Source organism: Centropristis striata, chromosome 6 (genome assembly GCF_030273125.1).
Source record: "Centropristis striata isolate RG_2023a ecotype Rhode Island chromosome 6, C.striata_1.0, whole genome shotgun sequence".
NCBI classification, from domain to species: Eukaryota; Metazoa; Chordata; class Actinopteri; order Perciformes; family Serranidae; genus Centropristis; species Centropristis striata.
In genome coordinates this window covers 37,934,170-38,005,660 of record NC_081522.1, presented here as the reverse complement: position 1 = coordinate 38,005,660, position 71,491 = coordinate 37,934,170, and the positions used below count along the sequence as shown (strand labels likewise).

The 71,491-nt window shown below is 36.5% G+C and overlaps 5 protein-coding genes across 11 annotated transcripts in view; 2 read left to right on the top strand and 3 right to left on the bottom strand.

The window, feature by feature from the left end:
* LOC131972962 (AP-3 complex subunit beta-2) overlaps nt 1-13,769 on the top strand; it is a 73,492-nt gene extending 59,723 nt beyond the window's left edge. For 4 of the 6 annotated variants that reach the window (XM_059334788.1, XM_059334787.1, XM_059334786.1 and 1 more), the window contains exons 18-27: nt 135-249; nt 1,069-1,246; nt 1,338-1,503; nt 2,396-2,483; nt 2,700-2,809; nt 4,585-4,813; nt 5,447-5,531; nt 6,838-6,935; nt 11,520-11,658; nt 13,207-13,766. In XM_059334788.1, the coding sequence (XP_059190771.1) occupies nt 135-249; nt 1,069-1,246; nt 1,338-1,503; nt 2,396-2,483; nt 2,700-2,809; nt 4,585-4,813; nt 5,447-5,531; nt 6,838-6,935; nt 11,520-11,658; nt 13,207-13,357 (1,359 nt within the window). In that variant the 3' untranslated portion in view covers nt 13,358-13,766. Of the gene's footprint in view, nt 1-134; nt 250-1,068; nt 1,247-1,337; nt 1,504-2,395; nt 2,484-2,699; nt 2,810-3,300; nt 3,460-4,584; nt 4,814-5,446; nt 5,532-6,837; nt 6,936-11,519; nt 11,659-13,206 lie in introns of those variants that run through there. The other 2 variants (XM_059334790.1, XM_059334789.1) reach the window with 2 other exon arrangements.
* Nucleotides 13,770-17,896: 4,127 nt separating this feature from the next.
* LOC131973092 (tripartite motif-containing protein 16-like) lies at nt 17,897-20,834 on the bottom strand. The gene has a single exon (XM_059334942.1). It carries the CDS (start codon nt 20,784-20,786, stop codon nt 19,116-19,118), a length of 1,671 nt encoding a protein of 556 aa, XP_059190925.1. The 5' UTR covers nt 20,787-20,834; the 3' UTR covers nt 17,897-19,115.
* Nucleotides 20,835-27,676: 6,842 nt separating this feature from the next.
* Nucleotides 27,677-29,364, bottom strand: LOC131973799 (tripartite motif-containing protein 16-like). 2 transcript variants are annotated; one of them, XM_059335888.1, is made up of 2 exons: nt 28,271-29,364; nt 27,677-28,237 (listed from the first exon to the last, which is right to left on the bottom strand). In XM_059335888.1, the coding sequence occupies exons 1-2, from the start codon at nt 29,345-29,347 to the stop codon at nt 27,677-27,679; spliced, it is 1,638 nt and encodes a 545-aa protein (XP_059191871.1). In that variant the 5' UTR covers nt 29,348-29,364. The 2 variants fall into 2 exon arrangements, with proteins under 2 accessions (XP_059191871.1, XP_059191870.1); XM_059335887.1 differs by having other exon boundaries at nt 27,677-29,364.
* Nucleotides 29,365-31,285: 1,921 nt separating this feature from the next.
* sv2 (synaptic vesicle glycoprotein 2) lies at nt 31,286-45,146 on the bottom strand. Its single transcript, XM_059334537.1, has 14 exons — nt 44,999-45,146; nt 44,785-44,884; nt 43,292-43,375; nt 41,715-41,876; nt 40,072-40,234; nt 38,294-38,415; nt 37,048-37,211; nt 36,875-36,955; nt 35,733-35,831; nt 35,406-35,494; nt 34,586-34,713; nt 34,400-34,495; nt 34,140-34,299; nt 31,286-32,273 (listed from the first exon to the last, which is right to left on the bottom strand). The coding sequence occupies exons 2-14, from the start codon at nt 44,876-44,878 to the stop codon at nt 32,090-32,092; spliced, it is 1,626 nt and encodes a 541-aa protein (XP_059190520.1). The 5' UTR covers nt 44,879-44,884; nt 44,999-45,146; the 3' UTR covers nt 31,286-32,089.
* Nucleotides 45,147-45,163: 17 nt separating this feature from the next.
* snx1a (sorting nexin 1a) lies at nt 45,164-70,381 on the top strand. The gene is made up of 15 exons (XM_059334536.1): nt 45,164-45,454; nt 50,150-51,194; nt 53,696-53,844; nt 55,047-55,122; nt 55,350-55,393; nt 56,950-57,091; nt 57,657-57,735; nt 57,834-57,909; nt 59,095-59,208; nt 60,108-60,201; nt 61,173-61,378; nt 62,345-62,488; nt 63,965-64,045; nt 64,134-64,205; nt 65,874-70,381. Exons 1-15 carry the CDS (start codon nt 45,326-45,328, stop codon nt 65,922-65,924), a joined length of 2,502 nt encoding a protein of 833 aa, XP_059190519.1. The 5' UTR covers nt 45,164-45,325; the 3' UTR covers nt 65,925-70,381.
* Nucleotides 70,382-71,491: the final 1,110 nt, after the last annotated feature.

Below are 71,491 nucleotides of genomic sequence, written 5' to 3'. Positions count from 1 at the left end.
GCTGCTTCACGCCCAGGCAGAGGCGTTCATGGCCACGCTACTGTACTCTGCCCACGTCTCTGCTTCTGTCTGCGGGGGTCCACGGCGAGGCGGCGCCGCCGGCTCACTGTCTGACCTCTGACCTCCTCCTACAGGTGCCTGAGTGGACCAAATGCAGCAGCCGGGAGAAGAGGAAGGAGAAGAAGGTGGAGAAGCCGTTCTACTCCGACTCCGAGGGAGAGTCCGGGCCCACCGAGTCAGCAGACAGCGGTAACTTTAACAGGCAGAAATAAATCTGATTAAAAAATAATAAATAAATACATGAAAAAATCCAGAAGAAAAATGAAGTAAAAATAAATACATAAATAACTTACACAAAAAAAAATTAATACATGCATTAAAAATATATTTTAAACTAGTAAAAAAATGCATAAAAAGAAAGACATGTATGAAGGTAATAAGAAAATAATACATAAATTGTTTGGAACGAAAAGGGGGGGATGCATAGGAAAAATGATGATGAAAAGAAATACAGAAATAAGTTTGAATTTATTAATTTAAAAATGAATAGATACATTAAAAATGTATTAGAAATTTAAAAAATAGTCAATTAATATATATATAGATTTATATATATAAATATATATATATATATATATATATATATATATATATACATATATATTAAACAAGTATATACATAGGAGAATTAATTCGAAAAAAAAAAAATTTAATTAAAAAGAAATATCAATTTATAAAGCCCACATTTATTTACGTATAATTGTAGTCTTTAAATTTTATTCAGAAAAGTTTCATTTTTTCAAAGGCTCGGGAATGTTTTAAACCTTGTGCATCAAAAGTGCCACTGTGGCGTTAATAACACAAGGGATCATTAAAAAATAATCTAGAAAATCAAGAAAAAAATTTAATAATAAATGACTTCACAGACCAAGAAATTGCCTCAGATTTGACTTTGACACTTTAAGTTTGATCTGGATTCTTTTAAATGAAGAATGATATTAAACTCTTGTTTATATGCTGTATATATATGTAATACTTTAATAACTGACCTGAGCTCCTCCCCCTCAGAGTCGGACTCGGCCAGCGGCCTGGAGAGCGCCAGCGCCAGCGAGGAGAGCGGCTCGGGATCAGAGAGCGAAGAGAGCGAGGAGAGCTCCGAGTCTGAGGAGGAGGAGGAGGAAGAGGAGGAGAAGGACAAGAAGAAGAAAAAGAAAGAGTTAAAGAAACCGGTGCAAGAAAGTGAAAGGTAGAACGTACTTCTGTTTTTCTAACTACGGCTTCTGTTGAGTTTAAAGTTCTGAATCTGCAGTTCTGAATCTTTGAACGTTCCTCTCCAGCGAGCAGAGCAGTGAAGAAGAGGAGAGGAAGCACGAGAGGAAGAGCAAACAACGGAAGAGCGACTCGGAGTCCGAGTCCGAGGAGGAGGAGGAGAGCGAGTCTGAGAGCAGCCAGTCAGAGTCCGAGGACTCGGAGTCCGAGGCCGAGGTCAAGAAGAAAAAAAAGGTAAAAACACCCGAAACATTTTAAATCCAGGTGGAGTGAGTACGGTGGCCCTGAGGGCTCAATGCAGCGCAGATTAGGAAAGAAATAGACAGAAATACATGAAGAAAAGGGTCTTGATGATGAAATAATAGTGAGAGGTTAGTGTGCAGCAGAGGTGTCAAGTAGCGAAGTTCAAATACTTTGTGCAATTTCATTTTCAATATTTATTTTCCACATTTCAATTCCAATGTTTAATATTCTTGAGATGTAAAAAATAATTGCTGTGAAAAAAAGATGTACTCAACGTTACTATTGTTTATCGTAACGGAGTTCATCGCCATGATGGCAAAAATGGACAAAAAGTTGAAAGTGCCAAAAAGACACAAATGTGTAATCTGTAAAAGACTTCATCACTTAAGCAGAGCATGGCACCTTTTGCACATTTTATATTTGCATGTTTACAGAAGCATTGTTTATGTTATTTTAATGTTAATGCAAACAGAAAATCCGTAGTTCTGCTTTTTTATTAGTGGTTGTCAATACAAAATCTGGTGAAATGTGCTTCAATCAGTTCTTTTTTGCACATTTTAACAACACTGTGCTTAAACTGAGTTACTTTCTATATGAAGTGTTCAGACTGTTTGATCTGTTTGATGTTTTCTTAATTTTCAGTGTGTTACAGTAGATAAGTAAGTAAGTAAGTAAGTACATTTTATTTGTAAAGCACTTTTCACAGGAAAAGAAAACCACATGGTGCTTTACAAGGGTATAAAACAACAATATTAAGCATTCTATCTGCATCTAAAATCAAGTCATTTTGTCCCTGACTTTCACAGCAAACTCTTCTGTATTCAGTCACAGTGACATAAAAATGTTCGTCTCGTCACGTCAGCTCTGCTTTCATCTCTGTCAGGCTGCTGAGTCTAAACCTCCGGCTAAGCCCGTCAAGAAGGAGAGCAAGAAAGAGAAGAAAGAAATGTCTCTGCTCGACCTCGACGACTGTGAGTCACATTTCTGCTCCTGAAAGAGAATAAAAAAAAGTTTTATTCAGCGAGACGAAGTCAAGGTTGTTTCAAACCTCGTGATGGTTTCATGGAATCACAGAAACAGCCGCTGACTGTTCTCGTTAGAGACGATGTGATGAATAGATGAATGCAGGTCTAAATATGGGAACGTCCTTGTTGAAAGTGTCTCTCACTCTGCGTCTCTCCTCCCAGTCGAACCCGCTCCGTCTCCTCAGGTCACGCCCGTCAACACCTTCCTGTCCAACAGCCTCGTCACCGACCTGGAGGGCCTGTCTCTGTCTGACGCCGTCCTCTCTCCCGCTGTAAGTCTTCACGTCTCACACCTTCCTGGGCCGGATCGCCACTTTATCACACACATCGTAGAAGAGATGATACCTGGCAGATCAGAGAGTCATTTTAAAATCTCTGCAGGCTTGTAGATACAGAACTATGGGCTGAAATATGTGCCATCAGAAACTGAATTTGAATTACATAATTTGAATTTTTATTGTTAAATTTGAATCATTGCAATTTGAGAAAAAAGTCACAGATTAACTAGATTAAAGTGGCAAATCTATGAGAAAAAAGTCACAGATTTACTAAATTAAAGTGGCAAATCTACGAGAAAAAAGTTGCAGATTTATGAGATTTAAAGTTGCAGATTTACTAGATTAAAGTGGCAAATCTAAGAGAAAAAAGTTGCAGATTTACTAGATTAAAGTGGCAAATCTATGAGAAAAAAGTCACAGATTTACTAAATTAAAGTGGCAAATCTATGAGAAAAAAGTTGCAGATTTACGAGATTTAAAGTGGCAAATCTGCAAGATAAAAGTAGCATATTTATGGGATTAAAAGTGGCAAATTTACGAGAAAAAAGTCACAGATTTACTTGATTAAAGTGGCAAATCTACGAGAAAAATGTTGCAGATGTACTAGATTTAGGTCTCTGTCTGACGCCGTCCTCTCTCCCGCTGTAAGTCTTCATGTCTCACACCTTCCTGGGCCGGATCGCCACTTTATCACACAGATTATAGAAGTGATGATACCTGGCAGCTCAGAGAGTCATTTTAAAATCTTTGCAGGCTTTTAGCTACAGCACACTGCTGCATGTTTGAATTTAAGAGTGACATAAATGTTACAATATTGGATGAGTTATAAGTCAAATTAACTGCATTTTGAGTTTGAAAAGGCATGATTACAGCATGTTGCACTTTGAGTTTAGTGACTTTTACAGTTATAGGATGAATGTTTACAGGGTGAATGTTTACTAGAGAAGTTACATAAAAGACATTAAGATACTAAGATACACTCTATGTTTAGAAAAAAAGGCCTATTTGTACAACAGGGTATTAGGGCCAAATATGAAAAGCAAATAAATATGGACCTGGGGGAGGGGGGTTATATTTCAGGAAAAAAGTTGCACATTTTTTTTAGATTTACTAGATTAAAGTGGCAAATCTATGTGAAAAAAGTTGCAGATTTACGAGATTTAAAGTGCCAAATCTGCAAGATAAAAGTAGCATATTCATGAGATTAAAAGTGGCAATTATGCGAGAAAAAAAGTCACAGATTTACTAGATTAAAGTGGCAAATCTACAAGATAAAAGTCGCAGATTTACGAGATTTAAAGTGGCAAATCTACGAGAAAAAAGTTGCAGATTTACTAGATTAAAGTGGCAAAGCTACGAGAAAAAAGTCGCAGATTTACTAGATTTAAAGTGCCAAATCTGCAAGATAAAAGTAGCATATTTATGAGATTAAAAGTGGCAAATTTGCAAGAAAAAGTGGCAGATTTATGAGAAAAATAGTGGCAAATCTACAAGAAAAAAAGTTGCAGATTTACTAGATTTAAAGTGCCAAATCTGCAAGATAAAAGTAGCATATTTATGAGATTAAAAGTGGCAAATTTGCAAGAAAAAAGTGTCAGAGTTATGAGAAAAAAGTAGCATATTTATGAGGAAAAATAGTTGGAAAAATAGTGTTTTGTACTTGTCAAGGAACCTCAATACAAACATTTTTTGAAACTTGAGCTCAGTGTATAAAATGAGCTCCTCCTCCTTCTCTTCTTCCTCCTCCTCCTCCTGCTCCTCCTCCTCAGACCATCTCTCCGTCCAGCGCTCTGAAGAGCTACGAGCTGCTGCACCGGATCACCGGTGAGGGTTTGTCGGTGGAGTTTTGTTTCAGCCGGCAGCCGTTCAGCCCCGACGCCAACATGGTGGCGGTCCAGATGCAGTTTACTAACAACGCCTCCTCCGACACCAAGAACCTGCACATGGAGGACGTCAAGCTGCAGTCTGGGATGAGGGTCAAAGAGTTCCCCGAGATCGGTGAGGGACGGGGACGTTTGTTTGGTCCAGATTTTATTTCGTTGTTGGTAAAAAACCCACAAACTTCACAGAATGAAACATGTTCGGTGGAGTAAACAATATGCTGATGATGCACTCCTGTTCTTTAAAGATTATTTTCTATATTTCTAGTGTACAAGTTGAAATAATAGAATAAAAAATACAGGTGAAAGAAAGCATAAGAAAAACATGATTTTAGAGTTTAGAGAATTGGATGGGTTTATATAAGATAAGATAAGACTTTATTTATCCTGCAGTGGGGAAATTTAGTCGTCACAGAAAAACTGAAAGCAGTTTTAACAAATTCAGTATTCGTCCGGGGAACATTGAGCATTAATCACTAGAGTGTGTTGGATAATAACTATGAGACCAGTTTATTAAAGTGCTGAGGTATGGTGGCACGTCGCCTATCAAGACTTTATAAATGGATTTATACGTCACCTGATTTCCTTCTTTGAAGCAGAGCTGTTAGACTTAACTTTGAATTATGGCTTAACTTAGATTTTTGTGACTCACAGCTCACACAGGGAGGACATGTTTAATCTCAGATCAGAGTCTGACTGTGTGTGTGTGTGTGTGTGTGTGTGTGTGTGTGTGTGTGTGTGTGTGTTACAGAGCTGCTGCCAGCAGGAGAGTCGGCCACAGCTGTGATGGGCATCGATTTCTGCGACTCGACACAAGCAGCGAACTTCCAGCTGTGGTGAGACGGATTCACTGTTTCAGTGTTAAACAGAACAACAAACAGAAACTGATGCTGTGAAGAATCAAATATAACAATATTACAGATGTACTGCACGGTACTCCTCCTGCTCCTCCTGCTCTGCTCCTGCTCCTCCTCCTCCTGATCCTCATCCTCCTCTTTGTCCTCCTCCTGTCCTCTCCTCCTGCTCCTCCTCCTCCTGCTTCTGCTCCTGCTCCTCCTCCTCCTGATCCATATCCTCCTCTTCATCCTCTTCCTCCTCTCCTCTCCTCCTGTTCCTCCTCTGCTCCTCCTCTCCTCCTGCTCCTCCTCTACAGCCTCCTGCTCCTGCTCTTCCTCCTGTCCTCTCCTCCTGCTCCTACTTCTGCTCCTCCCCATGCTCCTCCTCTTCCTTCTCTTGCTCCTCCACCTGCTTCTGCTTCTGCTCCTCCTCCTCTACCTCCTCCTGGGCCTCCTCCTCTCCTCTCCTCTCCTCCTCCTCCTCATCCTCCCGCTCCTCCTCCTCTCTTCTCCTCCTCCACCTAACCTCCTCCCCCTGCTCCTCTTCCTCTCCTGCTCCTCCTTCTCCTGCTCCTGCTCCTCTCCTCTCCTCTCCTCCTGCTCCTCCTCCTCCTCTCCTCCTCCTGCTCCTCTCCTCTCCTCCTGCTCCTCCTCCTCTCCTCCTGCTCCTCCTCCTCCTTCTCCTGCTCCTCAGCAATCAGCAATCAGAACAACTCAACTTTTCTTTGTGCAGAAAAACAGTTAGAATGACTTAAAAAATCGGAAATCTGAAGAAAAAAAACCTAATTGTAATAAAATAGTTCCTGCAAGTGTTACAAAAAATGCTCCACATGTTTCAGAATTGTGTGTTTTTTATCCTACCAGCTCTGAAGAATCAAACATAACAATATTACAGATGTACTGAACGGTGCGAGGAGGTTTTTCTGAGCTCTAACTGCATTATAAAGCTGAACTGTGAACAAACTTCGATGCTGGTGTTAATATTGACATTTCTTGGATCTAAAGGCTCATAAAGTTTCACTGCAGACTTCAAACAGCCGAGTTCAGCTCTCTGCTGGCTTGAATGGATATAAAATGATTTAATTGTGCGTCTTTCCAAATGTTATCGGACCAAATTTATCAAATTCTGACGCTGTATCCATTTCTCTTTACACATCAAAGCTCTGAGGCGCTCCAGAGATTTTAGTTTCAGCAGCAAAGCTCCGATCACATCAGTTCAGACGTCCCACTGTCCTTTTAGAACATATAAAAGAATAATAATAACATAATATTTCCTTAAACTGCTGTTTTTTCTCTCTATTTTCAGCACTCACACCAGGAAATTCTTCGTGTCGATCCAGCCGCCGGTCGGGGAGCTGATGAGACCCGTCTTCCTCACAGAGAACGAGTATAAAAAGGAGCAAGGTGAGCAGAAAAATCACTCTTTTAAAGAATATAAAAAATACAGTCATGGAAAAAATTATTAGACCACCTTGTTTTATTCAGTTTCTTGTTCATTTTAATGCCTGGTACAACTAAAGGTGCATTTGTTTGGACAAATATAATGAACAAACAAAACAAAAATAGCTGATAAGAGTTTAATTTAAGAGCTGATATCTAGACATTTAACATGGTTTTATTGATAATGATTTTGGTTATGATCAGGAAAACCATGGAAAAAATGTCTAGATATCAGCTCTTATATTAAACTCTTATCAGCTATTTTTGTTGTTATCATTATATTTGTCCAAACAAATGTACCTTTAGTTGTACCAGGCACTAAAATGCATTGAAGAAAACAACAACAAACTGACCAAAAAAGACGTAAAATTACCAAAAAAGACGAAAAAAATTACCAAAAAAGACGTAAAATTACAAAAAAAGACACAAAATTACCAAAAAAGACGTATAATGACCAATAAAAAGACACAAATTGCCAAAAAAATACACAGAATGAACAAAAAAGACGTAAAATGACCCATAAAAAGACACAAAATTACCAAAAAAGACATATAATGACCAATAAAAAGACACAAATTGACAAAAAAAATACAGAGAATGAACAAAAAAGATGTTTAATGACAGAAAAAAGACACAAATTGACCAAATAAAGACACAAAATTACCAAAAAAGACGTATATTGACCAATAAAAAGACACAAAATTACCAAAAAAGACTTAAAATGACCAATAAAAAGACACAAATTGACAAAAAAAATACACAGAATGAACAAAAAAGACGTTTAATGACAAAAAAATACACAAATTGACCAAATAAAGACACAAAATTACCAAAAAAGACGTATATTGACCAATAAAAAGACACAATTGATAATGATTTTTGGTTATCAATAAAACCATGTTAAATGTCTAGATACCAGCTCTTAAATTAAACTCTCATCAGCACACATTAAATGAACAAGAAATGAAAGAAAAAGGGTGGTCTAATAATTTTTTCCATGACTGTATTTGGTCAATAATAATCTTATGGTAAAGGTCAATTTTTCCATAATTTATTTCATGGACAGTTTCAGTGACGTCTGTTATTAGAGGGTTTATTTCTTTTTCTTTGGTATTTTAATCTGCTGTAAATATTTTGATGAGTTTGTTTGAGTAAATCAGACATTTGTCAGGTCCAGAGGGAAAATAAAAACGTTGCTGCATGTTTGTGGGCTCTGGGACAGATCCTGTGTGTTTAAAAACCCTTATCATACATCCTAATTTTATGTTTTCCTTTATTAATTGTTTAATAAAATCCCTTTTTGTGTCACTATCCTTCTAATGCACAACATGGGTCAAAAATGACCCATATCCATTTTTTAGCTAAGTAGTTAGCTTGCTAAGCTAACTACATAGCTAACTACTTAGCCCAGAAGTTAGCTAATTAGTTAGCTTAGCAAGCTACTTAGCCAAGTAGTTAGCTATGTAATAACACAAAAACGTTTTTTCTTCATAAAGTATGAGAATCAAAATGGAAATAATGATCTGTTGTTATCAAAAAAATATTTAAAGAATACTTGGAATATTCAATCATAAAATAAGTTGATATCAAAAGATAGAGCACGGAAACACACAGCAGCATTAAATAACATGGGGAATGTTGTGCATCAAAGGGTTAACCCTTTGAAAAAGGTTTTTGTGTTATTACATAGCTACCTACTTGGCTAAGTAGCTTGCTTAGCTAACTAATTAGCTAACTTCTTGGCTAAGTATTTAGCTAAGTAGTTAGCTTAGCAAGCTAACTACTTAGCTAAAAAATGGATATGGGTCATTTTTGACCCATATTGTGCATTAGAAGGATAGCGACACAAAAAGGGATTCTAATAAACAATTAATAAAGGAAAACATAAAATTAGGATGTATGATAAGGGTTTTTAAAAACCCCAGTCAGGTTTTTTCTGAACAAGATATGAGCAGATAGAGTTTGAGGCGAGCAGCTACAGACTTGAGTCCGCAGCATGTTTGTGTTGTGGTGTTCATCTCCGTCCTGACTAACACTAACGGACTGAGTGACTCTGAACTCCTCCTCTCCGTACTGTCCCCTAGAGAACCTTTACCTGGGTAAGTTAGACGTTTGTTTCTCCAGCCATCTGTGTGCCACCTGCCTCTTAGCTGACCTCACACAGACCCTCCTCCTCCTCCTCCTCCTCCTCTAACTCCTCCGGCTGACTCCCCCCCTCCTCCCCCTCCTCCTGTTGCCTTGGTAACAACACTTACCTGCACCTGGAGGTCTGTAGCTGCAGACAGACTCACCTGTACTAACCTGCTGCTCACGCTGCTGCTGCACAGGAATGACTGGAAATGCTCATCCACTGATCCTGATTCACTCTGAAGCACCGTGTGAACAAACAAACATTCATATTTCTGTCTCCTCAACTTTCTGATGAAAGACCACTGAGCATGCTGGGAACCTGCAGCGCTGCAGGGTCACACAGTCTGTTTTTTTAGATTTAGTTTCTGTGATCTGCAGGTCGAAGGACGTCTTGACTTTAACACTGTGGAGTCTCCAAAAGCTCCAAATAATCCAGACTTGTTGACTCCATCCAGACTAGAAAACAAAGCAGCGTGGAGCCCTACTGTAAATTTACCTCTAAAGTTCTGGCTGTAAACTCCATGAGGCCAGTTTCAGTTTGATGATGATATAACAAGTAAAACTGGAGACAAGCTCAAATAGATTTAGTATCAAATGATAGAACTGGATGGAACCCTCTTATATGTTAGATTTGCAACATTTAAAATTCTTTATTGAGCATGATAGTGTTTTGAAAGTAAAAAAAAAGATTCAAAATCACATTTTATGTTGGACTAAAGGACTAAAAAAGACACAAAATGAGAAGACAGAATGACCATGAACCATGAACCATGAACTTAATAATCCAATCAATTTTTATCACCCATCAAAATCTTATTTATTTTAAGGCCTAAAATTCAGATATGTGGATTTTAGACTTTTAAAGACTTTTAAGGGACCTGCAAAAACCTGACTCACTTAGAAAATTCATAAATGTAATTACTAATTTAGTAATTATGTCAATGAATCTTCTGTCAAGAAACTTATTGTTTGAGCAGTTAAGGCTGACTGATATATAAACATGTTTAAACATCAGAAATCTGACCAGACGTCTCCATGTCTTTTGACCTGCAAATCTACAAAATCTGCACAAAAAGAGAAAACTTTGGTGCAACATTTCCTCCTATTAATCTAACAACAGATTGATGATGTTTATTGCCTTTAATTGACTGACGGAGCTGATTGAGTCTCTGTGTTACTGTGTTCAGTGGGAAGCATCAGAGCATTCTGGTTTAAGTTTCAGCATCATTTTTATCATTCAGTCTCACATCAAAGTCTGTTAGCTGAATATACAGTATAATACAGTCATGGAAAAAATTATTACACCATTGTTTTCGTCAATTTCTTGCTCATTTTAATGCCTGGTACAACTAAAGATACATTTGTTATTTGATAACAACAAAAATAGCTGATAAGAGTTTAATTTAACCCTTTATCAGGCAAAGAACTATATTTGGTAACTTCAGGTAATATTTCGAGAAAAAAGTTGCAAATTTACTAGATTAAAGTGGCAAATCTACAAGAAAAAAAGTCGCAGATTTACGAGAAAAAAGTGGGAAAAAAGCAACTTTTTTCTCCCAGATTCAACACTTTAACCCTTAATATGGCACTCATTGAAATACTTGCAAATTCCAAATTTCAACCCTAGAGAATATTGGAGGATATTACATACTGCCAGAATGTGTAAAAAAAACCACATATGAAATAATATTTTGAGAAAAAAATTTACGAGATTATAGTGGCAAATCTACGAGAAAAAAATGCGTAGATTTATGAGATTTAAAGTGGTGAATCTGGGAGAAAAAAAGTTGCTTTTTTCCCACTTTTTTCTCATAAATCTGCAACTTTTTTTCTAGTAGATTTGCCACTTTAACCTAGTAAATTTGAAACTTTTTTCTCGAAATATTACCTGGAGTTACCAAATATAGGTCTTTGCCTGATAAAGGGTTAAGAGCTGATATCTAAACATTTTCCATGTTTTTCTTGATAAAAACCAAAATCAATATCAAGAAAACCATGTTAAATGTCTAGATATCATCGATTTTTGTTGTTATCATTATATTTATATTTATATTTATCATTATATTTGTCCAAACAAATGTACCTTTAGTTGCACCAGGCATTAAAATAAACAAGAAACTGAAGAAAACAAGGTGGTCTAATAATTTTTCTCCATGACTGTATATATATATGATACTGTATATGTCTGTAGCTGGTAAATAATCTGACTTTATAAATGAAACAGCAGTTTAATGAGTCTCCACACTGAGCAGCACCTGTTTATTCACCGCTGGGATTCATTTACATTTTATTCTTCTGGGAGACAGAAAACATTGATTCAGATCTCTCTCTCTCTCTCTCTCTCTCTCTCTCTCTCTCTCTCTCTCTCTCTCTCTCTCTCTCTCTCTCTCTCTCTCTCTCTCTCTCTCTCTCTCTCAGGTCAGCTGATGGGGATGAATGAGATCTCAGAGAAGTTGACTCTGGACGTGAAGTGCCGGAACGAACACGCCATCGTTCAGAGGGTGACCACGGCGGCCAACCTCAGCAGAGTCCCCTGTGGCTCGGATAAAGAGTGCAGGTCAGCTGGAGGTCCTGGTTATAGTCACACAGCTCAGCTTCACCTTTTAACCAGTAAAGCAGCTTCTGGCGTGTGTTTTTAATCTGTACATTTATCAAAGACCAGTAGTGGAAAGGTTCCTCAGTAAAAGAAGGGATATGACTTTAAGTCTTAATTAAATCTTATGAATGTATTAGTATCAAATTAAATGTAACATACCAAAAGTAAAGCTTTTCATTATTATTCAGAAAGAAAAGAAAGAAAGAAAGAAAGAAAGAAAGAAAGAAAGAAAGAAAGAAAGAAATTAATAAATACAGTAGTGGAAAAAGTACATCAGTAAAAGTAGAGATTTGACTTTAAATCTTAATTAAAACTTATTAAGTATGAATGTTTTATCACCAAAATAAATGTAACACAACGAAAGTAAAAATATTCATTTTGCAGAAAGGCCCATTTCAATAAATTAATAAATTCAATAGTAATAAATTAAATTCCATTATAGGAATTACTACGTATAATAATAATGAAATAAAAATTATTTTATATATATATATATATATTTATATATATATATATATTTATATATATATTTTTTTGTTTGTTTTATTTTTTTTTTTTCCCTGCATAATTTTTAATGTTTGTTGACATTTTTTTCCCTTCACGTTTTAGCTTGTGTCATGCGTTTTAAATATGTACATTTATCAAAGATAAGTAGTGGGAAAAGTACTTCAGTAAAAGTAGCGATATGACTTTAAATCCTAATTAAAAATAAATTCAATTAACTTCCATTGTAGGAAGTATTATTATTATTATTATTATATTATTATTATTAATAATAATAATAATAATAATAATAATAACAATATAAATTAAAAAATATGTTGTATTATAAATCAGAGTCTGCAAAGTACATTAATAAAATAAACATTAAAAGAAATGAATAAAATAATACATATATGTGGAAATATAAGGAAAATAGAATAGAATAATTCTAGGCATTTTAATTTATTTCAAAGTGTATTCCTTTATATTTAAATTTATATATGTAAGATATATATGCATTTTTTCAAATAAATGTTTTCTTTTTTGTACATAATTTTCAATTTTCTTAAAATCATTTATTTTTTTCCTTTATTTTTTCTTATTAATTTCCCTATTGCTTTTGCTATATATTTGCTAGATAAATAAATAATTTTCTTCTTTATTCTTAAATTTATAACTCTTCATATTTCCACATTTATTTTCTTATTCTTTCACAGATTTATTATTTTTTATATGAAAATAATTGTTATACAATAACAATAAACACACAGTATTTCCCTCTAAAATGCAGTGATTCAAGTTTAAAGAAGCAGAAAGATATTTTCCCCCTCTGGGTGTTTAGTTTTATTTATTTTTAAATAGATTTTTGTGGTTAATTATTATTATTATTATTGTTGTTGATGAAGCTGCTGACCTCCTGTGTCCCTCCTTTATTCTGCTGCTCGCTCTTTGTTTCTGATCTTTGCTGCTGTGACTCAGTCCTCCTGTCCCTCCTCCTGTCCCTCCTCTTCACCGTCCCGTCCACAGGTTCGCCGGCAGGACGGTGACCAGCGGCAGCCTGGTGTTGGTCACCGTGGCGACCAAAGAGGAGGGCGGCGCCCAGCTGACGGTGAACTGTGAGAAGATGGTGATCGGCACCATGCTGGTGAAGGACATCCTGCTGGCCCTGACGCAGTGACCTGGGACGCTCCACCGCCCCGTAGCACCTCCTCCTCCTCCTCCTGCTCCTCCTCCTCCTGCTCCTCCTCCGCCAGCGCCGCCAGTTTGTTGTTCTGTTAAAGAGCCTCCACCTTTAGACGTCACTCACTGAACGCCACCTCTGTACGTGATGTTTACGACAATCAGACACGACCTGATATGAACCCCTCGCTCCGGTTAAACTCTCTAAAACAGCTTTTCTTCATTTTCCCTCAGCAACAAAATGGATTTATTCGGAAAAAAAAAGAAAGAGATTTGTGCATCTTTTACTCATTAACCCATTATCGGGCGAAGAACCGTATTTGGTAACTTCAGCGGATATCCAAAATAAAAAATAAAAATATTTTGAGAAAAAAGTTGCAAATTGACTAGATTAAAGTGGCAGATCTACAGGAAAAAAAAGTCGCAGATTTAAGAGATTTAAAGTAGCAAATCTGCGTGGAAAAAAGTCACAGATTTATGAGAAAGACATGGGAGAAAAAGCAACTTTTCACGCAGATTTGCCACTTTAAATCTCGTAAATCTGCAACTTTTTTCGCACAGATTTGCCACCTTAATCTAGTCAATTTGCAATTTATTTCTCGACCCCATTTTGATATCCACTGAAGTTACCAAATAAAGTTCTTGGCCTGATAAAGGGTTAAATCAAATGAAAAGCATCTTGTGACATCTGAAGAAAGAAAGAAAAAATCTTAAAAATTACTGAAACAAATTTGCTTAATATTAGCCACCAAATTCCAGGGCTTAATAAACAATAAATAATTTAAAATTAAGTATTTCACTATAATTGTATCTTATATGAATACACATGACAAATAAAAAATGAATAAAACTGAACTCAAAATGATTTTTCTTTCCTTACATTTAATTACAGAATAATTCATTTGACACAAATTTACCCTAGAATTTCAGGAAGAAATTCTGAAAAATGACTGAAACAAATCTTTAAACTGGTCAAAGCACCGACTGACAAGATGTCAAAGACCTTAATGAGAATAAAAATATATAAAATAAAATATATAACCCAAAATATGAACATCTGTAATGAGAACAACTCTGAGATGCAGCTCTTTCTTTAAACCTACTATCTAAAAACGATCCAATTTCACCTTCAAAACTCAGTTAATTCTCTTTAGAAATAAGATTTTCTTATCATTTAATTTCCAGCAGATGTCCAAATCTGTCGCAGCAGTTTTAGCTTGTTGAGTTTGTAGTAATCAGACTTTAAGATGTAGATAATAATAATAATAATAATAATAATAAGTGATAGATTTAACACTCCCTCCGATAAACCACGGCTGTAGAATCAGTTATTTGAAGTCATTACTTGAATGTAGCATGAAGGCTCGACTGAGACAACAACTACCTATAACTGAATCATTCCACTTGGGCACAATAAACTTTATGAACTGATAACTCGACTCGACTCGACTCGACTCGAAGGATCTTCATCTTCAAACGGCGACTTTAAGCTTCTGCCTCCCGTCATCGTCATCGTTCCTCAGCCAGCGGGGCGTTTATCCAGCTGAGATAAAGTGTAAATGTTACTGTATGTATTGCAACATGTAATACAGTTCTACTATAAGTAAGGTGTGGTGTGTGTGTGTGTGTGTGTGTGTGTGTGAGTGTGTGTGTGTGAGTGTGATGACGCTGAATTATGACCTGAAAATCATTAAATTATCTGTTTTTTCAACTCAAAGTGACACTTGACTTGAAAATATCATGGAGCTTATTATAATATTATTATAATCAACACTAGACGATATTTAAAACATTATTTGTTTTTATCAACTACGACAAAATACAAAGATTTAAAATGGGTTTTTTTTAACTTACATTTAATTAAAGATTCATTAGTTTGACACAACACAAATTTCTGATGCAAATTACTGCAGAATTTCCGGAAAAAATTCTTAAAAATTACTGAAACAAATCTGCTTAATATTATATTAGTAATATTATTATTCCAGGGCTTAATAAAATAATTATTACAAATAATTTAAAAAAAGTTTTAGGATTTCAGTGTAATTGTATCGTATATGATTACACATGACACATGACAAAAATATGAATAAAATTAAACTCAAAATGAATCATGAAACACTGAAACACACAATATTATAATAATGTCATATAAGTAATACTTATATAATATTAAAATGATCAACACTGGACAAATAAGAAAAAATATTTGTTTTAATGGACTGTTAAAGATGCAAAGACTCAAAAGTATTTTTTTCTGTCTTATATTTAATTACAGATTCGTTTATTTGCTAGACAAACCAGTTTCTCAAATTTCTGATGCAAATTGTGGCAGAATTTCAGGAAAATTTAATTTCATGACAATTTAAAAAAATTGATTAGAATAAAATTTAAATTGGAAATAAATTGGAATAATCTGGAACGTTTTTCGGATACAATGAGTCTTCATCGGTTAAAATAAAATATCAGAAAACATAAATTTCAAAGGCTGTTTTGTAGAAACTCTACATGACCCAAAGTAAACAAAAAGTATTATTGTAAAGTTAAAAAAAAGTAAAAGTATTAATGTAAACAAACAAAAAAACTGCAAATATTTACACTTTTGCAGCTAGAAACCAGAGATTTATTGTCTCATTTTGGCTTGAAAATTACAAACACTTTGAAACATTTTGTGTCAAATGATCATTAAAACACCAGTGACTCACCTGGAATTATTGAATAAAACTTGTTTTTCTTACATGCCTCTGAAGTGAACAGATAATCCAAAAACTGATGGAAGTTTTTATGATGTGATAATAACAAAACATCTGTTTACAAATTATTAAAAAGCTTGTGTAAGTCTCATTAATCCATGAAAAGATGTTTTCCACCTTTCAATAATAACGAAATAGTTCTCATGATAATTTCAAACATTTTCAGGTGGAGTGTCACGTTGACGTTGTTTGTCTGTTTTCATGCCTTTTTATTGTTTTGACTCCAGGTCAAAGGTCGTGTGGCTTCTCTTTGTGGCTGCACGTTTCTTTACCTCGTGTGTTTTTATTTATTGTTTCTTTACTGTTTAAACTTCAGCCCTCCTCATGAGAACCTGAGCAGCAGCAGCAGCAGCAGCAGCAGCAGCAGCAGCAGCAGCAGCAGCAGCAGCGGTTTTATTTTGGCCTTTTCTTTTTGTACCTGTTGCTCCGTTTACGTTGATCCCCTCAGACCTCAAACGCCCCGTCACTGCGTCGTCCTGAAGAATGTAAAGAAATTCTACTTTTAATGTAAAAATCCACCGAAGAAGAGAGAGACTGCTTTCACAGGAAGTCTGATAACGTTATTTAATTCATGTCTGGCGATTTGTTTTTATCTGCATCAGCTCTTAAATACCCAAAGTATGTTTTACTCTGTGTGTGGTTGTGAAATGTGGTCCTGAAGTATTACAAGTTTATTTATTATACAAATAAAAAATACAGATACATTCTCGTGAGTCTGGTGAATTTTATCAAATCAAACTTCATAATCTTTTCATTTTCATTTAACATGTCCAAACATTTTTAAAAAGTGTCCTAATTTTCACATGTTCAACAGTAGCGGAAAGTAATTAAGTACATTTAATATAAATAAGTACATTTTTTATTTCTTTAAATTGTACTTGAGTATTTCCATTTTATGTAACTTCTACTCCAATAAATTTTAGAGGCAAATATTGTTCTATTTACTTCACTACATTTCGCTGACAGCTTCAAAGGATTTTTAAAAATGATTTTAGCAATTAAATAAACATTATTGATTGTACGCTAGTTTCTCCTTTTATTTCACTCCATTTTTTTTATTTGTACCTTTTACTCCACTACAGATTCAGTGTTTACATAAACAAAACATATATTAACTATAAAATATGATGTATTTGTAAACATTAAACCAGTGGTTTCTAATAAAAAATAAAGCTTAAACTCAGTCAGCTACATACATTTACAAACTAAAAATATATATTATGGAAGCCCATTTCCTTTAATAAAAGACAAAGATAAGATTAAAACTTATAATTGTGACCAAAAAAAAAAATTCTGTAACTGATATTTTTTCTCTCCATATAATGAGTTAGTACTTTAAAAATGTTTCTATAAACTCACTATTTTCAGATGTTAAGTCATTATTTTAGTAATTCCATGGCATTACATTAAACATTAAGACAATAGATTTGAGTTTTCTCCGTTTTTGACTTCACAAAGATTTACAAGTTTAGTAGCATGTATATGTGTCAGGAATGTGTCTGTAATAAATCATTTTATAGACTAAGTGCACAAACCAAATATTGGCTGTAAAAGCAACAAGTGATATAAAACTCTGACCTTTGAACTTTCCTCATTAAAACAGCTTTTGTCAGAAAAATGAGAGACTGACTGACAAATGTTCTTCTGCTCTCAACATGAACAGTGAACTTTGTGTTGTTTCAGGAGGAGAACAGCCTCAGTTATACCTCATATTAGTCTCATCATTTATTCATCAGCTTTATATCAAACCCTGGAATTAAGACGAGAAGAAAATACTTTGTTTATGTTTGTTTATTCATTATATAAACAGTTTGTTCACACATCCCATCAGTGAAGTTTGTTAAATGATTTTTTTCAGTGATTTCTTGTACAGATTCACTTCATCCACACAATCAATTAGTTTGATCAGAATCTCAGAGATATACAAGATAATAATGATTATTTCCTGATTGATTATGAACATGATAATTATAGTTTTATAATACATCATAGAGCCTCAACAAACAAATGTAGATATAATTCTATTTTTTTTTTAAAAACACATTTTCTTTGAATATCTGGAGCTTTCTCTCTTCAGACCCATGCAGTAAAAGAAAAACAACAACAATAACAACAACAACAACATACAAATATTCAACAAACATTTGAAGCTCAGAGAAATTTACATTTTCATGCAGAGAAATATGAGTTGAGGTGAACAACAGTCACCATGAGCAGTGAAAGCCTCCGTGGCTCAACAGACACAGGAAGGAAAGTCAAACATTTACAGAACACCATTATTACAGATGTCAAAGCCCCGCCCATAATGTTTGATTGACAGCTGATCTCTGCAGAGAAGAAATGCCACAATGGTGAGCTCTCAGCAACAAACATTGAAAGAAATCAGTTTAAAGGTCCCTTATTGTAGAAAAACACCAGTTACAAGTCTTGTGATTATAAAGCAGGTGCAGTTGCAATAATAATACTGTGAAAATATATTTTCTGACTGCTTCCTAAAAATCTGTCACTCAAAGAAGCTGCTCCTATAGGATACGGCAGTATACACATTATCATGTCCGACTCTAAATCTACAACCTGTAAGTGAACCAGTAATATATTTCATGTTTGAGTCAGAGGGAAGCATCATCTGGGATTCAGGCTCTGACTCCAGCTCTAACATGTAAAGTCTGAGAACATTTTCCTCAGCGGTGGCCATCGTCTTTTTACATTCACCGGTGAGTTTTAGTGAGGCTACAAACCGTTAACTGAGGTTAGCCTGGCCGTGTGTCACTCAAGATTGTCAGCCAATCAAAAGAAAGGACCTTGAATATTAATGAGACAGAGATCTGAGTTGCTGGAGCTGCAGAGGGAGGCTGAGAGAGCAGATGAACAACTGATCTGAGATGATTTTCAGCACGTAAGAATAAAAATGTATCTTCTCATGGATGTCAAAACTTCAAATAAAACACCACAAAGATCAACAATATGGGAGCTGTAAGACTGCTATCACTTAAATTACTTTGGTTACTTAAGTTTCAAGAACTCAGCAGTGTCTCCATAACTGTAAATAAGCCAAAGTCCAGCATAGAGCGGCTGAGTGAATGTGGTCTGGACTCTGTGGAGGAGAGTCATGGTGTCAGAGACGCTGTAGAAGGACAGAATACCTGCTCTGTGATCCAGGTACACTCCCACTCTGGAGGAGTGAGGACCTGAGACGGGAGTTTCGATATTGTTGTACCTAAATGTATAACTTTTGTTGCAACATTGTAATGACCAAGATTTGTCATTGCATCCAAATCCAGAGTGATCCGACCCCGCCCCTCTGCTGATATTCTTGTATGAAGCTGCTACAAGAACTCCATCCCCTCTCCACTCCACCTCCCAGTAACAACGTCCAGTCAGACTCTCTCTACTCAGGACCTGAGACCATTCAGTGAATCTGTCTGGGTGACTTGGATAAGACTGATAATTACTCATGTATGTTGCTTTTCTGTTCCCCTCAGATAATAACAGCTCTGTGCTTGCTGTGTTTGGATCCAGTGTGATCTCACATGAATATTTTAAGAATCCAGCTCTGGTCGTGGGCTCTGCTGGAGAATCTGACAGTAAAACATCCACTTCAGTCAGTGAGAGCTTTGACCATTCCTCTCTCAGGACGTCCTGTAGTTTGTCTCTGACTTCTGACACAGCCTCTGTCACGTCCTCAAAGTAGCGCAGAGGACGGATCTGGATGCTGGATGTAGACTCACTGAGTGCTGACAGTGAGGGGAAGCTGTGCAGAAACTGGTTGTGGTCCTCTGTGTGTGAGAGTTTCTTCAGCTCAGCGTCTTTCCTCTTCAGCTCTCTGATCTCCTGCTGCAGCTTCTCCTCCACCTCTTTGACTCGACTCACTTCAGTTTCCTGCTGGGATCTGACCTGCTGCTTCACCTCGGAGCTTCTTTTCTCCAAGAGACGGATCAGCTCGCTGAAGATCTTCTCGCCGTCCTCCACCGTTTTATCAGCGGAGCGATTGATGTTCTGCACCTCCTGTTGAAGCAGCTTCACATCTTTCTCTCTGTCCTGGATTCTCTGCTGGATGTTTTGTCGACTCACCTCCAGCTCTTTCTGCTTCTCCGTCCGTTCTGCTGCAGCTGAGACCGTGTCGTGGCCTTTATGTTCGTCCACAGAGCAGAGATAACAGATACACTTCTGATCTGTACGGCAGAACATCTTCATCACCTCATCGTGACGAGAGCAGATGTTCTCCTGCAGCTTCTCGGAGGGCTCCACCAGCTTGTGTTTCTTAAATCTCGGTGATTCATAATGAGGCTGAAGGTGTTTCTCACAGTAAGAGACCAGACAGGTGAGACAGGACTTGAGGGCTTTCAGTTTTCTGCCAGTGCAGAAATCACAGGCCACATCTTCTGGTCCAGCATAGCAGAGATCAGCAGGAGCAGCTGGGAGTCCGGTCTTCTTCAGCTCATCCACTAAAACTGCTAACATGGTGTTTTTCAGCAGGACAGGCCTCGGTGTGAACGTCTGTCTGCACTCAGGGCAGCTGTAGGTTTCCTTCTCATCCTCTTCATCCCAGTGTGTTTTAATACACTGCATACAGTAGCTGTGTCCACAAGAAGTAGTCACCGGATCCTTCAGTAGATCCAGACAGATGGAACAAGAGAAAGTTTCCCGGTCCAGCTGAGCTCCTTTCTGCGCCATTTCACCTCTCAGTCACAACGACTGTCTGAGTTTCACTTCCTCATAAGTGAAACCGCTCTGAGCTCTGATCTGAACAATGTGTGTGTGTGTGTGTGTGTGTGTGTGCAGTGAGTCAGCACCATGTTGGTAACACCCATTTTCTAACTAGTAGATCTAAAGGGGAGGGAACCAGGAAACACGGGGACAGAGTGGAGCTGGCTGTTTGAGAGCAGGAGAAGAGGGAGGGGTTGCTGTAACAAATCACTAGAGGATGATGTCATTGTGTGTGACCTATCCTGTGTGTTTCAGTTTAAGGAAAGTGCTTTTCTGACTTAATATTATTTCAGACCAAATGTCATGCATGATTTCTTCAGGGACAGACAGTGATAGGGAGAGAGAGGTCAGGATGGAAAGGACTCAAAACATTGAGACCTTTTCATGACAACAAAAAAAACGCTGCAGATAAAGATGATGAAGGTATCAGTCACTCCATCCTGAATCAGTCACACTCAAACTTACACTCCACGTCTGCCACACAACAATCAAGAATTATTAAATAAATTCTGTTTTATTACTTTAAGTGTATTTCAATAGTCTTTATTGTTGATGAGTGGACGCGTGGTTGTTGTTTTTATGAGCTTATGGACAGTTGAACATCTATCTATCAAATAGAAAGGAATACGCTAGTAGTATATAGCTATATATATATATATATATATATATACAACTTATCATCTTTTTAACTTCTTAAGTGTCCTTGTTCTATTCTGTGTTTTTTCTATTGTTTTTATTTATTCTATTGTATTTTATTTTACTTAAATACCGGACTGCTGTGACAACCGAATTTCCCTTCAGGGATGAATAAAGTAACCTACCTCCCTACCTACCTACCTACCTACCTACCTACCTACCTACCTACCTACCTAGCTAGCTAGCTACCTAGCTACCTAGCTACCTACCTACCTACCTAGCTACCTACCTACCTACCTACCTACCTACCTAGCTAGCAGCAGGATTACTTTAAAATTGATCACATTTGAATAAGTTCAGTTTATCTTATTCTTGTATTGACATTTTGGGTAACTGTTACAACTTTTCCCAGGAACTTTGCATATTGATGAGGTTACAGGCCCATCATCTGCATTTCAGCATTCTGCAGGTGGGATAAATATCATATCAGTCATAATGGATAAACCTCAGCAATTATATTTAAACAGTGTGTTTAAATATCTTATTGATGCAATAATTGAATATTTCTTTGTGATCAGACACTTCCCCTAGTGATCAGTTGGATCACAACAACACGTGCCAACAGGAGTCTCATAGTGGAAGCTGCAGTGACACTGGAGAGACTGTCTCATTAAGGTAACAAAGAGGCTTAGATATTTATGAAACACAAGCTTTTATCTTGCTGAAACTTCTACTATTACTACTTCAGGAGCAGAGATCAACCCATTCAAACAAACAGAACATTTTACTCAGTCAGATACGATTTCTAAATGCTGGAGGCGACACTGTTCTGTGCATTATTTGGGTAAATAAAATAGTTCTATACGTACCTCAGCCTACTGTTTATTATGTTTAAGACTGTGGGACATGTAAAGTGTAATTTCAGTGTGCCAGCCTTCCACAGTCTGTGCCCCGAGTGTGCTATTGAATCACCATAGATCAATATTTTTTTTCAGATTTTTTTTCATAAATCTCTTAAACAACTTCAGACTTGTTCAAAACTACCAAACAAATAATTTTAAGAATTTTAACCCTCATATGACAGTTTATATATTTGAATTTTTCCATAATTTTTTCCCAGAACACAAAAAAATGAATAATTTCCCATAAAATAAACAGTAGGGAGCTGGTGTTTTGGTCATGATTAGAGTCTTGGATATGTCAAAGATTAGCAACAAAATTGATTTGATTGCATTAGTATTTTTAAGTCGTGCCAGATATTCTCTCTGGTGACCCTAAACACTAAAACTGCTATTAAATCTCCATACATCAATATTTTTTTTCATTAATCTCTTAAACTTCAGACTTGTTCAAAGCTACCAAAACATTAAATAATTTTCAGAATTTAACCCTTTATATGACGGTTTATATATTTGATTCTTTTTCATAATTTCTTCCCAAAAAAAAACACACACAAAAATGAATTATTTTCCATAAAATAAACAGTAGGGAGCTGGGTTTTGGTGGTGATCAGAGTATTGAATATGTCAAAGATTAGCAACAAAATGTATTTGATTGCATTAGTATTTTTTCTGACAAATGGCCTCTACAGCAACATGAACTAAAGTCAAACAGAGATGGCTCAGTAAGGAAGCAGCTAACTGCTGAAACTGAGCTTCTGCTGACGATTTGACTTTTACCAACTGAAGTATTTCATACTGTTGCATTGGAGCTTTATTTTTTTTAAAGACCTGAATATCAGGCCTGTCACAATTATTATATCTGTCACAACAAAATGATGTGGTGACAGGCCGACTGAATATTTGGTCCAGGTGGTTCTGTAGGTGATATAACACATTAAACACACAGCCGAGATGAATGAAGGTTGTGTTTATTATTTTAAAAACTTCAGTAGTCACACAGATTCAGTCAGAACGCTTCACAGACTCGTTGGTCTGCACCTCTTCTCCTCCTTTTTTCTTCTTTAATTAACAATGATTGTAATCTGAAATTAGCAATCTTTGGTTTTTCACAGGAATGTTGAACTGGTTCGATCCACGAAAAACAACACAGTCAACTCTAAAATCTGCTAGAATATAAATCTAATCTGTAAGCAATAAGCATAGATGTAAACATTGATCACAAAAGAGCTTTTACATGGTAAATGACTAAGATTTGGAATGTGCAGTGTTTCTTATTTCAGGCATATCTTCACCTAAAAGCAAAACTCTCATCTAAACTGATAATAAGACAAAACACAACGTTTTTGTGAATAATCCTCCAACCACTGATTAGCACAAGAAATTCAGAAAATGTATTAAAATAAAAAACAGCAAATATTTACACTTTTACAGCTGAAACCAGAGATTTATTGTCTCATTTTGGCTTGAAAATTACAAACACTTTGAAACATTTTGTGTCAAATGATCATTAAAACACCAGTGACTCACCTGGAATTATTTAATAAAACTTGTTTTTCTTACATGCCTCTGAAGTGAACAGAAACTGATGGAAGTTTTTATGATGTGATAATAACAAAACATCTGTTTACAAATTATTAAAAAGCTTGTGTAAGTCTCATTAATCCATGAAAAGATGTTTTCCACCTTTCAATAATAACGAAATAGTTCTCATGATAATTTCAAACATTTTCAGGTGGAGTGTCACGTTGACGTTGTTTGTCTGTTTTCATGCCTTTTTATTGTTTTGACTCCAGGTCAAAGGTCGTGTGGCTTCTCTTTGTGGCTGCACGTTTCTTTACCTCGTGTGTTTTTATTTATTGTTTCTTTACTGTTTAAACTTCAGCCCTCCTCATGAGAACCTGAGCAGCAGCAGCAGCAGCAGCAGCGGTTTTATTTTGGCCTTTTCTTTTTGTACCTGTTGCTCCGTTTACGTTGATCCCCTCAGACCTCAAACGCCCCGTCACTGCGTCGTCCTGAAGAATGTCAAGAAATTCTACTTTTAATGTAAAAATCCACCGAAGAAGAGAGAGACTGCTTTCACAGGAAGTCTGATAACGTTATTTAATTCATGTCTGGCGATTTGTTTTTATCTGCATCAGCTCTTAAATACCCAAAGTATGTTTTACTCTGTGTGTGGTTGTGAAATGTGGTCCTGAAGTATTACAAGTTTATTTATTATACAAATAAAAAATACAGATACATTCTCGTGAGTCTGGTGAATTTTATCAAATCAAACTTCATAATCTTTTCATTTTCATTTAACATGTCCAAACATTTTTAAAAAGTGTCCTAATTTTCACATGTTCTACAGTAGCGGAAAGTAATTAAGTACATTTAATATAAATAAGTACATTTTTTGATTTCTTTAAATTGTACTTGAGTATTTCCATTTTATGTAACTTCTACTCCAATAAATTTTAGAGGCAAATATTGTTCTATTTACTTCACTACATTTCGCTGACAGCTTCAAACAATTTTTTAAATTATTTTAGTAATTAAATAAACATTATTGATTGTACGCTAGTTTCTCCTTTTATTTCACTAAATTTTTTTTATTTGTACCTTTTACTCCACTACAGATTCAGTGTTTACATAAACAAAACATATATTAACTATAAAATATGATGTAGTTGTAAACATTAAACCAGTGGTTTCTAATAAAAAATAAAGCTTAAACTCAGTCAGCTACATACATTTACATTACATACATTTAATAAAAGACAAAGATAAGATTAAAACGTATAATTGTGACCAAAAAAAAAAATCTGTAACTCATATTTTTTCTCTCCATATAATGAGTTAGTACTTTAAAAATGTTTCTATAAATTCACTATTTTCAGATGTTAAGTCGTTATTTTTAGTAATTCCACGGCTATGTTGAATACTCGTTTCTGATTGGTCAATAACGGCACTCTACGGTTTGTTATTTTATACAGTCTATGGTTATTTCTGACCGTTGTGACACATTCAAGTCAACAAAATAAAGGCGTTCCAAATTAAGTAAATAATAGTTATGATCAATTATTAAAGTTCAATACATTTCCCAAATCAATAATATTGTTTGAGTGAATTGAAAATAAGAAAATAGGTCTACTTAATAAAAATAATTGTAAAACAAACAAACAAAAGATCTTTACCAAAGTTGCAGAGTTTGGTAACTTTAATTTGGTAATTTGTTGTTTTTTCTATATCATCAGTAATGTAACTGGAGGAGCTATTTCTTTCTTGTTACTATTTATTATTATTATTATTATTATTATTATTATTATTAGTAATAATAATAAGTAGTAGTATTGTTTGATTATTCTAGACATTTTTTTGTTTCTTTTAATTTGTTTAGTTTAATTATGCCCAAAATGATCTGAACTGCAGAAGGAGGCAGAGAGAGCAGATGAACAACTGAACTCAGATCATTTTTAAAATGTAAAACTACAAATTTATCTCCTAGGTGTTAAAACTTTAATAACAACACAACAAAGGTGAACAATATGGGAGCTTTAAAAGTTAAGACACATTTTATCTTGCATCCTTTAAATGACTTTGGTTATTTGAGTTGACAGCAGTCAGCAGTGATACAGGAAGGACTCTGAAGAAAAGGATCCTTGACACTTTGTTCAACTCTAGTTTACAACAGAGCTCATTTCTCTTTTAAACTCACTGCTCATTTCAACTTTTAGCAGGAAAACTCTTCTGAGTCAATAGTTAAACATTAAGACAATAGATTAGAGTTTTCTCCATTTTTGACTTCACAAAGATTTACAAGTTTAGTAGCATGTATATGTGTCAGGAATGTGTCTGTAATAAATCATTTTATGAACTAAGTGCACAAACCAAATCTTGGCTGTAAAAGCAACAAGTGATAGAAAACTCTGACCTTTGAACTTTCCTCATTAAAACAGCTTTTGTCGGAAAAATGAGAGACTGACTGACAAATGTTCTTCTGCTCTCAACATGAACAGTGAACTTTGTGTTGTTTCAGGAGGAGAACGGCCTCAGTTATATCTCATATTAGTCTCATCATTTATTCATCAACTTTATATCAAACCCTGGAATTAAGACCAGAAGAAAATACTTTGTTTATGTTTGTTTATTGATTATATAAACAGTTTGTTCACACATCCCATCAGTGAAGTTTGTTAAATGATTTTGTTCAGTGATTTCTTGTACAGATTCACTTCATCCACACAATCAATTAGTTTGATCAGAATCTCAGAGATATACAAGATAATAATGATTATTTCCTGATTGATTATGAACATGATAATTATAGTTTTATAATACATCATAGAGCCTCAACAAACAAATGTAGATATAATTCTATTTTTTTTTTAAAAACACATTTTCTTTGAATATCTGGAGCTTTCTCTCTTCAGAGCCATGCATAAAAGAAAAACAACAACATACAAATATTCAACAAACATTTGAAGCTCAGAGAAATTTACATTTTCATGCAGAGAAATATGAGTTGAGGTGAACAACAGTCACCATGAGCAGTGAAAGCCTCCGTGGCTCAACAGACACAGGAAGGCAAGTCAAACATTTACAGAACACCATTATTACAGATGTCAAAGCCCCGCCCATAATGTTTGATTGACAGCTGATCTCTGCAGAGAAGAAATGCCACAACGATGAGCTCTCAGCAACAAACATGGAAAGAAATCAGTTTAAATGTCCCATATTGTAGAAAAACATGAGTTACAAGTCTTGTGATTATAAAGCAGGTGCAGTTGCAATAAAAATACTGTGAAAATATATTTTGTGACTGCTTCCTAAAAATCTGTCACTCAAAGAAGCTGCTCCTATAGGATACGGCCGTCTCCACATTATTGTGCCTGACTCTAAATCTACAACCCGTAAGTGAACCAGTAATATATTTCATGTTTCAGTCAGAGGGAAGCATCATCTGGGATTCAGGCTCTGACTCCAGCTCTAACATGTAAAGTCTGAGAACATTTTCCTCAGCGGTGGCCATCGTCTTTTTGCATTCACCGGTGAGTTTTAGTGAGGCTGCAAACCGTTAACTGAGGTTAGCCTGGCCGTGTGTCACTCAAGACTGTCAGCCAATCAAAAGAAAGGACCTTGAATATTGATGAGACAGAGATCTGAGTTGCTGGAGCTGCAGAGGGAGGCTGAGAGAGCAGATGAACAACTGATCTGAGATGATTTTTAGCATGTAAGAATAAAAATGTATCTTCTCATAGATGTCAAAACTTCAAATAAAACACCACAAAGGTGAACAATATGGGAGCTGTAAGACTGCTATCACTTAAATTGCTTTGGTTACTTAACTTTAAGGAACTCAGCAGTGTCTCCAACACTGTGAAAAAGCAGAAGTCCAGCATAGAGCGGCTGAGTGAACGTGGTCTGGACTCTGTGGAGGAGAGTCAAGGTGTCAGAGACGCTGTAGAAGGACAGAATACCTGCTCTGTGATCCAGGAACACTCCCACTCTGGAGGAGTGAGGACCTGAGACAGGAGTTTTGATGTTGTTGTACAAAAATGTACAACTTTTGTTGCAACATTGTAATGACCAAGATTTGTCATTGCATCCAAATGCAGAGTAATCCGACCCCGCCACTCTGCTGATATTCTTGTATGAAGCTGCTACATAAACTCCACCCCCTCTCAACTCCACCTCCCAGTAACAACGTCCAGTCAGACTCTCTCTACTCAGGACCTGAATATATTCAGTGAATCTGTCTGGGTGACTTGGATAAGACTGATAATTACTCATGTATGTTGCTTTTCTGTTCCCCTCAGATAATAACAGCAGTGTGTGTGCTGTGTTTGGATCCAGTGTGATCTCACATGAATATTTTAAGAATCCAGCTCTGGTCGTGGGCTCTGCTGGTGAATCTGACAGTAAAACATCCACTTCAGTCAGTGAGAGCTTTGACCATTCCTCTCTCAGGACGTCCTGTAGTTTGTCTCTGACTTCTGACACAGCCGCTGTCACGTCCTCAAAGTAGCGCAGAGGACGGATCTGGATGCTGAATGTAGACTCACTGAGTGCTGACAGTGAGGGGAAGCTGTGCAGAAACTGGTTGTGGTCCTCTGTGTGTGAGAGATTCTTCAGCTCAGCGTCTTTCCTCTTCAGCTCTCTGATCTCCTGCTGCAGCTTCTCCTCAAGCTCTTTGACTCGACTCACTTCAGTTTCCTGCTGGGATCTGACCTGCTGCTTCACCTCGGAGCTTCTTTTCTCCAAGAGACGGATCATCTCGGTGAAGACCTTCTCGCCGTCCTCCACTGTTTTATCAGCGGAGCGATTGATGTTCTGCACCTCCTGTTGAAGCAGCTTCACATCTTTCTCTCTGTCCTGGATTCTCTGCTGGATGTTTTGTCGACTCACCTCCAGCTCTTTCTGCTTCTCCGTCCGTTCTGCTGCAGCTGAGACCGTGTCGTGGCCTTTATGTTCGTCCACAGAGCAGAGATAACAGATAGACTTCTGATCTGTGCGGCAGAACATTTTCATCACCTCATCGTGACGAGAGCAGACGTTCTCCTGCAGCTTCTCGGAGGGCTCCACCAGCTTGTGTTTCTTAAATCTCGGTGATTCATAATGAGGCTGAAGGTGTTTCTCACAGTAAGAGACCAGACAGGTGAGACAGGACTTCAGGGCTTTCAGTTTTCTCCCAGTGCAGAAATCACAGGCCACATCTTCTGGTCCAGCATAGCAGAGATCAGCAGGAGCAGCTGGGAGTCCGGTCTTCTTCAGCTCATCCACTAAAACTGCTAACATGGTGTTTTTCAGCAGGACAGGCCTCGGAGTGAACGTCTGTCTGCACTCAGGGCAGCTGTAGATTCCCTTTCTATCCTCTTCATCCCAGTGTGTTTTAATACACTTCATACAGTAGCTGTGTCCACATGTAGTAGCCACCGGATCCTTCAGTAGATCCAGACAGATCGAACAAGAGAAAGTTTCCCGATCCAGCTGAGCTCCTTTCTGCGCCATTTCACCTCTCAGTCACAACGACTGTCTGAGTTTCACTTCCTCATAACTGAAACCGCTCTGAGCTCTGATCTGAACAACGTGTGTGTGTGTGTGTGTGTGTGTGTGTGTGTGTGTGCAGTGAGTCACCATGTTGGTAACACCCATTTTCTAACTAGTAGATCTGAAGGGGAGGGAACCAGGAAACACGTGGACAGAGTGGAGCTGGCTGTTTGAGAGCAGGAGAAGAGTGGGTATTTGTTCTCTTTTGCTTTAAAATTTCACAAAGCCTCTACAAATAATTTATCAATGATGATCCAGTCTAGTGCATTAGTCAAACAGGAGAGCCAGCTTTTGTTCACAGGACTGTTTTTGAATTCAGTAACACTGAATTCGACATTGTTTATTATAAAAGTCATGTTTTATGCATAGTCTAAAAATGTATTTCCTGTCCCCCTTCTTTCCAAGACATGTCCTGGTGTCCAGCAGATGGACCAGCTCAGCCTCTCCTGAGGGTTTATCTACAGACTGTACAAGGATAGAAAGAAGCCTTCAACAGTTCATGGTTCAAGCTCTTCTCATGGTTGAGTACTCACTAAATCATGACTCTACCTGTTGCTTTGCATTTGTTGACCGCTTTGTCCATCAACACTAAAACAGGCTCATTCAGCTGTTTTAATCCTGTTTGTTAATAATGAACACAAACTGTCTCTAACTGTTATATGTAATGTTAGAGTGGCAATAAAGTTGCTCATAACTAAACTCAACTGGTTGTTTCTGTCTCATTAAGGTAACAAAGAGGCGTAGATATCTATGAAACACAAGCTTTTATCTTGCTGAAACTTCTACTATTACTACTTCAGGAGCAGAGATCAACCAATTCAAACAAACAAAACATTTTACTCAGTCAGATGCGGTTTCTAAATGCTGGAGGCGACACTGTTCTGTGCATTATTTGGTTAAATAAAATAGTTCTATACGTACCTCAGCCTACTGTTTATTATGTTTAAGACTGTGGGACATGTAAAGTGTAATTTCAGCATGCCAGCCTTCCACAGTCTGTGCCCCGAGTGTGCTATTGAATCACCATACATCAATATTTTTTTCAGGTTTTTTTTTTCATAAATCTCTTAAACAACTTCAGACTTGTTCAAAACTACCAAACATTAAATCATGTTAAGAATTTTAACCCTTTATATGCCAGTTTATATATTTGCATTTTTCCATAATTTTTTCCCAGAAAACAAAAAAATGAATAATTTCCCATAAAATAAATAGTAGGGAGCTGGGGTTTTGGTCATGATTAGAGTCTTGGATGTGTCAAAGATTAGCAACAAAATTGATTTGATTGCATTAGTATTTTTTAAGTCGTGCCAGATATTCTCTCTGGTGACCCTAAACACTAAAACTGCTATTAAATCTCCATACAACAATATTTTTTTTCATAAATCTCTTAAACAACTTCAGACTTGTTCAAAACTACCAAACATTAAATAATTTTCAGAATTTAACCCTTTATATGACGGTTTATATATTTGATTTTTTTTCCTAATTTCTTCCAAAAAAATGTTTTTTTTTTCCATAAAATAAACAGTAGGGAGCTGGGTTTTGGTGGTGATCAGACTATTGAATATGTCAAAGATTGGCAACAAAATGTATTTGACTGCATTAGTATTTTTTCTGACAAATGGCCTCTACAGCAACATGAACTAAAGTCAAACAGAGATGGCTCAGTAAGGAAGCAGCTAACTGCTGAAACTGAGCTTCTGCTGACGATTTGACTTTTACCAACTGAAGTATTTCATACTGTTGCATTGGAGCTTTATTTTTTTTAAAGACCTGAATATCAGGCCTGTCACAATTATTATATCTGTCACAACAAAATGATGTGGTGAGAGCCGACTGAATATTTGGTCCAGGTGGTTCTGTAGGTGATATAACACATTAAACACACAGCCGAGATGAATGAAGGTTGTGTTTATTATTTTAAAAACTTCAGTAGTCACACAGATTCAGTCAGAACGCTTCACAGACTCATTGGTCTGCACCTCTTCTCCTCCTTTTTTCTTCTTTCATTAACAATGATTGTAATCTGAAATTAGCAATCTTTGGTTTTTCACAGGAATGTTGAACTGGTTCGATCCACGAAAAAACAACAGAGTCAACTCTAAAATCTGCTAGAATATAAATCTAATCTGTAAGCAATAAGCATAGATGTAAACATTGATCACAAAAGAGCTTTTACATGGTAAATGACTAAGATTTGGAATGTGCAGTGTTTCTTATTTCAGGCATATCTTCACCTAAAAGCAAAACTCTCATCTAAACTGATAATAAGACAAAACACAACGTTTTTGTGAATAATCCTCCAAGCACTGATTAAACTCCAGACACTTAGCTTCATGTTTAGCACTTATTATTTGGCTTATAATAGAAGATTTTTGTAGATTTGAGAGACTTTTTAAATGTTTCCTTCCTCCTCTGACTCACATCTGCTGCAGATTTTAATCCTCACACCTGCACGTCTCTCCCTCCTGAATAATGACGACCTGAAGCTTCAGATGATCTTTTGACACTTTCTCTTGTTGGCGTTTTAAACGAGGCACCGTCAGAAAGGCACAGAGAGCCGACAGAAGGCACGAGACTCAAACATCCTCCGACAGCAGAAACAGAAACAAAGTCCTGTCTGCTTCCACGAGGACATAAAGACGACGTTTTCTAATAATTGACTCCTATGAATGACTCCTATAGCTGAAGGTGTTGTGTTCAGGTGAGCTCCGTCTGTTTGGTCTGTGGCAGCAGCAGACTGACCAGTCCTCCGCTCAGCAGCAGCGCCGACACCAGCAGCACCGGCACCGCACAGTTACTGTCCACCAGCTTCCCAAAGGTCATGTTCCCGGTGATGGCGGCCACTCGGCCCACTCCGGTGAAGAAACCCAGAGCAGACGACCTGAAGAGAGGAAGAGGAGGAGAGAAGGACAGGTGATGTGAGCAGCTGTTTCTGTTAAATTTAATAAAAACTAAACTAATCAAGCGAACAACATCACTCTTTGTCCAAAACTGTTTAGTTTAGGTTTTTTTAAATCGAACATGTGCGAGTAACAACAAATTAAACTGGAAAACAAACAAATCCAATGATAATATAAGTAAGAAGAAAAGCAAGAAGTGTGTGTGTGTGTGTGTCTAGGGCAGGGGTCTCAAACTCAAATTACCTGGGGGGCCGCTGGAGGCATATCAAAATGACCAAAAAAAGACACAAAATGACAGAAAAAAACACTAAATTACTTTTAAAAAAAAGACACAAAATCACAAAAAAAAGACACAAAATGACATTACATAACATTTCCACTTCTTGCGGTAACAACAACACGGCAGATAATAAACGCTCCGGTAGCAGCTGCCTTTTTTTTTTGTTAACGTTGTCATAGAAACAAGTGAAACAAAGCTCCAGCTGGAGCAATAAAGGGACCTTCCACACACAACACGGTAAAGAGACATTCATATAAAACTCACATTAAACTTTCATATCAAGGTGGGGGCCACAAAATATCATCACGAGGGCCGCAATTGGCCCGTGGGCCGCGAGTTTGAGACCCATGGTCTAGTTCATATCTCTCTGACTGTTAGTCAGACTGACCTCAGATCTCGTATGTGTCTTGCTCATGGCACGAAGGTGTGCATCCTCGATTTTGAAGATTTTTGAATTCATTTTTCAAAATATCATTATTTACGTAGGACGTGTTGCAGCATTGAACAGTTTTGCAGGCTTTTGCATAGTCCTGTATATATATCTTTTGTTTTGCCCATGTATGCATGCAGTGATTGATCGATTAACTCAGGGCCGGTTCTAGCCCATTGGCTGCCCTAGGCGATATTGAGATTTTGCCCCCCCCCCCATCCATTCTGATATAGGTACACTATGTTATATGTATTATGCTGTACACTAATATTTGATACATGAACTACAAGCAAGGTAATGGTCTCAGAACATTTTTATTTTTAGAAACTTTGGAACTTTACCAACAACAACTGAATTGAAAATACGAATAAATAAATAAATAAGAAAACACAGATCTTCATCAAATTAAGAATGGCAAAGACTGAAAATAAATAAAATGTAGACATACAAATGCAATAAAAATAAACATTTAATTCAATGAGGGTTTTATTGCCCATGCTTTTTAAAAAATGTTTCGTTAATCAATGTTGTTAAAACAAAGATGTATGCTTAAGGGGGCCACAAGGGGGCGCCCCCTGCCAATTTGGCGCCCAAGGCAGCCGCCTTGGTGGCCTGTAGGAATAACCAGCCCTGGATTAATTGATTTTTAACGTTACAGATAATCCAGTTGGCAGGTTATCCCTAGTTAAAGGATATTTGGAGGTCAAAATATCCAGTATGTCACAGGGAAAAAAGTCTGAGAACAGACAAAAATATACTAGAGAAATCTAAGCCGCCGTGATTTGAAGCCCCTTTTAAAGATTCTGCTGAATTTAAAGATCAGATACCTGAGCTGTGTTTAAGTTAAAGATCAGATACCTGAGCTGTGTTTAAGTTAAAGATCAGATACCTGAGCTGTGTTTAAGTCAGAGATCAGATACCTGAGCTGTGTTTAAGTTAGAGATCAGATACCTGAGCTGTGTTTAAGTTAGAGATCAGATACCTGAGCTGTGTTTAAGTTAGAGATCAGATACCTGAGCTGTGTTTAAGTTAGAGATCAGATACCTGAGCTGTGTTTAAGTTAGAGATCAGATACCTGAGCTGTGTTTAAGTTAGAGATCAGATACCTGAGCTGTGTTTAAGTTAGAGATCAGATACCTGAGCTGTGTGGGGTAGAGCTCCGTTCCCACCACGTCCAGAGCGTTCCAGGCGATGACCGACACGCCGCTGAAGATGCAGGACAGGACCAGACTCTGAGCTTTAGTCTGCACCACGTAGATCAGGAAGACGCTCAGACTGGACACCAGCAGGCTGCAGGCTGCACACACACAGAATCATGGGGACAAAGCTTCTTAGCTGCTGGATTCTGAGTTAAATAAGAGCATAAATGTTGATAAAACACTGATAAATAGACTGACAGAGCAGAGTCTTTCCTCCCGTTCTGTCCATCATCAGGATGGTGAAGATGTTTCCTGGCAGGTTTGATGCAGCGATGATGAAACCTTCCATATAAACTGTGAGGAGGAAGAAACATTGTTCATCAGTTTCTGTCCCAGCATGCTTCAGTTAACCCTCTGAAGCTTATCATCAACATTAATTCTCGCCTGCTGTCTTCACTGGGTAGCAGCTCTGGTTGAGACGAGGAGACGGCAGAGAAACGTTGGCACACGGAGAACCTCCGTCCTCGATACGCTCAAAGAGCTCCGGGAACCACATCCACAGACCGTAGTACCTACACACACACACACACAGAAACACACAGAAACACACACACACACACACACACACAGACACACAGAGACACACACACATTAAAAGGAGATTTTAGCTTTTTGACTAAAAACAATAACTGGGTTTTAATGTAAAAATGCACTTTTATGCCTTCAAACCACAGTAGTTTGTTATCAATCAGTTAAAGGTGAATCTGTTTATGCATTTTTTTCTGGTTATGAAACAACATTTCTGGTTGTTGAATATAATATATTTGCAGCCGTTATCTCCAGCTCTGCCCCACTTACACAGATATCAGAGAAAGGGACAAAAAACAACCACAGAATTATACTTTAAACTTTCACCGAGTTTTTAATTTTTATTATTTAATGCCACTTTTTTATGCAAAATACACAACAAAAAAATATGTATTGCCTGTACACTAAATGCTATGTAGTGTGATATATATGTATGTCAAAGATCAGCAACAACATTTAATTTTAGTTTTAACTTTTTTTTCTTCTTTTTTTAAAAGAAGAAAAGAAAAAGTGAGCCCTCCCCAAAACATCTAAAAAAATACTAAAAAAATACATAAATAAAAATCTATCAATTTATCACATCAGCCGTGTTAAAACACACGTGACAAATAAAAGAAACAAAGAATCGTGCAGCTTCAGGACAGAAACAGGAACATGATCCAGGAGGATTTCTCACCCGAAAGAGATGCAGTAGAAAACGACGAGCAGCACGAAGCTTCTGGACCTCAGCGAGCCGTTAAACATCAGTCTGATCGGCACCGAGGCCTCAAAGTTCAAACAGAGACAAACAGCATCAATCAAAGAAATATTCTTATTATAAATTAATAATAAATAAAATCTTAAGGCTCCATCCTAAAGGTTTAAATGTCAAAGTCCAGCTTTAGGATTTTATTTATAACAGCAGAAGTTAAAAACATTTCTGCAGCTTTCCTCCAGCTCATCAAACCTCTAAATCTCCTCTGTGGAGTTTGTTGTTTATTGTTTGTTGTTTGTTGTTTGTTACCTTCTTCAGAACACCGTAGAGTCTGTGTGAGCGAGTCCCCCGGCTCCTGGTCTCCTGCTGCTCCTCTCTCTGCCTCGGGCCGGTGCACAGACCAAACTCCTGCAGAGATCAACAAGACACAGTCACACTCAGTCAGTTATTATTATTATTATTATTATTATACTGAAAGTTTCACTTAAATCGACCACTAGAGGGCGCTACATATACAAAATATTGGGCGCAGATTAACTCAAATCAGGCTGTAAATTAGGGCTGGGCGATATGGCTCTAAAAGAATATCACAATATTTCAGGCTATTTTTGCGTTGACGATATTCTTGACGATATTAGGAAATACTTAAAAAGATATAGAAAATATGATTTTTTTAGTCTGTTTAAATAATTAAAAATCTAACATGTAGTGTGAAGTGCAAATCTCAACAGTTGCCAAATACAAAAAATGTTACTGTTGACTCTTGAGTATGAGCAATAATAAAAATAACCATTTAGGGGTTCCGGGTGATATAGGTGATAAGAGTTTAATTTAAGAGCTGATGTCTAGACATTTAACACGGTTTTCTGAATAATAACCTAAATCATTATGAATAAAACCATGGAAAATGTCAAGATATCAGCTCTTAAATTAAACTCTTATCAGTTATTTTTGTTGTTATCATTATATTTGTCCAAACAAATGTAGCTTTAGTTGTACCAGGCGTTAAAATGAACAAGAAACTGAAGAAAACAGTCTAATATTTTTAATAATATTTTTTCCATAACTGTACTGTTTGTTCTGGAGCTAGTTTAATGAAGTTTAGATGTAAAAAGAAGCAGCTAAATATCCTTTTTTTAAATTTAAATTTATTTTATTTATGTGTTTTAACACAGCTGATGTGATAAATTTTAATACATTTTTATTTATTTATTTATTTTGTATTTTTATAGATGTTTTAGGGAGGGCACACTTTTGTTTTTCTTTTCTTTTTTAAAAAAAGAAGAAAAAAACATTAAAACTAAAATGTAATTTTGTTGCTGATCAGTGATATCAGATGGTGTTTTATCATTTTCACCATACATCTCTGTCTACAGAAGCTAAATTAAACGTGTCCAGCAGACGATAATAATGAGTCGTAGAGGAATATTATAACATCATTTAGTTCTTACCGGGAAATGTTTCCCTCTGCCCCTCGTGTTCAGCTCAAACATCTTCCTGAAGACGTGCAGCGCCTCTTTCTCCCGACCGGCCTGAAGAAACACACGATAGAGAAAAAACTCTGAATAAAAACACTGACTGCAGGCTGAGAACACGAGAACCGGTCGGGTCTTTAAATAAATACCTCCATGAGGAACTTTGGGCTCTCAGGCATCAGCAGCCTGAAGACGAGAGCCGAGGAGAGACTGGGCACCGAGCAGAGAATCACAAACAGCCTCCAGCTCTGGAACTGGACCGAACCCAAGGAGAGCCGGGCCCAGGTCCTGGGGATCACCAGCCAGGCCAGACCTGCACACACACACACACACACACACACACACACACACACACACACACACACACACACACACACAGAGGAGATTTTAACTTTTCGAATAAAAAACAATAACTGTTTTTTAATGTACAAATACACTTTTTATGCCTTCAGACGGCAGTCGTTTGTTATAAACAGTTAAAGGTGAATCTGTTTCTGTGATTTTTCTGGTTATGTCACAAGATTTGTGGTTTTTTAATATAAAATATTTGCAGCAAGAGACAATATTTTAATATTATTTTCAACTTTCACTCAGTTAAATATTTAAACCAACATCATCTCTGATCATAATCAAATTACAACCACAACCTGTGATTTCTGTCTTATTTTGATAGTGCCTGCACAGGAAGTTCCCTCTTCAAATTTAAAAGTCTAAAGTCAACTTTCACTGAGTTAAATATGATTATACTCTGATTATAATTCAATTATTTAATGCCACTTTTTAATGCAAAATACACAAAAAACAAGAAATTATTTTCTGTATGCAGTGTGTTCAGCAGCAAAATGTATTTTTAGGTTTAACTTTTTTTCTTCTTTTTTAAAAAAAAAGAAAAGAAAAAAACAAAAGTGGGCAATCCCTAAAACATCAATAAAAACACAAAAAAATAATAAAAATGTATCATTTAAACACTTCACAGTCAAGTGATTTCTGTCTTATTTTGATAGTGCCTGCACAGGAAGTTCCCTCTTCAAGTTTAAAAGTCTAAATCTTTATGTCTGAAGAATATTTTAATATAATGGAAGATTTTAAAGGCACAAACAAATTAGTTAAGTTCTATTAATGCAGTTGTATTAATGCAGACATGAGCCGAGGCACTGAATTATGCCAAATAGATGAATAAATATTAAAATTAAAGTAAATTAGAGTAAAATGTCTCTAAAATTGGTATTTTTTGGGACATTTCAGCTTTAACAGACACATGAGATACATTTTTTTTTTACGTAGAAACTGTAGAAAAACACATGAACGTGCAACAGGAGGCGTTTTTAACTGTTACTGAATGTGGAGTTTCCTCCTGCAGCTCTGAAGCCGTTTTGTTTCTTTTTTTTTTCTCACCTGCAGCCAGAATGTTTCCGGCCATCCAGAAGGTGGCGAGCGCGCTGATCATGGCTCCTCTCCTCAGCCGAGGCATAAACTCTGAGAAGTACGAGAAGATGACGGGGATGGAGCCGCCGACACTGAGGACGGTGAAAACAAACAGATCAGTTTAAACATTCTGTTGGTCTGATGAGGAGATAATCTTTTACAGCTGATAAATTCATTACTGCAGATTTTTTAATGCACTTAAAGTAACTAAAACCTTTTATTTTCCCTCATGATTTTAAAACAAAAAAATGTGGATGGGCCACATATCTCCAGCAGCCAATTTAGTAGTCAGTTATAGTTATATAGTTATAGTCACTATAACATTATTACCATCAAATCATCAGTATAATTACCATCATCCACCTACCAGCTGATCTTCTTTTTAACTTCTTAAGTGTCCTTGTTCTATTCTGTTTTTTTCTATTGTTGTTTTTATTTATTCTACCTCAGTATTTTTTTCTATTGTTGTTTTTATTTATTCTACCTCAGTATTTTTATTCTATTGTTGTTTTTATTTATTCTACCTCAGTATTTTATTCTATTGTTGTTTTTATTTATTCTACCTCAGTATTTTTTTCTATTGTTGTTTTTATTTATTCAACCTCAGTATTTTTTTCTATTGTTGTTTTTATTTATTCTACCTCAGTATCTTATTCTATTGTTGTTTTTATTGATTCTACCTCAGTATTTTTTTCTATTGTTGTTTTTATTTATTCTACCTCAGTATTTTTTTCTATTGTTGTTTTTATTTATTCTACCTCAGTATTTTATTCTATTGTTGTTTTTATTTATTCTACCTCAGTATTTTATTCTATTGTTGTTTTTATTTATTCTTCCTCAGTATTTTATTCTATTGTTGTTTTTATTTATTCTACCTCAGTATTTTATTCTATTGTTGTTTTTATTTATTATACCTCAGTATTTTATTCTATTGTTGTTTTTATTTATTCTACCTCAGTATTTTATTCTATTGTTGTTTTTATTTATTCTACCTCAGTATTTTATTCTATTGTTGTTGTTATTTATTCTACCTCAGTATTTTATTCTATTGTTGTTTTTATTTATTCTACCTCAGTATTTTTTTCTATTGTTGTTTTTATTTATTCTACCTCAGTATTTTATTCTATTGTTGTTTTTATTTATTCTACCTCAGTATTTTATTCTATTGTTGTTTTTATTTATTCTACCTCAGTATTTTATTCTATTGTTGTTTTTATTTATTCTACCTCAGTATTTTATTCTATTGTTGTTTTTATTTATTCTACCTCAGTATTTTATTCTATTGTATTTTATTGTACTTAAATACTGGACTGCTGTGACAACCGAATTTCCCTTCGGGGATGAATCAATCAATCAATCAATCTGTCTGTCTGTCTGTCTGTCTGTCTGTCTGTCTGTCTGTCTGTCTGTCTGTCTGTCTGTCTGTCTGTCTGTCTGTCTGTCTGTCTATCATTTAAAACAGTTTTTTTCAGTATCTGGGTCATGTTTCGCTGAATACTTGCCAGAAAAGTGTTTTGAATATAAATATCAATATATAAAAAAGCATCACTTCATTGTCTTATCCTGCTAAACATTTCATGTAAAATTAATCATGATAAACAGATTAATTCTTGAGTTACAACTAAAAACATTTGCATCAAATTTGCAGACATTTCCCCCGAGGCGTCCTGAGAATCACGGTTGCAATAATCAGTAAATAATTCATGTAAATAAACATGTTTTAATAAATGTGCAGGTGTGGTTCTGACCCGATGCCGCTGATGAACCGCAGCAGCAGGAAGAGCCAGAACCACGGCGCCGCGCTGGCCAGACCGCCAAACAGCCCGTTCACCGCCAGAGACACCACCAGGACCCTGCGGCGCCCCCTCTGGTCAGCCAGGTAGCCCCACAGGTACCCGCCCACCATCATACCTGAGGGACGATAACACACAGCATCCTACATCTGGTTTTACCTTCTACACCTCACTGTCATCTTCTGTGTTTGTTTGTTATTTGTTAGTTTTTCAAGTCAGCAAACAACTGTTTAATCAGTGCTTCACCAAAAATGTATCTATATTTTCTTTTTTTCTGTAATTTTTTTTATTTACTAGTTTTTAAAAAAAGGTTTCTTAATGTATTTTAACAGAATATAGGTCAATAGAGTTCAAAGGATTGGTCGATGATTGTCAACTATTAGTTTAAGTCATTTTTCTAACCAGAGACGGAAAAAAGAAAATACAATATTCTCTGATTTCCCTGATAATTTTTAAAAATATAATTTATATTTAACACTTTTCCAAGTGTCCACTGGGTCCTGAATGTTGTAAAACCAGTTTTCTCCACATATTGTACATATTGAAGTATTGTCATGTTTCCAGCCTCTCCTGTCCTCTCCTCTCTGCTCTGTGTAAACAGCCTCTCCTGTCCTCTCCTCTCAGCTCTGTGTAAACAGCCTCTCCTGTCCTCTCCTCTCAGCTCTGTGTAAACAGCCTCTCCTGTCCTCTCCTCTCTGCTCTGTGTAAACAGATTTTCAGTGAATATTTGTCACGTGACCGTCTCAGCAGAATCAATCATGTCTTCAGTGTCTCTGAGGAGCAGAATTTAATGTTTTTAACAGGATCTGGTTTATTTACTACTTTATTTTAAATGACACATGTAGAATAAAGAGATTCTGACACAAATATCAACATTTTAACACAAGTTTTGGTCACTTTTTAATAACAGAAACATTCAGAACTGATGATCTGTTCAGGTTTATGTTAATGTCAGTTTTTACTCGGGTTGTCATGATACTAAAATGTCCAACTCGATACCGATATTCAGGAAAATATTCGATACTCGATACCATTTTCGATACCACAAGGATAAAAACAAAGACCCCAAAATTTTACAGAAATATTTTTATTAACAAGAAAAATGCAACATGTAAAAATTAACAGAACAGAATATTTTCTCTTAGGTTATTAAGTTTACTGATATACTGTATGTTTGATGTTTGTGTCTAGTTTTAGTTTTAACATTATTTAATGTGTTAAAGTTCTTATTTATTATTGTTGTTTTATTTATTTATTTAGGTTGGTTTTGTGATTTTGTTGTTCTTTTTCTTTTCTTTTTTACTGTGTTTGTCCATTGGTGATGTTGTGTTTTGTTTAAATTATAAAAATTATAAATATTTATAATAAAAAACAGTTGTGCAAAAAGAAACTGCAACTATGACAACAAGCTTCAGATACTCGATACTTTTGAAAATGAGTATCGTATCCGGATACAACGTTTTAGTATCGATACTATTTTGAGTATCGATACTTTTGACAACCCTAGTTTTTATAGTTTCTTACTATGATAAACAGTGTTTTTTTGTGACTTTTTTAAAGAAAACATATGTTTAAATAAGAATGAAGCGGTGACTGACCGAGGAAGATGCTGGCGGTGAGCAGGCCCATGTCTGAGGAGCTCAGCAGCAGGTCGCAGCGCGCCGTCGGCAGCAGGAACGACACACACAGGATCTCCACGGCGTCGCTGGCGTTGGCCCAGCCGCACGCCACCAGCAGCAGCCAGTGGAACAAACCAAACCCTGAGACACACAGAAGAGATTGAAAAGATTTTTTTTTGTTTTTATTTTTTCTTCTTCTTTGCTGGGACAGTTAGATTGTATGAATGATAGATTGATTGTAATTCAATGATTGTAAATATTGCTTTCTTTAGTTTTTCTTTTCTTTTAAAATGATAGAATAGAATAGAATAGAATAGAATAAATAGAATAGGTCTTTATTTGTCATTGTCACATGTACAACGAAATTCAAAGTGCTCTCCAGTAAGTGCAACATTTAAGAGTTTCTAAAAATATAAATATAAAAAGAAAAAAAAAATATGTACAATTCAAAATACCCAGTTTAGACAAACACATAAACACACCCAGACATACATGCATAGTCGCACAGGAAAAAAAAAACCCAACAACAAACAAACAGCATGAACACACAGTCGAGACAACAACAGTACAGAACATATCTCAAATGTGTTGAGCCATCAATGTGAATGCAGTGCCAAAATTATCGTTTTTTTTCCAGTATTGAGGGTGGTTATTGCTTCCATTTCCTTTATTCTTTTAAAATGAATAATAGAATTATAATAATTTATTGTAAATATCGCTTTCCTTACTGTTATCTTTTTTTTCTGACGCTTGCTTTGGCAATATGTACAGTGTTACGTCATGCCAATAAAGCCAATTGAATTGAATTGAATTGAGATCTGACACCTGGAGGAACTATTTCACCTTTATTCAGCAGGAATGTGGTTCATCTACGCTGGGTTATTATGTCTGCCTCCCCGTCTGCTTCTCCTCTGTGTGTTTTATTGCAGTTCTTTAATACTTTATTGCAAGGCTTCTTACTTTCACTAACATAATCAGTCATTTCGTTTTCTTTACAATATTGTACCTTGCATTTTTTCCCTTTTTTTCCAAGGTATATATTCACAAAGTAAATAACAAAACATAGGGTAAACAGACAAACATATATACAAGGCAAGCTGGTATTCCCCAAATGAGGATCTCCAAGAAAAGGAATAAACAACAAACTAACGACACACACACAAATAATAATAATAATAATAATACACCAAAATTAAGAGCATGGGTATTAACAGAAGAACAGTGTTTAGAGATGGAAAGACTAACTTTTAGAAATAGGGAACAAATACATATTTGGAATAAGTTATACTGTAAAGAAAGGCTGATAAAAACAGTGGAAATATTTAATCAAATTAAGGAGATGAACTAAATGGTCCCCACACACACACACACTCTCTCACACACACACACACACACACACACACACACACACACACACACACACACACATTCATGAACACGCAAACATGCACCACCCCTTATTTTCTCATTAGTCTATTTTAGTATATCTTAGTATTTATTTTATTTTATTTATTTATTATTTTTATTGTAGTTCTGATGTTTTAAACAGTATTTACCCGTCTCCTCGACTGCTTCCTCGTACGTTAACCTTCTGTCTACGCTGCGACTGAGTGAGTTGCTCCGCTCGAAAATAACTTCACCTGAAGAGACAAACAAACAAACAAACAAACAGACAGGTCAGAGGAACAAAAGTACAAATAAAAGAATATTTAAGATATAACAACAGCTACATATTTACTTTTACTTAAGTACGTTTGAGGTATTTTTACTTTTCATTTAGCTGCCAAAAATATATTTGGAATATAAATATATAAAGTACTTTTACTTTTGGTACTTTTAGTACATTTTGATGACAATACTTTTGTGTTTTTACTTGAAATGGAGTAATTTCATTGTGGTATTAGTACTTTGACTTAACTAAGGAATCTGATTACTTCTTCCACCACTGACAGTTTGTATCTATCCGAGTCTGTTTATTAGAAATAAACAAGTTAAACTGCAGTTAGTGATGACGTGTCAACAGTGGTGGGAGTAACTTAGTACATTTACTTAAGTACTTTACTTAAGTACAGTTTTGAGGTACTTTTTGATGCTGATTATTTTTGTGCTTTTACTGTGGTGGAGTAACTTAACAGGTTGGTATTAGTACTTTTACTGCAGTAAGTAATCAGATTAGTGTGTGTGAAGATGACAGTGTGTTATTAGAACAGAGAGAGCACTAGTGAACAGAAAGTGTATTTGTAAACAGAGAGTGTATTAGTAAACAGAGAGTGTATTAGTAAACAGAGTGTATTAGTAAACAGAGAGTGTATTAGTGAAAAAAGAGTGTATTAGTGAACAGAGAGTGTATTAGTGAACAGAGAGTGTATTAGTAAACAGAGAGTGTATTAGTGAACAGAGAGTGTATTAGTGAACAGAGAGTGTATTAGTGAACAGAGAGTGTATTAGTGAACAGAGAGTTTATTAGTAAACAGAGAGTGTATTAGTGAACAGAGAGTGTATTAGTGAACAGAGAGTGTATTAGTAAACAGAGAGTGTATTAGTAAACAGAGAGTGTATTAGTAAACAGAGAGTGTATTAGTGAACAGAGAGTTTATTAGTAAACAGAGAGTGTATTAGTGAACAGAGAGTGTATTAGTAAACAGAGAGTGTATTAGTAAACAGAGAGTGTATTAGTAAACAGAGAGTGTTTTAGTAAACAGAGAGTGTATTAGTGAACAGAGAGTGTATTAGTGAACAAAGAGTGCACTAGTGATGGATGTCAGTACAACAAAGTGTATCAGTGTGTGTATTAGTGAACAGTGTGTGTGTATTAGTGAACAGTGTGTGTGTGTGTGTGTGTGTGTGTGTATTAGTGAACAGTGTGTGTGTGTATTAGTGAACAGTGTGTGTGTGTGTATTAGTGAACAGTGTGTGTGTATTAGTGAACAGTGTGTGTGTGTATTAGTGAACAGTGTGTGTGTATTAGTGAACAGTGTGTGTGTGTGTGTGTGTGTGTGTGTGTGTGTGTATAAGTGAACAGTGTGTATGGCTGATGGCTGACCGTTACCTTCCTCTGAATCCGCCTCGTGTGTCTGCAGGTAATCTCCGGTGAGCAGCGGCGCTCGAGCCTCCGACTCTCCGGTATGCACGTGACGAGACATCCCCCCCTACACCCCCCCAAAAAACAACACAGAAAGTCCTGGACGGGTCTTATACATAGACGGTATATAAGGTCTTATAGGGTCAGCGGTGTGAGGACAGCTGGCGTCGCGAGGACTCACCTCCCGTCACCTGGTTACCGCTGTCTCGTGACGGCCAGCTGAGCTCCGGGCTAACGGCGGAGCTAACCAGGAGGAGGACCAGGAAGTGAGCACGCGGCGGCGGGCTGCAGCTGCTCAGACACCCCGCTCTCCCTCCTCTTCCTCTCCTCCGCTCGGCTCAGTCACTACTCTCTCCCCGGTCGGTCTCCCCCCCCCCCCGCTGTGGTCGCTGTGTCCCCGCTACCGGAGCCAGGTGTGTCCGGGTCGAGGAGCAGCAGAGGGCGGCCGCTGACGTCCGTCTCCTCCCCTCCGTCACTCCGTCAGTGTGTGTGTTTGTTTTTAGAGAAGATGGCGACCAGCTCGGAGCGCAGTCCTCCTCCGTTCCCGGACTCCGAGGACCAAGACGTGCTGGACTCTGAAGAGGTCGCAGGCCGAGACAGTGACGAGGAGGACGGGGAGGACCTGTTCCTGAGCCCGGTGAGTCCCGGCGGAGCTCCGGAGCTAACGAGCTAATCAGCGGCTAGCCCAAGCTAATGAGGCGCTTTAGTAGCCCCAAAAAAAAAGTTTTCACAAACATTTAGCTCGTTTTAGCGTCGAGGAAACTGTCAGAAAATAACCTTAACACCATTAACTGTCACGTGGGTTGCTGTTAGTGTTACTGCTTTTACTACAACTTGCATTATTTAAGCAGTTTGGGTGGTTTTGATGCAGAAAATGCAGCTACTACCTGGCTTTAAACAGCTTCAGATGGGCTTTGACACTGTTGCAAACGCCCATTTTACTATTGATTTCTTCCCGATAAAAGCTGTGTATGTGGAGCTCTGACTAGCTGTGGTTTAATCCGGTAGATTAGCAAACCAGATGACACAGTTTAGTCTGTTTGGTTCTGGATATGTGGATGTTTTCTGTGTAGAATATCTTCCACACTTCCTGGTTAACTTGTACAGAAATTTGTGTGTGCAAATGTCCATTTTGGTATTGATTTCTCCTTGAAAAAGTTTCAGAGTGTAGGGCTTGCTAGTTGTGATTTGCTCAGGTCGATTAGGAAACCAAAGGGCACAATTTAATCCATTAAATCTTCTGTTTAGGTACTGACGTGTGGGCGATTTCTTCCAGTAAACTTGCACTAAAATCTGAAACCAGATGACACAGTTTAGTCTCTTAAAGTCTCTGTTTGGTTCATGATATGTGGATGTTTTCTGTGTAGAATATCTTCCACACTTCCTGGTTAATTTGTACCAAAATGTGATGGTTTCTTCTGGGAGAAAAAGTGTCCAAATGTCCATTTTGGTATTGATTTCTTCCTGAAAAAGTTTCAGTGTGGAGGGCTTGCTAGTTGTGATTTGCTCGGGTCAATTAGGAAACCAAAGGGCACAATTTAATCTATTAAATCTAATATTTAGTTGATGATATGTGGGTGTTTTCTGTGCACTTCCTGGTTACCTTCACGGTTCAGTGTAAGTAAACTTTAAAATATTTGGTGTGCAGACGCCCCGTTTTGCACTGATTTTTTCCTGAAAATGTTGCAATGTGGAGAGCTGACTAGCTGTGATTTATTCAGGTCGATTAGGAAACCAGATGTCACAATTTAATCCATTAAAGCTTCTGTTTAAACTGCTGATATGCGGGTGTTTCCTGTGCAGAGTAGCTCCCACACTTTATTCAAAATATTTGGTGTAGAAATTTACATTTTTGTGCTGATTTCCTCCTTAAAAAAGTTGCAACATGGAGAGCTCATATGACAGGAAATCAGGTGACCCGTTTTAATCATTAGAGTTTATGTCTATGTAATCATATGTAGGTGTTTTCTGTGCAGAATAGCTTCCAGTCTTGATGGTTTACTTGCAAATTTGGGTGTGCAAATGCCCTTTTAGTATTTATTTATTTCTAAAAAAGTTGCATTGTGGAGAGCTCACTGGCTGTGATTTAATCTGGTCGGTTAGGAAGTCAAAGGGCATTATTTACTCTGTTTCAGCTCCTTTTTGTTTAAGGATATGTGGTTGTTTTCTGTGCATAATATCTTCCTAACTTCCAGGTTAAATTGCACTAAAATAAGAAGGTATCTTCTTCAAACTATTGGGTGTGCAAAAGCCCTTTTTTGTATTGATTTACTCCTGGAAAATGTTGCAAAATGGAGAGCTCGCTAGCTGGGATTTAATTAATTAGTCGATTAGGGAAGCCGGATGACACAATTTAATCTATTACAGCTTCTACTGGGTCAATGATCGGTGGATATTTTCTGTGCAGAATATCTTCCACACCTCCAGGATTAGTTTTACTAAAATCTGAGTGTATCCTCTTTAAAAAATGTGGTTGCACAAACTCTCTTTGTGGTATTGATTTCTTTCTGGAAAAGTTGTGATATGCAGAGCAGGCTTGGGAAACCAGATGACACAGTTTAATCCAATAAAGTCCCTGTGATATGTGGACATTTTTTTTGGTGAACTTGCTGTAAAATCTGAATGTCCAGAATGTATTTGCAGACTTTTAGGCCGTGCATGTGCAAAGTAAACAGTAATGTTTGCACTCTGCAGAGGATGAGGTCTGTGTGGTTTATCTGTGAAAGTGAACATCATGTTTGATTCTTGAATTCATACGTGGTTTAAAAGTCACTCTCTTTTTCTGTGAATGGGGTTAAACCGCTGGCTCAGGCTGCCTCCTGTCATGTGAGCGAGCCGCGGTCACATGGCCAGAACCCGGATGTTTTCCCACAGTCAAAGTTCAGGGGAGAGGGTGGAAAAGTTGCTGTCTTTGGTTTTTCTGTGAGCTCTGCTCTCACTGCTGCTGCTGGAAAACATTACTCAGCAGGTTGTGGATGTTGGTTCAGTGGAGCTGAAGTCATGTTTGGAGGCGCACCAGGCTGGGGACATTAGTGCATTAAAGGGACGTGATACCGGTTAATTGTTGAGCATTCTGGCCTTTAGTTGTTTGTTTTGCACAGATGCACTCCAGAGCTCTGTGACTAATCAAATTTATCTTTTGATTACAAGTTTTTGATTTATTTTTTTATGTATTTTTATATTCAGTAGGTTTTGAAAGTGCACAAACATTAAAACATAGTTTATCTTATTTATTTCAATCAAAAAAATGTCAATATATATTATTTATTAGTTATATTATGGCTTTTGGCATAGTAATAACACTGTGTGTAAATTATGTAACTTAAGAGAAATAAATGACTTAGGCAATTATTTTAACAGTGTGACGATAGATAACATTTATTCTATTTATATTTATCTAAATGTATGCATATTATACATTTAAAGTATTTATATTTTTAATATATTTGTTTTTTGTTCAATAATAGTTAATGTTGGGGACAATCCAATTTTCATCTCAAGTCAATGAGTTGTACATTTTGATTATATGACAGAAGTTAATGTACTTTCGATCATTTTATAAGCAAAAAAATATGCAGTTTATAACTTAGTTTTTGCTGATTGTACCTTGGTTAAACACAATAATGCTAACTGAGGAGTTTTAATAGAGCTTTTTCCATCCATTCTTTATTGAAAATCATTTATTTTATAAATTAGTTGTTCACTTTAAACCCCATGTTTGCACATGTCAGCTCAACTTCTACGTCTCCTCATAAGTTAACTTGCTACATGACATCACACTGTATTTTATATTATTATTAAAGTACTTATTTAGTAGAGTGAAGGAATACTTTGTCTGCTTATGATGTTGTTAAAGGTTTCTTTCTATCTGCATGTATTGTGACCAATACACCCTTATCAGACAACCCCCATATTTCCATTTTATTCCCATTATTTCCCATTAATTCCTATGGAAAGTTTCCGCCCTGAGCAATGCCAGAATGTTGCAACCCTCATAAATACCTTCCAACTGGACGCCACAGACTTGGATTTTGCTTTCAGAAGGTTTTACTGCTGGATGCTCCGAGCTGGAAGGTGTTTAAAGGATGGACTCAATATTACACCTCTCAATGCCACAACGGTCATAAAGTTTAATCAACACCTCTCTATAAAAGTTACTACAAATACTAAACTTTACAGTCTGGAGGAGAGGGGGGTTTATTACAGGACGGCTGTGTTAGTTTCAGTGTATAACCATTGTCTCATGACATAATTCAGCATGACATTGCTTTTCTTCTGTTACAAGGTTCTTACTTTTTAATTTCAAAAGAATATCTCTGTTATCAGCTTCACTCCCAGCGGGCTGGGATTAGATAAAACTGTCGTGTTCCTGTGTTCTCTGCAGAAAGTGGAACTTACAGACATTTTATCTGGAGGCTCGGCTCAGAATCCAGTTAAACAGCATTATGTAAATGAGTATAAAAGCAAACAGTAGCATATCACTAGTGAGAGTAACGTAAAACAGGAAGCCACATTAACCACATTCACTGGCTACTATAGTTCACACTGAAATTTCCCCTAAAATCCATTTTCAGTTGATAATATCTGGCAAAAACCCAAATCACAATCTGGTTGAATAACTACAGTTGTTCATTTGTAGAAGTTGTTTTTAGCAACATTCTAGTGAAAGATACATGCAAATGGATGTAAAGGGCAGGTCCAACTCGTATCAAGCTGCAGAAACAGTTTAACCCACTGTTGCCTGCAACTATATTTAGAATTTTCTTAAGTGAAAGTTTTCTGTTGGAATTCAGTAAAACTGTTTGGCTAGAAAGTTAGTTTTTCTTAATATACCAAGTAGTTGGGCTCATGGGGCTGCTGTTATTTATATGGACTCCATCATATTTGTGTTACATTTCGTCCAAAGACTAAATAAAGTATGATAACAAGATGGCTATATCTCAGAAATTACAAGGAACATTTGGTATCTATGATCTCACAACGAGTTGAATATTACAGATAAGACTCTTGGGAGAAGGTTTTTATGGAAAATTTTGATCATGTTAAAGTTTATGGTATGAGGAAGTTGGGTCATTTTGAAGCTCCATTTCTTGTGATAGAACGAGAGAACAAATGTGCACTAGAGCGGCACTCTGAGAGTCCAGACCTCCACCGAGGCTGAACACCCAATACAAAGACCGACCAATGGCTACGGTTAAATGCAATAAAATGAAAGGATTGGACTGAAGCGGTCTGCAAACATGCTTCTGCTATTATGTCAGTTAAAGTTAAATCTTTCTAGCAGAAAAGGGTCTATTCAAATACTAATTTTTCTCTCTCCTCTCCTCTCCAGAGCGACCCTCCGCTGAGTGAGATGGACGCGTTGCTGCCACCTGCCAGTCAACCCGTCGACTCCACCAAACCGCCCACCGACCTCCTGGACGATCTGCTGATCGAGCCCGTCGGCAGCCAAACAGAAGTCAAAGCGGCGAGCGAAGTCGTCAGCGAGCCCTCGGATGATTTCGTCGACCTCACGAACAACATTACCGACTCTCCCGAAGATGATGACGACGCGGCCGCGGCTGAACTTACCGTTAAAGACGAAGACACGGCTGAGATCCCGTTAGACGAACCTTCGGAAGAGTTCGTCGACATATTCGGAAGTGAAACTGAAGCGGCGAAGGAGGAAGTTCTGCTGGCGGATGTTACTGTCGAAGCAGCAGCAGATAAAAGTGAAGCGATCATCAGTCTCACGGATCCACCTGGTGACGAGGAGACAGGGAAAGATGACGAACAAGAAGACGATGAAACTTCCATCAACCCGTTCGCCGACCCAATAATCGAACCGATCGCCGCCCCGATCATTGATCCAATCAGCGCTCCGGTTGCTGACGAGATCGTGGACCTCAGTGCAGATCTACCAGCCAGTAGCTCCTCTCAGCCTCCGCCTGCCAGCGAGAAGTTCATCGACCCGTTGGTCGACCTCCTCGGCGACGCTCTGCCGGCCGCCGAAGTCAAAGTCCCGAGCCGTGCGACGGTGGACCTGTTCGAAGACGAGGGCAGCGACTTGTTCACGGAGCCGCGGCAGACTAAATCCGCCAAGCAGATGCAGAAAAGCCTCTTCGGCGAGCCGGACGAGGATCTGTTCGGCGAGCCGCTGGGCGCCACCGCGAAGAAAGCCGTCAGCAAAGAGCCCAAGGACAAACCGCTCCAGACGACCAAAGCTGTTAGTGACGTCAGCGCCTCAGGAGGCCCGCTGCAGGACGCCAACCCTGCAGAACCTGCTGACCTCTTCTCCGAGGAGGCCGTCACCACGCTGCCCAGCGCCAAAAACACCAGCACCGCCACCTCCAAGACCAACGGAGTCAGCTCCGAGGAGGACACGGATATATTCGCTGGTGGGTGCAATCATTTTTATCATGTAGCATTAGTAGCTTTAACCCTCTAGAGTCCATGAAATCACCGGCACATTACTTCTTCATGACGTGAAAATATAAAAAAATGAAGCAACATGGAGTCTTGCCATCAGCTTCCCTCTAAAGTTCAGGCTTGAAACTACATACCAGATTTTTTTGGGATTATATTCGGCCAAGTATAATCGGAGATTAAGTTTGTCACGATACTAAAATTTTCAACTTGATACCGATACTCAGGAAAAGATTTGATACTCGATACCATTTTCGATGCCACCAGGATAAAAACAAAGACCCCAAAATTTAACAGAAATATTTTTGTTAACAAGAAAAATGCAACATGTAAAAATTAACAGAACCACAGGTTAAATATTTATCATAAAAAAACAGTTGTGCAAAAAGGAACTGCAACTACGATAACAAGCTTCAGGTCTGAGGTAATGCAAAAAATAAATACATACAATAAACAATAACAATTAGAACAATATTTTGAGGTTGTATGCTGTGTATACTTTTTTGAGTATCGATACTTTTGACAACCCTACATGTCAAATATATTTAGTATAAAATTATAGAACTAGATATTATCCTCATTTTACCTGTTATATGTAATATTTGCAACCTGTATTCATATTTGCAACATTTAAAATTCTGTGTATTGAAATATAATTTTCAAGATCAGATTTTATGTTTTCTTTTGTTTCTTTTGGGTTCATTTTTATCAAGTAAGTCAAAGTTAAACATTAATTATCAGGACATAAAGGTGAGGTAATGCTGAAAAAACTGATGCCAACATGGCATGGTAAAGATTTTTTAACAGATTTTTTTAAAGGACATAATAGCTGAAGATTTCAGAGGGTTAAGGGAAAATATTTGGCAAAGAATGGATTAGTTCATTCTCCAGTGTTTATCCTCTTATTTAGATTTATCTGGACATGTGAGAGTTGTTCTATTCAAAGTCACATGTGCACCAAGAAACTTCACTCAGGAATTAAAAATGTGTTAATCAGGTTTTACTGGAGATATAAAACAACCAGAAGAGGGACAGAGAGACATTTCTTGTGTTTTTAAAAGAACACAACACTGATTTTATATTGGAATTGTCTATTATGTTTAGACGCTTTCAGTAGTTACACATTTGATCTAATTATTTTTATATATTGAATATTTGTGAAGTAGTTTTTCTCAGTTGGCTGTGGATGTGCATTAATATAACAACATAGTTAATATTTACTTTGAGCAAATTCAATTATATTTATTATATGATATATTTGCACATTGTGTGTGTATTTATTATCTATTTAGGTCTTATCTGTTATTTATATAATTTATTAATCTCTTAATTTTTTTATATTTTTCATTTTAGTTGAATAATTAAAATTTCAGAAAATCTGTATTATAAAAGACAACTTTTTAAAAAAAAAGTTAATAAATGCATGATGTTTCCCAATTCAAAAACGAATGGTGTTAAACTATAGTGTTCTCTGTATTAATGATCACTATTATGATTTTCATATATATAAATATATATATAATCCAGCAGCTCTAAAATAGGCAGACAGATTAAAATCTGAGCAACAGAACCAGAGATTTGATGTGTTTTATTCCACACATTTTCCTTCCTGATCACCACCTGGTGCCTACGTTACCCACAATGCACTCTGACTGCTGACAGCTCAGTCAGGTTGCAGCGTGTCCTGTTAGCGGTGCAGACTCTGTTTCTTTCATTTACAAACTAGAACTTCATCCGACCCATTCAAATGATAATTCTCTCAGTGATTCATTTATTTATTTATTTTCCATGTGTACGTACATCAGTCTGTAAACAGACTTTGATTTGTACAAACAGAGAAGTTCCTCTTTAACCGTCCAATAAACCAGCTATTCTCAACCTTGGGGTCGGGACCCCAATTGGGGTCGCGAGATGATTTCTGGGGGTCGCCAAATCATTTTGGAAGTCAGCTCTGTCTCCACATGTGTTAATGTGTTTTAGTCTTTTTGGTAATTTAATGTCTTTTTTGGTCAATTTGTGTCTTTTTTGGTCATTTTGTTTCTTTTTTTGGTCATTTCGTGTCTTTTTTTAGTCATTTTGTTTCTCTTTTGGGCCATTTTGTGTCTTTTTTGTGGTCATTTTTTGTCATTTAGTGTTCAATTTGAGTCCTTTTTTGCTTAATATTATGTAATTATTTGGTAATTTTGTGTCTTTTTTTTGATCATTTTGTGTCATTTTGTGGTCAATTTGATTCTTTGTGTTCAGTGAGCGGGGGTCGCGGACAACATGCATGTTAAATTGGGGGTCGCGACTCAAAAAGGTTGAGAACTACTGCAATAAACGAGACACGTGTGACTTCAGTTAACAGCCAGCTGCTCCACATGTGTTTCAACTTAAAACCAGACAAACTCTCCAGTTCGTGTCCTGTTTGTGTATTTATCTATGTGAGACAGTCGAGGTCATAAAGTAAAAACGGTGTGTTTTCCTCTGACAGAAGCCACGGTGGAGCTGTCCCTGGACAGCCCGCGGGCCGAGAGGAAGACCGACGTGACGCCCAAACCGTCCGCCTCCGCTCCCGCCCTGTCCGCCGCCGCCGCCACTGCCAGCCTCGCCAAACCACAGCCTGCTGCTGCCCTGGAGGAGGTACACACACACACACACACACACACACACACACACACACACACACACACACACACACACACACACACACACACACACACACACACACACACATATCTAATCCCAGAGTGAAATATGCAGCGTGACTGCAACAAAGTTATAATAGCTGAACACTGTTGAAGGAGTTCGTTTTTTTTTTTGTTACTTTTTTTGTTACTTTTTCAATAATCAGACAATAAACAAGAGAACAGTTTCAATTTGTATTATTTACATTTATTAGTTTAACCCTCTGGAGTCCATGAAACCACCTGCACATTACTTCTTCATGACGTTAAGACATAAAAATGAAGCAACATTGAGTCTCTCCATCAGCTTCCCTCTAAAGTTCTGGCTTGAAACTCCATACCATTTTTTTTTTTTTTTTTGATGATATTCAGTTGGTAGCGCTCTCGCCTCACAGCTAGAAGGTCCTGGGTTCGATTCCTGCCAGGACACTGTGGGCATTGGAGGCGTGTCCCCAGCTCCATGTCTCCGGTGTCCGCCGTGTCGGCAAAAGGGCCTTTCTGTGTGGAGTTTGCATGTTCTCCCCGTGTCCCCTGAGGATCCCCTTACAGGGACCTCTCACAAAAACATGCATATCGCTATAGAGCCTCCCTCTGGACGGTCGGGGCGCCTGATGGGGGGGGGGGGTACTACTGCTGCTAGTACTACTTTAATAAGTTTAATGTTTCATCTAACATTTTACATCTTTCCTTTTTTCACTTCATTCATTTTTGCTAGCTTAACATTTCACCAGTAGTGATATATGTACGAGGAAATAAATAAATAGGAAAGATGAATATAAAAAATATAAAAGTAAATGCATCTGAAAATAAATTAATTCAAAAATAAATAATTTTTTTTTTTTTTTTCTAATACTGTCCATATTTATTTATTTTCAAATTAACCTGCACATGTATTTTTGGAAATTGGTGCTTTTTTTCCACTACATTTAAAGAATTATATTTATTTATCAATTCATTAATTAATGTAGTTTTTCAAATTTTATTTATTTATTTATTTATTTATTTATTTATTTATTTATTTATTATGATGGCTGCTTCATTCCTCCATATCCTATAAGACATTATATAAAAAATAATGATAATAAAATAATGAAAAATGAATAAAAACTGTGTGTTTTGTTGCTCAGTGTTTCACTTTGTGTTCAACGTTTGTTTCAGTTGGAGGAAGAGGAAGAAGAAGAGCAGGAAGACAAATTTGAAGTCTTTGTTTCTGTCAAAGACCCTGAAAAAATAGGTGAGACTCGATTTTTATTCTGTTTTTAATCAGTTTTTATAGGCCTACACATTGTTTTGTACTCTGTAAACATAGAAAGCAGAAGTTTAATCTGAGCTGCTCGAATCCTGAATTTAATCATTTAAAAATGTAAAGACAAGCTTCATGTGGGTTTCCTTCTTGATATTCTGTTAGTATTTATATTGATCTGTCTGTTTTTGCTGACTTTGATCCTGTTATTGTTCCAGGGGACGGGATGAACGCCTACATGGCCTACAAAGTGGCCACACAGGTACGAGACTTATCATTTCTCAGCGTGTCTCTTGACTCTGAGTCGTTGATTGTAGCTCAGAGGAAGCTGGACAGTTACTCATCACGTGTGGTAAGAGAGGAAACGCTGGTCAGCGTATTGTAGAGGAAACACCCCGACACCAGCCATCTGAAGGATGTCTCACTCTTATAGTAGTAAATCACAAAGAGGAAACGAATCCACATTCACTCTGTGTCAGATTTTTCTGCAGCTTTTATCTGAGATCTTCACTCAGTTTCTTCTGATGCATCACTTACGTTTTCTCACTGAAAGTTTGCAAACAAATGTATTTATTTGCACAGATTAGAGTTTAAAGATAAGAGGTGGGGGGAAAAATCAATACAGCATTTTATTGCGATATTTTGCGTGACCAACAGCTGTCACTATTTTTGTTTTAGCAAAACTTTCATAAGCGATGATCCATTCAAGGACTGTCAGAAGATCAAATTGCGATGATAATGCCTGTTTTTACAGTTTCTTTCTGCGATAAACAGTGTTTTTTTGGCGATCTTTTAAATAAAACATACTTTTAAAACCAGCGGATTGGTTCAGAGATTCACATGATATAAAACAGAGCAAAGCAGGAAATCTCTTGGCAATTTTTGCATGAAAATTGACTTTTGACGGGTAATCAATTATCAGAATAGTTGGTGATTATCTAAACTATCGGCATGTTAACTTACTAACTACAAAGATATGTAACTATAACTAGAGGAACAGGGATTTTCAGGGTTGCTCTGACCGGAGATGATTAATAGTCTGCTCTAATAAAAGTATAAATATTTTGGAATCATATTTGGTATCATATGAAACTAGAAGATGTAAGGAATATTCGTCAGGATATCGTGTTGGGAAGTTGTTGAAATAACGCTGCAAAGTTCGTCTTTATTTTATGGTTCATTCAAAAACATTGAGAGCAGTGAAGCCTGTTGTTTGTGAAAGTTTGATAAAATGCTGCAGTTGTTGTCGTCCAACATGTTTTATATCAGTTGAGTTCAGTTTGACTGAATACTTTGTTGGTCAGTCTGTAGGTTTGACTCTCATTGTGGAGAAATCAAAAGACTGAAGTGAGATGAAGACACTGAATACACTTCTCTTATTGGACAGAACTGTCTGCCTGTCTGTAGTTTGTAGTTTCGTTCTTAATTTGTTAATTGTTTTACATTTTATTTTCAGACATTCACTCAGATTTAACAAGGCAAAAAAATATTCTCATCTGCAGGAAGACATTATTTTTATGAATCGAATTTAAGGATCCAAAGTGATGAAATTCACTGAAAAGAAGAGAGATGAATACACTGAATACACTTCTCTTATTGGACAAAACAATTCTGGATTGAATTTAATTTTGTGCACACAAATTCTAGACCAAATGCTTAAAATCCCAATAATATCATATCGAGACTCAAGTATCGGGGTAAAATCATATTGCGGGGCCGATACGCTGATTCCCACCTCTAGTGAAGACTCTTGTAATTCACCACATTTAATCCTGCTGTCTTCATTAAATCCAAACCATTAATGTGACTGTGTTTCAGACAACATTGCCGATGTTCCGCAACAAGACGTTCACGGTGCGACGGCGCTTCAGCGACTTCCTCGGCCTCTACGAGAAGCTCTCTGAGAAACACGGACCAAACGGGTTCATCGTGCCTCCGCCGCCAGAGAAGAGCATTCTGGGTAAACTGATGGGCTTTACCTGCATTCTGTGTAACGGCCAGCAGGGGGCGACTCTACGGGTTGCATAGAAGTCTATGAGAAAATGATTTGTGAGCTCACTAAACATTCTCATAATGAGTTTATGGTCTCAATTGTTAGTTTCAAGTCTTCTTCGATACAGCGTGATGTTCATTGAGTAAATGATGGTTTATTTAGAGTCAAACAGAGCAGGAAGTGGGGGAGGGGTTAGGGCGGGGCTACAGCATGATTGACAGGTCTCTATCATCAGGATTTATCAGGATGGAGGCGGAGCCAGAGGTTGCATTAGACTTTTCGTTGTCCCTGATTTGGACAAACGATCATTTAAATAATAGTAATAATAATAATTTAAATTCTGCTGCCCAGTAAGCAAATTCCTTTTCTTTTTTTAAAATCAATAAGACATATTTGATAGTTTAATGTATTACTTAATACACAAAACAAGCTTGTAGATTATGCCATTTCCATTTCTTTTTGTGGTTTTACCTGCAGCTATAAGTGTGATCTCCATCAGCTGTTAGAAGGGATGTTTGTGTTCTATTAACAGGTATGACGAAGGTGAAGGTGGGGAAGGAAGACTCTTCCTCTGCAGACTTTGTTGAGAGAAGAAGAGGAGCTTTGGAGCGGTGAGACACTAAAGCTGTAGTTCTCTTCATGTTCTTCGTGTTAGAGATGTTCTCCTGCACACAGAGAGCAGAACAGTGATGTTTCTTCTGATCAACAGGTATCTGCAGAGGGTGGTCAACCACCCGTCACTGCTCCAGGATCCTGACGTCAGAGAGTTCCTGGAGAGAGAAGAAGTGAGTTTGGGCTTTTTATTAGACCAACGTTAACTTTTCTCTTTTCTTTTTTTTTTTATTCAAGTTTTTATTGAACTTTTCAACTCTACAAGGCTCAGGTACATGGCAAACTTAGTACATATCTCCATACAGAAACAAGTAGTTATTATTATTATTATTATTATTATAAATAATAATAAGAGTTTACAGTGACAGTCTCAGCACATTTTTGTCTCTCAGAAGGCAGAAAGTACAAAAGAAACTGAGTACATAATAATATAAACTAAACATGTATCATATCCTCCTCCTCCTCTCTCCTCCTTCACCTCCTCTCACCTCCTACTCCTCCTGCTCCTCCTGCAACTTCTCCTCCTCCTCTATCCTCCTCATCCTGCACCTCCTCCTCATCCTGCACCTCCTCCTCCTCCTCATCCTGCACCTCCTATCTCCTCCTCCTCTCTCCTCCTCATCCTGCACCTCCTCCTCCTCCTCATCCTGCACCTCCTATCTCCTCCTCCTCTCTCCTCCTCATCCTGCACCTCCTCCTCCTCCTCCTCATCCTGCACCTCCTCCTCCTCCTCATCCTGCACCTCCTATCTCCTCCTCATCCTGCACCTCCTCCTCCTCCTCATCCTGCACCTCCTATCTCCTCCTCCTCTCTCCTCCTCATCCTGCACCTCCTATCTCCTCCTCCTCTCTCCTCCTCATCCTGCACCTCCTCTCTCCTCCTCCTCCTCATCCTCTCTCCTCCTCTTCCTCCTGCACCTCCTCTCTCCTCCTCTTCCTCCTGCAACTTCTCCTCTCCTCTCTCATATCTGCGCACCCACACACACACACACACACACACACACACACACACACACAGATCATAAAGACATGTTGCTGGGGGAAATAGCACAAAACCAGGGTCCTGAATCCTAGTGGGGGTTATTATTTACCTTTATGTAATCCCAGAGCTAACGTTAACTTTTCCTGACTTTAATCCCTGAATACTCGACATGAAACAGTCTGGAACTGGAAACAATATTATAGTTTAATTATATTAGTTTTCTGATGAAAACATGTTTTTTTGCATCCAGTAATGTGTGTTAAAATTGAGGGAGCATGTTCAGAAGGATGTATTCTCCTCCTGCTCTTTGTGCATGAACTCTTTATTGTGATATGTAATATATATATGTGTGTGTGTGTGTGTGTGTGTGTGTGTAGTTGCCCCGGGCCGTGAGCACCCAGGCTCTGAGCGGCGCCGGCTTCCTGAAAATGATCAACAAAGCGACAGACGCCGTCAGTAAAATGACCATCAAGATGAATGAGTCAGACGTGGTGAGTGGAGCCGCTGGAAACCGTTAGTGAGGAAATCTGAGAGTTCCAGTAAAAGCAGAACAGATAAAGTTCTCCGTGAGAAGCTGCTGAAGCTCTGAAACACATCAGGGAGCAGAACGCTGATCAGAGTTTACAGGAACTAACGGACCAGTCTGTGCATGAGGAGCTACGTGCACACAATCCTCACACACACACACACACACACACACACACACACACACACACACTGATGCACCAAACAATGCAGAGCTGCAAACTGACACACACACGCAGGAAAGTTCCTGATTTCTTCCTAAAAACGTCTGTTTTGTGTCCCAATTAATATCAAATACACTAAAATCAAATAGAGGACAAACTTCTTTCTGTGTGATTTTTGTACTTTTTTTTTTTTTTAATTTCTAATGGAATTTGTTTGTTTTTTAAAATAAAAAAAACATGTTTGTTATGACCCAGTGACTCAAATTTGATATAAAAATATATCACAACACAGGAGACACCTCTTCATATTATATATGTGCTTTTTCTATATTTATTTTTTTTATGCAAAATTCATGATTTTTTTTCTTAGTGTGAATTGATGTAAATTAATGATTTCTTTCTGCAAAAATTTCCATTTTATGTCCAAGCAACTCAAAATTAATTTAGAAAAACATATGACATCACAGTAAATTTAGCAGTTGTAAATACTAGTTTATCTAAAGATAAACATACAGGAAGTATTAATATATGTAAGGTATATTATAAGGTGTAATTACGTTTCTATAACTCAACAAGTCACACTGTTATCCATAACTTAAAGCCTTCATATAATGAAACGTGTGATTTAAACAGCCGTCATTAAGCTCCGCCTCTTTGCTGGACAGATGTGGTCCTGATGTTGTGCTGATGTTTCTCTGCAGTGGTTCGAGGAGAAGCTGCAGGAAGTGGAGTCTGCAGACCAGCAGTTCAGGAAGCTGCACGCGCTGGTCGAGTCTCTGGTCGTCCACAGGAAAGGTTCGTCTCACAGGACACCTTTACACAGTTAACCCAGGTTCAAACACTGAGGCAGGAAACAAACAAACAGTTAGAATCATTCAAGAATAAAATACCCAATGACACAGATCAGACAGTGTGCTAAAACAAATAGGACCAATGAGAGACATTTGATTTTGTTCAGCTGCAGAAGGTTTTCATTTTTAATTTGTTTGGACAAATTTAATGATAACAACAAAAATAGCTGATAAGAGTTTAATTTAAGAGCTGATATCTAGACATTTAAGATGGTTTTATTTATAATAACAAAAATCATTATCAATCATGTCTTTTTATTGGTCATTATACGTCTTTTTTGTTCATTTTGTGTCTTTTTTTTGGTCATTTTGTGTTTTTTTGGTCAATTAGTTGTTGTTTTCTTCAATGCATTTTAATGCCTGGTACAACTAAAGGTTCATTTGTTTGGACAAATATAATGATAACAACAAAAATAGCTGATAAGAGTTTAATTTTAGAGCTGATATCTAGACATTTAACATGGTTTTATTGATAATGATTTTGGTTATTATCAAGAAAACCATATTAAATGTCTAGATATCAGCTCTAAAATTAAACTCTTATCAGTTATTTTTGTTGTTATCATTATATTTGTCCCAACAAATGTACCTTTATTTGTACCAGGCATTAAAATGAACTAGAAACTGAAGAACTGGATCATTATGGGAATATTTTATGTTAGTAAGTTGAGTTTGTTTATCAGTTGATGCTTTTGGTCTTTCAGTATTTAAAACCTTCAAAATAAGAGAGAATGAAACCAACTTTTATAAAAGCCTAAATGAAAACACTGTTTTTTAGATACTAACCTCCATACTTTAACACAAACATTCCCTGTTAGTAGTTTTACAGATGTTTATTATTTGTTTCTCATGTTTATTTTGTTACCTCCACTCTCTGTTCCTCCTGATCGTCCTCCTCTCTCCGTTCTCCCTCAGAGCTCTCGTTAAACACGGCCAGCTTCGCTAAGAGCACGGCGATGCTGGGCAGCGCCGAGGACAACACGGCTCTGTCCCGAGCTCTGTCCCAGCTGGCCGAGGTGGAGGACAAGATGGAGCAGCTGCACCAGGAGCAGGCGGCCAACGACACCTTCAGCTTCGCTGAGCTCATCGCTGACTACATCCGGCTGCTCGGAGCCGTCAGGGTGAGAAACTCAGAACAGAAGAACTCTGTGACGAGAATCACATCTTTAATAAAGTCTTTCTGTCTGATGGAAGGACTTGTTGCTGGACAATAAACTAGAAATTCAAAATGTGTCAGAAAAGAAGAAAAAAAGGCAAGAAACAGACAGCAGGAACTCCAGGGACATAAACAGCAGAGAAAATAAAAGAAAAATATCTGATATTTCAAGATGTAGTGAGACATTTATTTGTGTTCTAAAAGCTGGCATTTCTATGTCGTTTTCAGTGCGTTTCATAACTTTGGGCCCTTAAATTTGATTTATAAAAATAATGTTTTTCTGCAGGTGGGAATCTTTTTTTGCTGAGTTAAATCTGACTGAATGTCTGAAGATAAAATGTATAATAATCAGAGAGTGAAATCCTTCTTAACCAACTACTTTCAGGAGGTTTCTGACATGTGATGGATTTGTAGCAATCCCAAAATTAGATGATAATAAAAAGTTTAACTGAAAAGAAGGAAGAATTGAATGCATCAAGGAACAAACTTGCAAAACAACAAAAAAACAAAAAAATACAGAAAATTACCAAAAAAGACACAATATTATTTTAAAAAAGACACAAAATGACAGAAAAAAAAATTAATTTACTTAAAGAAGAAACAAAATGACCAAAAAAAGACACAAAATTACAAAGAAAATAATATTGCGGGCCGCGAGTTTGAGACCCGTGCTGTAAATAATCACATGTTCAATGTAAAAAATAATGAGTAGCCGATCTGAAATGAAGAGCGTTCCTCCTAAAAGTGTAACACCATCTCTGTTGGTTTGGTTCAGTGAAATCTCCCCCTTTTAGTATGTAAGTCCTCATCTAAAACATGCAACTTACAACAGGTGTAAGATACTGGAAAAGCTTGAAAATGGACCTGGAAAGTTACAATCTGAAGACGAGCCTCAGCTAAAGTAAATACCTGTGTGTCTGTGTGTCTTCAGGGCTCCTTTGATCACCGTATGAAGGCGTGGCAGCGTTGGCAGGACGCTCAGGCCGTTCTGCAGAAGAAGAGAGAGACCGAGGCCAAACTGCTTTGGGCCAACAAGCCCGACAAACTGCAGCTCGCCAAAGAAGAGATCGCTGAGGTAAAAAACAAAACGACAACATTCAGATCAGAGTTTATATGATGAATGAGACGCTTTGTTTCTGTCATCAGAAACATGATGAAGTACATTTTAATATCAAATCAACACGTTTCTTTCACAGTGAAGCAAATATTAGATTTTACATTTTACAATTTCTTCTTGTTGACTTTGTCCCGACAGGAAACTGGATGAATATTGCAAGTTTTCTGCCTCGAATCTGTCCAACAAGGACGTTTTGTTTCAGACGTGCAAGAAAATAATTCTACATTGTCTTTTCTGTTTTTACATTTAATGGATTCTAAAGAGCCTCAGCTGTGTCCGGACAGTTAAAAATGAAAATGTTTAACGTTTAGAAATGATAGAAAAAATTCACAGTAAGTCAAAATCTGGCCTTTCAAAATAAAGTTTATGAGACATGAACTCTCTGAACCCTCACAAGCAGATCCATCGCAGGATTTTATTATTATTATTATTATTATAATTGTCATTATTATTATTATTCACTGTGTCTATGTTTCTCTGTTTTATTTTATTTTGGTTTTTCTCAGACCCTTGGTCGGGTTCAGAGGTTTAACTAATTATGTGCGACACATTTTTCAGGCTTTTTGATAGAAACAAAAAAAAATTATGCCAAAAAAGCTACATAATACTCCTTTAAAACTGAATATTAAGTGGGGGGGGGGGGGGTTTCTACACAACAATCTTCCCTAATCTGTCTGATAATAGATATTTATAAAAGGAACATTTTTTTACTTTAATACTGTGAAAAACTTGTCTTCCGTTTTACGTCTAATGAATCGCAGCAGGACAGTCAAAAAGACTATAAAAATTATACAAAATATTCACAGTAAGTCAAAATCTGGCCTTTCAAAGTAAAGTTTATGAGACATGAACTGTCTGAACCCTCACAAGCAGATCCATCGCAGGATTTTATTCCTCTCCGTGTGTTTTGGTTTTATTTAGTGTTTTTTAAAGATAAATTACTCTCAGACCGTCGGTCAGATTGTGGGGTTCAGAGGTTTAACTTGTTATGTACGACACGTTTTACAAGCTTTTTAATAGAAACAAAAAAATGATATTACAGGTATTTGTTAAAGGACATTTTTTACTTTAATATTATGAAAAAATCAAATTCTTTGTCTTCCGTTTTACGTCCTATTGATCGCAGCAGGACGTCAAAAAGAAAAAGTTTAAAAGTTAGAAATGATAAATAAATATTCACAATAATAGTAGTCAGCATTTGGACTTTCAAAATAAAGTTTATGTGACATTAATTTGAAATTTTGACATGGTGAACATAAAGTTTATAATAATAACTAAAACTTAAATGTTTTACTTGTGATTCAAACTGACTTTTTTCAGAGGAACGAGACACTTTACTGTAAAATTCTGACTCAGAAACTGGATTTAAATGTTCTTCAATCTGCTTACATTAACGTGTTTCTGTGCCTCTGATTCTTCTTCTTCTGTGGTCAGTGGGAGGCCAAAGTGACGCAGTACGAGAGAGACTTTGAGAGAGTTTCTGCGACGGTGCGTAAGGAAGTGGTTCGCTTCGAGGTACGAACACTTTATTTCTCTTTGGTTCTTCGTCTCTGAACGGCTGCAGACGGTTCTCTTCACTGACTGTTTTTATTTCAATCTGCAGAAAGAAAAAGCCCGAAACTGTAAACGAGAGATAATTCACTACTTGGAGTGTCTGCTTCAGACTCAGCAGCAGGTCGGTTCATCTCCTCTCACACATCATGTCATACTTTACATTTATATATATTCAAATATTCAATTATTCTTACTGTCAAACCAGATAGTGTGATTAGAAATAGTTTAAATAACGAGAAAGACTTTTCCAACCAAGACAGAAATTATTTTTATAATTGATTTTATATTTAAAGGATTTGTAGCAGAGGATGATCTTATTTAAAAATACTTAATGAGTGCAGAAGAACAATTAATGTCAATCATTATTAATTACCCAAATGTATTTCCAGTGTTCCTGGGACCATAGAAGGTCTGTCTGTATGTATGGATTTATTTAAAAAGAGCAGCGTCAGTATTTTTTTATTAACGCCTGATAAAATTTAAATAAAATAAATAACATAACCTGGATCTGTTCTTTCTGATAATGTGACACATGGAGAAATAAGAACTTGAGGAATTTGCATTAATAGAAACAATATCAACATGTCTAATATGGACTTTTTAACTTTTTATTTATTTTTACAATCTTTTTATAAACTTTATTGTATTTACATTTTACCTTATTGTGATTCCTCTCATACTCTGTAGCTGATGTTGGGTAGAAAACTAAACATTTATAGTCACGGTTGGAGGAGACACAAGGAATTAAGTTTAACAGACTTAATTTAAAGTAACTGTACGTGCAATTGGATGGTTTTTGTACGATGTGTTGAAACGATGTGTGTGTGTGTGTATGTGTATATATATATATATATATATATATATATATGTACAGTACAGGCCAAAAGTTTGGACACACACCTTCTCATTCAATGTGTTTTCTTTATTTTCATGACTATTTACATTGTAGATTCTCACTGAAGGCATCAAAACTATGAATAAACACATTATTATTATTATAGAATTATGTACTTAACAAAAAAGTGTGAAATAACTGAAAACATGTCTTGTATTTTAGATTCCTCAAAGTAACCACCCTTTGCTTACTAGAATATAAGACATGTTTTCAGTTATTTCACACTTTTTTCTTAAGTACATAATTCCATATGTGTTCATTAATAGTTTTGATGAATCTACAATGTAAATAGTCATGAAAATAAAGGAAACACATTGAATGAGAAGGTGTGTCCAAACTTTTGGCCTGTACTGTATAAACAGCTGCATCTCAATGAATTAGAATATCATAGAAAAGTTTATTTATGTCAGTAAGTCAATTAAAAAAGTGGAAATAACACATTATATAGATCCTTTACACACAGAATGAAACATTTAGTGTCTTAATTTATTTAAATTCTTCTAATTATAATGATTATGGCTTACATTTAATGAAGACCTAAAATTCAGTGTGTCAAAAAAAAATTCAATATTACAAAAGACCAATTTTAAAAAGTATGTTTAATATGGAAATGTTGGCCTCTGAAAAGTATGTACATTTATATGCACTCAATACTTGGTTGGGGCTATTGACTTGAACTACTGGAAATGGACTTTTCCATCATATTTTAATTTATTGAGATGTACCTGTATATCTCAAAAGCCAGATTTAGGTCTTTAGTTTCTTTTAGAAATCCAGAGAAAGGAAAGATGCATCTGTTATAAATCTTGTATTTTAACCATTTTTCTGACTCTGTCCCCTGTGTTTGTCTCCTATCTGTGTCTCTTGTGTCTGTCCTCTGTGTGTCTCCTGCAGCTGATAAAGTACTGGGAGGCGTTCCTACCAGAAGCTAAAGCGATCGCCTGAGTCTGGAGCAGGTCGGCTGCAGCAGGCTGCCTTCTTCTACACTTTACCTCTTTGCCTTTAAACCAAGGAAACGCGCGCATTGTAAAGGGAGATACAATCAACCTGTTTTTTTTTTTGTTTGTTTTTTTAATCACCTTTAACATATAGCTCTGTACTCTATTGTATTAATAATTGTATATTTTCATTTAACCTTCCACAAATATTTTCTTATTAGATGAAAAGAAAAAAAAGAAAAGAAAAGAGTTTGCATATACAAAGAGAAAGTAGATTCCATGAAGGGAAAAGAGCCGAGTCGTCGTTCTCAGGATTCCTCCCTGTTGTGTTCAGGAGCTCGTCATCAGCAGATAAAGTTTACAGCTTCTCATCACGTCTGGGGACCAAGAGTCTCGCTCCGTTTCTTCTTTTAAAAAAAAAAACACTCAAAGGGATAAAAAAAAGAAAAAAGTACCAGTTAAATGAATAAGGATTCTGAGCACTTCCACCAGGTGGATCAAGTACTAAAGTACCAGCCATGATGTTGTTTTTTCTTTGTTTTTCTTTCAGATTTATAGAAAGTATGGATGCTGGATGGGGGAGGGGTAGCAGGGTGACGAGGCATTAGGTGAGCGGTGTTACGGCTGTGGCATCGCAGGTCGAGCTTAAAGAGTTTAAAGCCACAGTTTGGGTTTATTACGTGTGGTTGGACTGGAGGGAATTATCCAGAGTCAGCAGAAATACAATGATAATAATGTCGAAATGTAGCCATTATCCAAACTCTTTCCAAAGCCACCAGACTCCACTGACAAAAACGGGAATTTTATCTCACAGGAAATGAGAGTTGCTGTTTTTTACTTTGCTTCAATCAATTAGTTTGTGTTCTTTGAGGTAAAATTACAGAAAATATCTTCAGTGCCCTTCAGGAAAAGCTTTAAAACTTTTCTTAATTCAGCATACACCACAGATCTACAGTTATTTTTACTTATTATTATTAGACCAGCCTTGTTTTCTTCAATTTCTTATGCATTTTAATGCCTGGTACAACTAAAGGTGCATTTGTTTGGACAAATATAATGATAACAAGAAAAAATAGCATTTAAGAGTTTAATTTATGAGCTGATATTTAGACATTTAACATGGTTTTATTGATGATAGCCAAAATCATTATGAAGAAAATCATGGAAAATGTCTAGATATCAGCTCTTAAATTAAATTCTTGTTTAATTCTTGTAATTAAACTGTTGTTATCATTATATTTGTCCAAACAAATGCACCTTTAGTTGTAAGTAAGAAAAGTTTTAAAGCTCTTTCTGATGTTTTTCTGCGCTCTCTTCAAATCCACCAGACTCCATTCAGAAAAACAGTAATTTTACCTTCGGCTGCCTTAATTTCAGTTTGTGTTGTTATAGAAAATGTGTCAAAGAAGCTCATGTGATAATCCAACACATCACTCACTGGACATGTGATTAAAAGTTCATAAACTCCTGTAAACAGGAATGTCTGAACAGTTTTACACCTTTTTGAGAGGCCATGTAGGAGAAAAATATGGCTAAAAAAAGCAATTTAACATTTCAAAAACACAATTTATAACATAATTTAAAACCCATTGTGCAGGGTAGGCTTTAACTGACGGATAAAGACTTTTAAAGTGGATTTATTGGCATTTTTAAGTGAATCTGAACTATAAACCTTATAAAACAGCAACCGATTGAGGCAACATCAGACCAGCAACTCCTATTTCCTGTGAGGTAAAATGAGTGTTTTTGTGAATGAAGTCTGGTGGCTTTGAAGAGAGTCGATAATAACTTTTAGTGTAACTGAAACTCACCTGGTGGCAGGTGAACTCTGACTGTGGATAAGAACCTCATCCAACACGCTTAAATCTGATATTTTATAATACTTTAGATATGATTTCAATCATAGTGCAAACTTTACTCTATAACTACAAATGTCTGTGCCTTTTTAAGTCAGAATGGTGTTTTTGGTGAAATCGGTTTTGGGAGAAAGTTTCTGCCACAGCAGCCATAAAGATAAAATAATAATGTGTCAACGCAAAACTTCACTGTGTTTCCATGTTGGAGCCCATTTGCTACAAATTAGTGATTTTTTAAAATTATATATATTCTTGTGTAAAGATTTTGTTTACTCCCCAGATTCTGTTTCTGTTATCAGAGATCAGACATGAAGCATCAAACTATACAGTTTCACAGATGAAAGATCAGCTGATAAAATCATAAAAAACATTAAAAAAAGACAAATGTAATTTCAAAACCTACACGTCGTTGCACAAAATCAATAAAAATGTAATAAAAGAAAAAGAAAAGAAACATTTAAGAGTAATTTCAGCAGTAATTTCAACCAAGTGAAATTAAAAAATAGATTAAAAATGACATAAAAATGAAAATATATGATAATGAAATGTAATAAAAGAAACATTTAAGAGTAATTACAGCAAATAGAAAAACCAAGTGAAATAAAAAATAGATTAAAAATGACATAAGAACAAGAATATATGATAATAAAATGTAATAAAAGACGAATAACAAGATAAAACTGACAGCAGCAGTCAGGTTTCCGTCCAAATCAAGTAAAAATTAAACATAATTTTGAAAAGAAAATTAATTAAAATAAATGTAAATGAATGTTTGTTTCCATCTCCAGCTGTTACAGAGATGAACAGCAGGTGGCGCCAATTCTCTGTTAGAGTTTCTTTTATTAACCGTTACAGAAAAAAAGATGGTTTCACTGGAAGAGAAACTAGAAAACTGACAGTAAATCATGTGTGTTTCATATATTAATGAGAGGAAAACATCACAACTGATTCACTAAATGTCTTTCTATCAACACTGTTACAGATTCTCACTAAGCCAAGAGTAAAACCTTTTTTTTTTGCATTATTTCAAGATTCTTTTTCTTCAAATTTTCCACCTTTGCACTCAGGTTTTCATGCACAAACTGAACGTTTCTGTCTGCAGCAAACACCAGAATCACATCATATAAAAAACTGACTGTTATCATTACGTGCTGATTTCTTTTTACACACTTCAATTAAAAAATGCTTCAAAGTTTGTTCAACCAAAAAGAAAAACCTGTTTTCATTCTGTTAGTGTTGATAGTTGTTATTAATAGCGTCCTATTCCCTGAGTCTTGACTCACAGGCGCCTCTGTGGATTTTCTGTTTTTATTCATTTCTCACACCTGTTTATCATGAATGCAAACAATGTAGATTTAGATTTATTCTTCCACACAAACAAACAAACAGCTCAGCAAATGTTCTGTGAGAAAGAAAAGCAGCGACACATTTATTTGGACCTCTGAGACCTTAAATGTAAACTCAGCTCAGCTTTAATTCACTAAAGATGTTTAGAGGTGATGGGACAGTGACTGTTGGGTATTTTTGCATGATGAAGTATTTTTACTGATAGAGCTGCAACTCACAATTATTGTTTTTATTGCCAATCTGTCAATGATTTAATTAATCAATTAATAACGTGATCAGTTTGTTTAGAAAATGGTGAAAAATGTCAATTTCTGTTTCCAAAAGCCCAAAATAATGTCCTCAAATGTTTTGTTTTGTCCACAACTCAAAAGATAATAATTTTACTGTCATGGAGGAGTGAAATATATACATTTAAAGTCATTTAAAACATGATTAGACCATTGTTTTGTTAATTTTCTTGTTCATTTTAATGCCTGGTACAACTAAAGATACATTTGTTTGGACAAATATTACAAAAATAGCTGATAAGAGTTTAATTTAAGAGACATTTAACATGGTTTTCTTGATAATAACCAAAATAATTATCAGGAAAACCATGAAAAATATCTAGATATCAGCTCTTATGAGCTTTTTTTGTTGTTATAATGATTAAATAATAAAATTAATAATAAAATAAATGTAAATTTGTCCAAACAAATGTACCTTTAGTTGTACCAGGCATTAAAATGAACAAAAAATTGAAGAAATCAATAGTCTAATAATTGTTTCCATGACTATATATTCACATTTAAGAAGATGGGAGCAGAGATAATTTTTTAAACTTTTTTCTTAAAACTGACTGTAGATTTATTTGTCAACTATTAAATGAATCAGCAAAGATTTTGATAATCAATTAATCCTTTAATCTTTGCAGCTCTGATGAGTTGTCAGAATTATATCTTGATCATTTCAGCATTAAATTCTGTGTTTTATTTCTAGTAAATGGGCAACAACATGCAGGAAAAGACTTTGTGCTTCAGATACTAAACGTCCTGATGAAGCTCAGTCTGAACTCTCCATCTCAGCTTTAATCTCACATTCTTGTCTTCTCTGGACCTGCAGATGTTTTTTGTTCCTTCTGACCGTCAGACGCTTGTTTTCAGCCTCGTTCTGTTTGTCTCCACTCATTAATGTGCAGAGCGACGTCAGCACTGTGTCATAGAAACTTCTTTTAAAACAAATCAATAAAAGTTGCACTGTTTACACTCGGAAAGTTAATTAACACCTTCAGACTCCTGTGTCTTTTTTTCCTCTCCACTTGGGTTGTTTTTCCTATTAGAAGTATTGTAAACTTTCAATAGTGACGTAGAAATGTCAATATACAGGCATGGAAACAGTTATTAGACCCTTGTTTTCTTCAATTTCTTGTTAATTTTAATGTCTGGTACAACTAAAGGTATTTGTTTGGACAAATATAATGATAACAACAAAAATAACTGATAAGAGTTTAATTTAAGAGCTGATATCTAGACATTTGACATGGTTTTATTGATAATAACCAAAATCATCAAGAAAACCGTGAAAAAATGAACATATCAATTTGATCAAATAATCATCTAGTGATATTCTCAATAGCTTTAAATGATTCTTTGACACAGAAAATGTAGATTTTGACACCAAGATTGACCTTCTAAGTGGCTTAGAAGATATATTGGTTCTCATAGACTTTATATGCCATCTCTGATCCACAATCTTGATGAAGTGGCTCCCATCAAAAATTGAAACTTATGGTGATGGAGAGGATGTGTGGATGGAAATAATTTGGTGCTTTTGTCTGGCGTGTCCCCTTTCTTCTAAAATCTGGTCCTAAACTGCCACCAGAGATAAAAGTGTGTATGTGAGAGGTTAAATTGTTAATTTGAGAGGTAAAACAATGTGAGAGGTGAAAGTGTATATGAGGTAAAATTGTGAATGTGAGAAGTAAAAGTGTGTAAGTGAGAGGTAAAATTGTAATGTGAGCGGTTAAAATGTGAATGTGAGAGGTTAAAGTGTGAATGTGAGAGGTTAAAGTGTGAATGTGAGAGGTTAAAGTGTGAATGTGAGAGGTTAAAGTGTGAATGTGAGAGGTTAAAGTGTGAATGTGAGCGGTTAAAGTGTGAATGTGAGAGGTTAAAGTGTGAATGTGAGAGGTTAAAGTGTGAATGTGAGAGGTTAAAGTGTGAATGTGAGAGGTTAAAGTGTGAATGTGAGAGGTTAAAGTGTGAATGTGAGCGGTTAAAGTGTGAATGTGAGAGGTTAAAGTGTGAATGTGAGAGGTCCTAAGCTGCCTGACTAAATAATAACAATAACAAAACAGGAATAATAGTAACCAAATAAACTTGCTGTCCTGTAA

Coding starts and splice junctions, on each gene's coding strand:
- sv2 (XM_059334537.1), bottom strand. CDS start 44,878: ATGTCTCGTCACGTGCATACCGGAGAGTCGGAGGCTCGAGCGCCGCTG. Junction 38,416..40,071: donor CGGTTCATCAGCGGCATCGG/GTCAGAACCACA, acceptor CACCGTCCTCAG/TGTCGGCGGCTCCATCCCCG. Junction 37,212..38,293: donor CGGAAACATTCTGGCTGCAG/GTGAGAAAAAAA, acceptor GTGTGTGTGCAG/GTCTGGCCTGGCTGGTGATC.
- LOC131973799 (XM_059335887.1), bottom strand. CDS start 29,347: ATGGCGCAGAAAGGAGCTCAGCTGGATCGGGAAACTTTCTCTTGTTCG.
- snx1a (XM_059334536.1), top strand. CDS start 45,326: ATGGCGACCAGCTCGGAGCGCAGTCCTCCTCCGTTCCCGGACTCCGAG. Junction 57,910..59,094: donor AGTTCCTGGAGAGAGAAGAA/GTGAGTTTGGGC, acceptor GTGTGTGTGTAG/TTGCCCCGGGCCGTGAGCAC. Junction 59,209..60,107: donor AGATGAATGAGTCAGACGTG/GTGAGTGGAGCC, acceptor GTTTCTCTGCAG/TGGTTCGAGGAGAAGCTGCA.
- LOC131973092 (XM_059334942.1), bottom strand. CDS start 20,786: ATGGCGCAGAAAGGAGCTCAGCTGGACCGGGAAACTTTCTCTTGTTCC.